This window comes from Terrapene carolina, unplaced genomic scaffold (assembly GCF_002925995.2).
Source record: "Terrapene carolina triunguis isolate 2854851 unplaced genomic scaffold, T_m_triunguis-2.0 Scaffold62, whole genome shotgun sequence".
NCBI classification, from domain to species: Eukaryota; Metazoa; Chordata; order Testudines; family Emydidae; genus Terrapene; species Terrapene triunguis.
The window spans coordinates 44,170,191-44,242,100 of NW_020664413.1; the positions used below are offsets into that span (position 1 = coordinate 44,170,191).

At 42.1% G+C, this 71,910-nt stretch overlaps 2 protein-coding genes across 4 annotated transcripts in view; both read left to right on the plus strand.

The window, feature by feature from the left end:
* The first annotated feature begins 876 nt into the window (after positions 1-876).
* Positions 877-59,526, plus strand: ITPRID2 (ITPR interacting domain containing 2). 2 transcript variants are annotated; one of them, XM_024204054.3, is made up of 19 exons: positions 877-931; positions 1,672-1,887; positions 2,386-2,431; positions 10,868-10,917; positions 11,850-11,906; positions 13,769-13,808; positions 15,489-15,587; positions 16,122-16,330; positions 17,733-18,451; positions 24,799-24,871; positions 37,152-37,234; positions 41,028-42,215; positions 44,815-44,892; positions 46,508-46,635; positions 47,543-47,693; positions 49,067-49,132; positions 49,871-50,284; positions 57,613-57,737; positions 58,300-59,526. In XM_024204054.3, the coding sequence occupies exons 2-18, from the start codon at positions 1,725-1,727 to the stop codon at positions 57,721-57,723; spliced, it is 3,675 nt and encodes a 1,224-aa protein (XP_024059822.1). In that variant the 5' UTR covers positions 877-931; positions 1,672-1,724; the 3' UTR covers positions 57,724-57,737; positions 58,300-59,526. The 2 variants fall into 2 exon arrangements, with proteins under 2 accessions (XP_024059822.1, XP_024059824.1); XM_024204056.3 differs by having other exon boundaries at positions 58,305-59,526.
* Positions 59,527-70,383: 10,857 nt separating this feature from the next.
* The window catches only part of PPP1R1C (protein phosphatase 1 regulatory inhibitor subunit 1C), an 82,769-nt gene continuing 81,242 nt past the window's right edge, over positions 70,384-71,910 (plus strand). For both annotated transcript variants that reach the window (XM_024204060.2, XM_024204059.2), the window contains exon 1: positions 70,384-70,779. In XM_024204060.2, coding sequence (XP_024059828.1) covers positions 70,699-70,779 — 81 coding nt within the window. In that variant the 5' untranslated portion in view covers positions 70,384-70,698. The remainder of the gene's footprint in view (positions 70,780-71,910) is intronic.

The following is a 71,910-nucleotide window of genomic DNA, read 5'->3' on the forward strand; positions in this document are numbered from 1 at the left end:
CAAACTACTTTATAATGTAATATAACCTAGATTGTTAGCTCTTTCGGGCCAGGTGCTCTCTTTTTGTTCTGTGTTTGTCGGTCTAAGCACAATGGGACCCTCCCTGGTCCATGACATGATAATAGAAATTAATAAGAATGCCTTCAGAATGCTGAATGTTCTCGTCTCTTTCTCTTCCTGTCATCCACCTCTCCCTTTCCCTTTATCCTTTCTTCCTTCCTCTGCATGTTTCCCACACTCACTTTTCTACACTCATTCGTTCGCTCTTCTCTAGCTAGTTCTCTAAGCCATGTTTCCCGGTGTGCCCTTTCTCACTCCTTATTTGAGCTCTTAATATCTTCAGCCTGTCCTCTCCCCACCCTCCCTCTTGGTGTGTTTGTGAGCTGGACCAGCTCACCCTCCCAAGCAGGTGAGGACAGTGTGGTGTGAGAGCGGATGGGCTGCCACGAGCCTTTTAGTGGGTTCAATAAACTTTTGCTCCCCAGGAAGATCGGGTCGATTTTCCAATTGCTCCTTTTCCTGCTCCGTTAGGGACACCCCCCTCCCTCCCTCCCGTTTAAAAAGCCACTGGCACTGCAGGAGGATTTTACTGTGGATTTCAAGGAGACCGACAACAATCGCCCTCCCATGTCTTTTATCTGCACTGTCATCTGCCCACTAGCCTCTGGACACGCCGCTGGGGGGAGGGGGTGACTGGCTACCCTGGCCCCAGGGGGGAGATGCAGAAAGGGGAAGCCGGTTCCTGCAGCAGGACGTTCCCCCGCGTGCAGCCGGCTGTGCCCGGGCAGGCGGAGAACGCGCGGCTCTGCTTGGGTCCCATCACGTGGGCAGCAAACTTTTCTCCCGGCAGCGGTATGAGGAAGTTCAGAGGGACGCTGCTGCTGCAATCTCCAGCCTAGGCGGGTGAATCCTCCTCCCCCGGGCCCGCTATGTGAGTATGGCTCAGCCCCGCAGCAAGCGGCTCCTCTCCCCCCGGCACGCAGGGTGGCTGCGGGGCTTGGCTCCTGGCTTGGCCTGGTCCTCCACGGGACCCCGCCGCTGGCTGCGGGGCAGGGGCCCGATCCGGCCCCGCAGGCTGCTGCCCGCTCCCCAGGGAGGGAAGCGGTTTGAGGAACACCCCGATGGATTAAGTTCTCGGGTTGCCGTTCGGCTCCCACGGCTCGGGCGGGCGCCTCCCGGTTTGTTGGTTACTTTTTGCTGCGGCCGCTCGAGCTGCGCTCCCGGCGGGAAGCCGCACTTGGGGGGAAGCGGAGGTGCCAGTCGCCAGCTGGGGCGAGGCGTGGGAGGGGAGCGAGCTGCAGCCAAGCCCGGGCGGCCGGGGGCGGCCAAACGTAGAATCGTTTTCAGGGCGGACCTGGAGGCCGCTCCAGTGTTGCAACAGTGAGCGAGGCGAGAGTCGCCTGTGCGCGCGGGGCCGGCCGGGGGCGATGCTGAGCGCGGGGCGCGCCGGGCTGGTGCCCTTCTGCGGCGGCGGTGGCGGCGCTGCCGGAGCCTGGGGCGGACGTTAGGGGACTCGGGCGCTGCTGCTCGTTCCCGGCTGGGCTGCGCGGGAGCCCGTCCCGCGGGCTGCAGCCGGCGCCTCGCGTGGGAAACTCGCTGCCGCCCTCACTTCCCGTCCCGCGAGTCTGAGCCGGGCTCCGCGCGCTCACCCGGCTCGCGTGTGCCTGGCAGGTTGCGTCGCTGCGGTCGCCTGGTGAAGTGAAGCAGCAGGAGCCGCGGTCCCGATGGAGGAGCCGCCGGGGGCTAGCCAGAAGAGAAAGGCCTGGGCTAAGAGCAGAGACTCCTGGCAGGCATCGGAGGCGGAGGATCTCTCGGCAGAAGCAGCTGAGCTGGCCCGGCAGGAGGACCATCTCACCGTCGGAAAACTGCTCCTGGCTGCAGAAGGAGGTCTGTCCTGTCCGGTTGTCTCCACTAAGGCAGGGAAGCGGGGTAGGGTGACCAGATGTCCCGATTTTATAGGGACAGTCCTGATTTTTGGGTCTTTTTCTTATATAGGCTCCTATTACCCCCACCCCCTGTCCCGATTTTTCACACTTGCTGTCTGGTCACCCTAAAGGGGGGAAATCAGTGACTGGAATCGCCCCGTCCATTAGCCCTGCTTGATGAAAGCATTACTGGGTTGCACCATATGTGAGACATGCAGTCTGTGTTTAAAAGTATTTTTAATTCTCATATTTTTGGCCTGCCATTGAGTTTATTCTTATTTCTTTTGTTTGTTATTGTCTTTTTTTGTTGTTGCTCTTGTCAGCAGTCTTGTTTGTGTGGCAGTAGTGTAAGTGGTGTTTAAAAGGCACCATTCGTCTTTCTTCATGAGACGTCTGGAATGCACAGAGCATCAATTACAACTCTGTTTTTCTCCCTCCTTCCCTTTCTTTTCTCCCAAAGGTAATATTCCAAACGAAAAAATCGCCATATGGCTTAAAGATTGCAGGTAAGTACTTCTGCAAACCAGAAGTTCCAGTACTGCTCTAAATAGTTACATATGTCTAAGTAGCAGTGTCCACAATTCTTTATTAGCTAAAGGACCTGAACTTACAACCTCTACTTATGTGAATGTGAGTTGAAGGATTGGGCTCTCAAAGCAGTAGGAGGTGAGAAAAATTAGTTATTAGTTTTACTTTCACCTCTCTCTGTAGTGTGCTTTCTCTTATTAGGGAACGTTGAAGTTCTTCTTTGAGAATAAATGTACCATTAATAAGTTACTAGAGTAGTAATGCATGTATTAGTGTGGCTGTCTGGCAAACAGTTGATTCCCCCCCCCCCCCATCTTCTCTCTATCTGTCATGTAACCATGGTAAAGCATTACAGAGTCACTTTCTTCTAAGGAAAACAGTGTCATGCCTAAATCTACCCTCTCTCTCCCTGATTGACTGCAGGGCTCTTCTTAAAACCTTCCCTATCCTCATCTTGACTGGCTTCCTGTTACACTTCTAAGGAAACAATGCACAGCCCTTTCTCTCCTCCCCTTTATTACTAAACATTTAGCAACAGATTATTGAGTCATCAGCTTTACCATTCTCCCACATATAGTCACCGTCTGGCCCTGAGGATCCTTTTTCTCTGATTAGATGTATCTAATCTCAAATATATAGACTCCTGTCCATTAGGCTTGGACTTCCCTAAAGGATTATCTCTAGGACCCTATCAAATTCACACCATGAAAAAGGCGTCATGGACCGTGAAATCTGGTCTTTTGTGTACTTTTACCCTATACTATACAGATTTCATGGGTAAACTAGTGGGTATACTATACAGATTTCATGGGAAACTAGTGTTTCTCAAACTGGGGGTCCCAACCCAAACAAAGGTTGTGGGGCTGTCGCAAGGCTATTGTAGGGGGGTCATGGTATTGCCACCTTTACTTCTGCGGTGGCTTCAGGGCTGGGTGGCTGGAGAGTGGTGGATGCTGGCCAGCTGGCCAGCTCGAAAGCAACACCTGAGCCGACAACAACGCAAAAGTAATGGTAGCAATATCCTGCCATGACACCCTTATTTCTGCGCTACTGCTGGTAGTGGCGCTGTCTTCAGAGCTGGGCTCCCAGCCTGCAGCTGCAGAGCTTCCTGAAGCTGGGGGAGGTTCCTGGAAGTGTGTCTGACCTGGCCCTGGGAGCGGCCCCTGCAGGGGAAGAGGAAGTCCCATCCCTCACTAGCCCGGCGAGGACCAGCAGCTGGAACCTGGCATACAGTAGGAGTCCTTGGCCGTGGTGCCCCCAGCCTTGTCCTGCCCTGGTGCTCAGGGGTTAAACAGACCTTGAGCTGGCTGTGGGTGTAGGGGGGGCGATCACAGACTCCCGTAACCACATACCATGCCACCCTCATTTTTGCACTGCTACTGGTGGCGGTGCTGCCCTCAGAGCTGGGTGCCTGGCCAGCAGACGCTCATGTCCAGCTCCCCAGCTCTGAAGGCAATGCTGCCACCAGCAACAGCGCAGAAGTAAGGGTGGCAATATTGCGACTCCTCTACAATAGCCTTCTTACCCCCTCTCCCCATGACTTCCTTTTGGGTTGGGACATCCAGGGTTACAACACAGTGAAATTTACAGTTTTTAAAATTCTATGACCATGAAATTGACCCAACTCAACTATGTCCCTTCACTAAGACTGGAATGAATACCACTGTTGCTATTGTCACAAAACAGTTCAGTTGGATTTAGAAAAAGCTTTTTCTTCAGTCTCCACCATATAGTATTTTGGGGTTCAGCTGTAGCCAGTGACAATAGCTGATCTTGTCCAATATTTTTCTTCTTTCAATTTTATCAGGGATAGTTGTCCTTGTTTAAGGTTAGGTGAGCTTTGGGTGGCATCCCAATAGTTAAAGAAAGTTCAGGACCTCCTATATTTATCTTTCACTGTCATCCTTTAGACATAGCAGTTTATGGTGAAAATTTACTTTAAAGGTTGGCAGTGCTAGTCTGATTTGTTGACCCAGTGAGCAACTCAGCTGGGCTTACTCTAGAGACTGATGAATGTGTTACCGTATAGCTCAGCAGAGCTAATATAGTGTCTTTGTTGTAGAAGTCTCTGTACAGTCTAGGTCACCTGTTCCCTTGTGGGGGGAGAGGGCTGGTGACATACTCTATCCCAAAAACTTGGAATTCACGTCTGACAAATTGCGGTCCATTGTCAGTGACTATTTTTTTTCAGACTGCCAAAATGAGAGAAGATGCCTTAACTTTTCTATGACCTAATTACTTGTGGATTTTGTACGAAATAGAATTTCAGCAAATCTTGGTAAATAGTCAGTGGCTACCAAATCAGTATGTTCCTTTTCTTGACACAGGTCTAGTGCTAAACTAGAAGCTTTACTAGAATGTGGCTGGCTTTTGCAAAGCTCATGTGATTTGTTAATGTCAGTGGTTTTCTGAGATGGAAATATAGTCCATCCTGCATCCATTGAAGTCAATGGGAAAAACTCCCACTGAGTTCATTGGAGCAGGATCAGTCCAGTAGGCATTTAGGATCTGATTCTGTGATGTGCTGAGTGCCAACAACTACCAGTAATGTCTGTGGAAGCCGGGAATTCTCAGCACTTTGGATAAGTGCTCAGCTGCTCATAGGATTACACTCTCAAGACCAGGGCTTTGGAGTGGAGCTGCAGGTTTTTGCCTGGAGCTGGAGCGGAGCCGGAGCACAGCTCTTAGCCCTGCTCAAGACTGTAGGTAGTACACAGTTAAATTTGTGTGTAAAATGTATATTTTTGTCTATTATAGGTGGTGTGAGAGAATAATCTAATTTACTTTTTGACAAGGCATCTGCTACTCTCTCTCTGCGTATGTACATGCATAATCAAAGGGAACAGGCTGGGCTAGTTCTTCTAGCCCTCAATGATCCTTGGTGGTTTTCCTCTTTTTCTGTCCACATTGCTGGTTAAAGACAATATCAAAAATCTTGAACATATTTTACATTGTATTGTTAAAAATAACACCTACATTACAGGTACTATCTTCCTGGATTGTAACTGAATTTCTTGCAACAATCTAATGCACTTTTCACTATATTGTTGCATAATCTGGACTTCTCCAAATGTGTACAACAAAAATAGACTGATTTTATTTCTGTTTCTAGTCAATTACATGTCCTGGCTCTCAGGAGTTAGCAAAATGCCTTGTTGCTTGGCGTGTAAAAACACCAAAAATACTTTCCCCATAGGAATGAATGAATACATTTCTATTGTTTTTAGGTTTATATGACATTTTAGAAAATGTAAATGTAGGATCAAATTTGATTGGCCAGTCTTACTTTCAGTTTTGCAGTGGTATTAGTTCAAGCGAAGTGGCATCAACATTCTTGGTAATGAGCTCTGCTTGTAAGATTTATTTGTTTCAAAAGACTATCCACAATGTTGTAGTTGTAAGGAAAATGGACTTACTAGATGGCTATTTCTGTGGTATGCATTAGCAGTTTGGGACTGTAACCACTCCAGATTGAAATTTCTCATCTGTCGTACAGTAGTTCATGTGCAGAAGTCTCCACATAACTCCAGGCTCCACTATTTATATAAGTATATATATATTTTACCTCTGTTTAGCTATTGGGGTAGAAAAGCACTCATCTCAGTGTGGCAATATTCATAGAGGCCTAAGAAACATCCCACTTCTGCTCCATTTCATGGAATTATCACCCCTGTAGGAAAGTCTTCCTTCATTTCTCTCAATTTTGCCAGTGTTTTGAAATGATTAAAAGAGTTTAGTGCATTTACTAAGGCTGTTTAAGATAAACATAAAAAATCAGCTGTTTGCCCATCTTACATTGAAACAGAAAGGAGGAAATCCTCCATTTGAACTCAAGGATGGTTTTTATTTTTTGAATTTGAGTGTTTTGTTTGGCCAAAATGTTTTCTGTAATAACAACAACATAGTTTACCCTGTTGGAAAGTGTTTAGGAACTTTCTCATGTAGAATATTCAGGAAAGAGGAGGTTTTGAAATGTGACGAGAAGATATTTTTTTGTTTTGAGTTTTTGAGGCAGAATGGATACGCTATTTAATTGCACTCTGGCTGCCAAACTATGATTTTTAACAGCCAAAGTTTTAACTGCTTCTAGAACACAATGCAAGATCTTCATTAATTGTTAAAGTTTTCCTACAATAACCAATACCGGGTCAAACAAACCCAACAGAAATTTTCTACAACATGGGGAAGATGAAAAGCAGAATTCTCAGTGAAGTCCACTATGGGCACAACCATGTGTATCTAATCTATCTGATCAGTACATAGAGCCTACAGCGATGGGCACTATGGGTGGAAAAAGGGGGGTAAATGTTTGGGGAGGTGTTGAGTAGCAGATCCCAGAGAATCCAGCATGGCATGCCCCCCACTCTTCCTGACTGCACCTAGAATGTTTGGGAGATGTCTTGTCATCTCTCTGAGGGATCTAACTCACGTTGGTTCCTTGATTCCAGTGCAAGTCAAGACTTTTATGAAGCTCTGCATTCCAGATTGTCTTTGATTTTTAATTTGTCCTTGCCCTATGTTGCATCTGCTCCACACTCGTGCTACTTCACTTAGGGCTGTGAAAGCAGGCAGCTTCTTCTGAGTCTGCCGTAGCTGTATGGTATCCACCCCCAGTGTACAGTGTGCCTTTTCTTGAGTATGAGGATATATTGAAAGATCTCTAAAATCTCCTGTTTAGCAGCATAATGTACTTGAAAGCAAACCTGAACCAGCTGACTTATGAGCCATGCTGCTGAAAATATTCCCTTAAAAACATATCCCAGTTGCTTTCTGTTGTTCAAAGGGCTTCCATCGTTCTTATGCTCTTCTCTTTTTAAATGTACAATTTTTCAATGGAATAGACTATAAAGTGGTTGTGTATGTGTAGAGATTCAAGCAGGGATGCAGACAGATTGCTTGCCAAAGTTTCTTTTCTAGTAGCTGTTAACAGGCTGCCGAGGTGACAGGCTTAATTTTTGAGGGAGAATGCCAGTTTTGCTGCTTGCTTTTTACCATTCTCTGCCAGCCAGTGCATGCACACTACTGGCGTCAACTGAGGAAGTTGCTGCCAGCAACTTTGTCTAGCTAAAAAATAAGACATGCTGAAGTGGCCGTGTAGTGAGTCGGTGTGGCTCCCCTCCTGCCCAGAGGAGGGAGCACTGGAGCAGACACCTGAGTGGGCGGAGCCACCACCACCTGTCCCCGCCCCCCGGAAGTCAAGGGGCGGGACAGGAAGTATAAAGCCTGGCAGCCAGAGCTCAGTCAGGCGCCGGCCACCGCAGGGAGCAGACGTGCGGCCAAGAGCTCCCGACCAGGCTACCTCTGAGGCCCGGGGATATTCGCCTAGCTGGCCGGAGCTGCCCCGGGCTCACTACGAGGAAGAGCCGCCGGAGCCCGTCCGTTCCCGTCATTGGGGGGAGCCCTTGGAACCCCCCCACAGCGACCCCGAAGGTGAGCCTGCACCAGAACCCCTTCGGCCCTGCTGTTACCCGGAGGAACCGCCCGAGGACAACTGGCCGGACTTCCCGATGGAGCTGCCGGACCTGCCACCAAGCCCCGGCCGGGAGGAGCCTATGCTGGTGGACTGGACCCTGCCCGGTGCCGCGGACGAGGTAGGCCCTGAGGGGGAAATCGGAAGTAGCCCGGGGGAAGCCGACCCTGGTCAGGCTGTCGAGACATGCGAACCCATGTCAGTGTGTTTCGGTCAGGATACCCCACTGACCGGCAGCGGCAGTAACCGCTGTTAGGGCCCCGGGCTGGAACGCAGTGGAGTGGGTGGGCCTGCGTTCCCCCCTGCCACCCCCACACACGGGTGGCAGGCTTCCCCCTCACCCAACGCTCTGGTCTCGCCGCCAGGGCTTACCCCGAGTGAGTGTTGCTCAGCCCCTGTGCAAGGGGGCCTGAGATCCCTAACTGTGTAGCTGCTCCGCCCCTGCTTCCAAGGGCCTGAGCAGTGTCAGGGTGTGCCCCGCCCTGAGCCAGGGCCTGGGCCTCCTGAACTGCTTGTTAGCCAGCCCCCTGCACCAGAGGGCCTGGCCTCCTGAACTGCTTATTTAGCCAGCCCCCCTGCACCAGAGGGCCTGGCCTCCTGAACTGCTTATTTAGCCAGCCCCCCTGCACCAGAGGGCCTGGCCTCCTGAACTGCTTATTTAGCCAGCCCCCCTGCACCAGAGGGCCTGGCCTCCTGAACTGCTTATTTAGCCAGCCCCCCTGCACCAGAGGGCCTGGCCTCCTGAACTGCTTGTTAGCCAGCCCCCTGCACCAGAGGGCCTGGCCTCCTGAACTGCTTATTTAGCCAGCCCCCCTGCACCAGAGGGCCTGGCCTCCTGAACTGCTTATTTAGCCAGCCCCCCTGCACCAGAGGGCCTGGCCTCCTGAACTGTGTGTTCGCCCAGCCCCCCTGCACCAGAGGGCCTGGCCTCCAGAACTGTGTGTTCGCCCAGCCCCCCTGCACCAGAGGGCCTGGGCTCCTAAATTGAACTGCTGTTAGCCAGCCCCCCTGCACCAGAGGGCCTGGCCTCCAGAACTGTGTGTTTGCCCAGCCCCCCTGCACCAGAGGGCCTGGGCTTCTAAACTGAACGGCTTGTTAGCCAGCCCCCCTGCACCAGAGGGCCTGGACTCCAGAACTGTGGGTTCGCCCAGCCCCCTGCACTAGAGGGCCTGGGCTGCGGCACCGCTTGTGGACTACTCAGCCCCCGCCCCGAAGGGACTGAGAGCCGAGTTAATCGACTGTTTATTTCGTGGACAGGGAGTCGGTGTGGCTCCCCTCCTGCCCTGGAGGGTCGAGCCCCGGCAGGAACCTTTTACAGGCCGCCAAGGAAGGAGAGGGAGAATAGAAATGTAGCCATTAAAACCGGGATATAAACAATAGGCATGGTTGTTAATTCAGAACATAAGACTTGCTGTAACTTGAATAGATTTAATAAAAAACCTAGTCACTTGAAGCCCTATTTACTCCCATGAGAGACCTAAAATTCCAGGAGATTTGAGTTTCTAAAGGCTTGTTCTGTCACCTAGCTGAGTGAATATCACTCATACTGTCATTATTTTAATTGGCATGTCACTGTAACAAGTTATTTCTAAAGAGTCATTGTCAAAGCTTTGTGGCTTATTCCATATCAAAGGGCAACGTGTAGCAACGGTAAACTGTTCCAGAGGAACAATTTGCATTGTAAAATAAAGGGTGTGTTAGGAAACAAATACACGCTTTTCATTCCAGAATTTAGTTTTGGAACCAGAACAAATACTGTATCATGTCTTTGTTTATTTCAGAGTAACTTTGGGCAATTTTCTCTGCTTGTCTAATGAAAAACCTTCACATGCCCATATATGAAGTATTCATGATGTAAACACTTAAGTCATCTGATTTGCCTTTCTTTAATCATATTTTACTTTATTTTGTGTCTTGGGTTTGTACCAAGCTGCTTTACTGCATAGCAGGTTCTTGTTAACCATTGTTTGTCTACATTAGTGGAAGCTCTGTATTAATATTTGGTCTGTTTAAAGAGCTTATGCACTGAATTAGTTTACACAGGATGAGTAATACTAACTCCATTAGGGTCCAATCCTGCTGTCAGTGGGAGTTTTGCTGTTGACTTCAAAGACCGCAGGATTGGGCCCTTCAACAAGCCTCTTTCCATTCTTGAAATAGTGATTACATCTGTCCTAGAACAAAAGTTAAAGAATTTGATCCAGTATCCGAGCTAGCAAATGTCTTGACAGATATTTTAGGTCTCAGATTGTTCTTGTTTCTGATTAGACTTTGTATTATTATTATTATTTATTATTTATTACTATTACTTATTTTTTGTATTACAGTAGTGCCTGGCGGGCCTAGTCATGGACCAGGACCTCATTGTTTTGCGCCTAATACAAACACAGAACAAAAAGACAGTCACTGATCAAAAGAACTTATAATCTGCGGGGGGAAGGGGAAGGGATGTGTGCGTCTGCCTGTCTGTCTTTCATTCCCTTACTCACCTATCCTTAGGATTTCAGTGTAGGAAAAACAGGTGTCAACTTTTAAAGTGTAAATGAGTTTAAAATGAATTCACTCCTGCGTAGTGCCACCCCCACTGCTCCCTATTCATTCTTGTTGGTAGCGTGGGCACAATATAACACATAATATTTTCTTTGACAACCTACAGAATGCCTGTGGCCTTCTTAACTTTTGCCTTAATCCTGATTCCTGTGTTAGCGTTCATAGGTGTGAGTGCTGCCAGTTTTATCGACCTGTTTTTTTCACAAGTGTTTATTCAGGGGGTTGGGGATTGTTTAGTAAGTTATTGTCAGTCCCTATGTGCTTGTGCAGGCTTTCTGGGGGAGGAAGGCGGAAGGAGGCACAACTGCTGTTATCACAAGCTGGTTATAGCTCTTAAGGAAGGACATGAAGAAGCAACATTTTAAACTAGCGTTAACCTTTTCTGTGGTTTCAGAACGCCTCTGGGAGCCTCCCTGGATGAGCAAAGCAATCCTACATTGAAGGGTAAGAAAAAGCTCTGTGCTCTTGGATAGCTGCTTTTATTATGAACTTTTCTGCTTTCTTAGTTTATGATTTTAAAATCAATGTATGTTATCCAGATGCATATGTTATGGCTATCTTGATCTTGCTAAGATATTCGTATTCCTATGCAGTTGAGGGAGAAGTTTAGGGGAGGGGGAAAGGGTCAGAATTTTTTTTTTTCAAGAGTTGAAGTCTTTAAAAAGACTACTCCTGTGCTTCAGCTTATATACAAATGCAAAATCTCTGCAGAAGCAGTGTGTGTGTGTGCGTGCGTGTGTGTAGGAAAGGGGAAGCTAGTTAATGCACAGTCTTAGAACTAGGTCAGCTTTCGTGCTGTCTTTCTTTGCTTGCTCTAACTGAAATAGCCACACCTGAAAAAATTACTATCTGAGCAGGACAAAATTTGAAAGTTCAAAGTACAACAAGAATCTGCAGGTAGTTGCAGAGCATATAAAAAGAACTCTCAGTATATACCGGTGGAAGAAAGGGGATGACTGGACTAATTTATTAACCCTGAAGCTCTGTGGTAAGATGTCTGGAGTGTAACTTAACACCCAGTGCAGGGTACTTACATTAGGTATGATACTAGGGGGTAGGTAGTTATGATTAATTAGCTTACAAGTTGACATGGAGTTGTTCTTCATCTGGCCCCTCTAATAGCTTTAGAGCCCCCTCTCACTCTTTTATCTCTTCTTTTAAAATAAGCTTTTTTGTGATGTGAATAGTAACTTCAAAATACCATAGGCTTCGTCTGTACATTATCAGGGTGTAAATGATAAAGGATCTGTAAAGATGTTCTGAGTAAATCCTACAGCATTAACTCCAAGTGTTTAACTAAAAATATTGTATGAGCTTTTGGAAAGAAAACATTACAGCACTATATAGGCATTGAACTGCCAAATGTACATTTTCAGGCATGCTGGTGAGAAATGGAGGAAGTTTTGAAGATGACTTATCCCTGGGAGCGGAAGGTGGGTGTGGCAGGGTTATTTGACTATTAAAGCAAGTTTTTTTTATTTTTATTATTATTTAAGTAACATTCAAGAGTTTGAATTTATTTTGAAAAGTCAGTATTTCCAATCTGGTCGAAGCCTGATGGTAAAGCTGTCTGGAAAGCAAGAGGGAAGATGAGACATTTGCAAAAAACCCAAAACAAACCTACTTATTTATTTTCTTTCATCAAAACTTTATTTCTTTATTTTTGTCAACTTGTTGTGACCTGGCCTTCCTGCAGGGCAGAGCCAGCCTTGAAAGGGGCCTGCGTAATGAAGAGAGCAGGTGTCTGCTACTTCTTCATGTGCTTTGGTGCAAACAGCAATGAAACAGTCCAAAGTACTGGTGGAAGGAGTGCAAGCAATGAGAAAAATGACTGCGTTAATGCTTGTGCTCTCTTCGTATGGGCCAGATATGGAGGTCAGACACGTGGGCCAGTTCCATTGAAACCAGTGGGAGTGGCATGTGAGGGTTTTCTGACGGCCAAATTTGGCCTCAAGTGTTCAGCTAATAGCTGATAGTTAAGGAGGAAGGAAAGACAAGAGAGGGTGAAAGATGGGAGAAAGAATTAAATAAAAACTAGTAGATAAGTGTTTAAACCAACACCCACCAAACAAAATAAAGCAAAGGGGAAGGCGGTTTAGATTTTCTGTCTGTTATGACACTTTTCCCCCTTGTGTCTCCAGCTGTTGCTTTACTGTTTGTTCTGCTTCTCTCTGCTTGTTCCCACAAGTTCTTCTTTTCCCCTCTTTCTTTTGGGGGAGGAAGAGAGGTGGCCCCTCAGAGCAGGCTTTTTTTTTTTTTTTTTTTTTAACCTCTTGACCTCAAAAATGTGGCCTGCACAGCCTTTTGGTGATTTGAATGTTTTAAATTGCCAGAGAGATCCCCAGCTGAGTAGCTGATCTGCATTGAGGGTCCAGTACTGAGAGCTGCCAAACATGCTCAAGTTCCATACATGCAGAGGCTGATCAGCACTTCCCAGATTGGGTTCTGCTTGTCCAGCTACCCTGTGCATACATGCAGGATAAGGGGCATACAATAAGTTGACAACAATTTTTGCAATTCTAGAAAGTGTTTGAGAAATGTCAGATCTGATCTGGTATAAAAGCCCAACCCTGTTCTTATTGGAGTCAATCGGAGTCTTGCCATCAACACCACAGAAAGAGAGTTGGGCCTTGAGGGAGGAAATACTTCTTTTTTTTTTTTTAAGTCTTTTAAAAATAACGAGGAAAGCAATTTATTGACAGTTGACTTGATGTGATTAATTTAGTCCATATCACTTACTGACTTAGAGTAAGTGGGATTAAAAAGATTCCTCCTAATAGACTTTTCATTTGTTATACCGCCTGCCATACAAAGGACTTGTTAGAGAAGTGTTTTCCCTTTGTTTTAAATAACAATCCAAGCTCTGGTCATATGACTGAAAGGGAAAAGGACAAAGCTGTTAGAGCTGGCTGAAAAATTTCAAACGTCAAAATTTTCTGAAGGTGGCAGGCAGAAAAAACGGAAACATATTTTTCAAAAAACTTTTGATCAGCTCTAAAAGGATAGATATGGTTAATTGTGTGTGTATGATTTTCTTATAAACACATACCCTGAATACAATAGATTAAAATCTTAGTGTAACAAAAAGATAGAACCAACTAACACCTATTATTACAAATGTGTATACATACTGATTGTACACTTTTATGTGTAAAGAATGGACTCTGGGAGGTGGAGTGGCATCTACAAAATACGTTGTTGGAGTCATATGTTGTTGGCTACCATTTCTTATCAATTATAAGTGCTGTTTTGCCAAAGAGCTTTACTTACAATTCATTCCTTTATTTTCCTGCAGCTAATCATCTACATCAAAGTGATGCAAAAATGGAAACATGGTAAATATCTCTGTTTTGTTTTGTTTTAGGGAAATATTGAAATAAAATGATATGAACTATGAGGTAAAGGTAAACTAGGCAGTCCCAATACTAAAACCATTCCATGCAGAAGAGTTTACTCCTACAAAGAAGACATCACTAATAATATGGGGGAAAAAGACTTTAATACTCGCAAAAATGTATTCCATAAATATGTTCCTTTACTTCTATCACATTTAATCTGGAGTTTCAAGTAAAAGGGGGAAATCTCTGAACACAAAGCAACACTTCTGCAAGAGATAAGTGGCTTACTTCAGTTCCCTCACCCGCCACTCAAATGCCCGATCTATTTCTGGACAGTGTCAGGGGAAAACCGCTCCTTGTTTCAACCTTTGAGATGGAATCTTGGCTAGAAAAAACCTTTTTTGGGGAGTAAGGGGGGCAGGTGACTGTACTGGGAGAAAGCCTCTAGGGAATGGCCTCCTACTTACCCCCAAAGTGATGTTCTAAGTGCAGTCAGAGTCCAGCTACACAACAAGTAGACTCAGGCTACATCTACGCTACAGCCAGGATTGACGCTCTGAGATTGATCCACCGGCGGTCGATTTAGCGGGTCTAGTGAAGACCCGCCAGATCGACAGCAGATTGCTCTCCAGTCGACCCTGTACTCTACCCCTGATGAGAAGAGTAAGATAAATCAACGGGAAGGTTTCTCCTGTCGACATCCCAGGGTAACCCGACCTAAGGTACGTCGACTCCAGCTAGTTGCGTAGTGTAGGTCTACTTCCCGAGGTAGTGTAGACATAGCCTAAGACCTTTTGCTACTTCATCTCAGTTAGGCCCAGTAACATCCCTTATATAAATGGACCCAGCTGCTCTGTGTTCCCTTAGCTCCTTAGGTGACTATTCTGCCAGATTGCTTGCAAGTGAAACTCCCATTGTCTAATGGTTAAAAATCTACATTTCTAAAAAGGGTGGTGATGCTGATGCCGTGCAGGGAAAGTCATTTAGTCTGTACGACACTGGAAAATGCCGAGCCAGCACCAGTTGCTGGGGATGTAGGGAGGAGATAGTCTGGGACTGGGGAGGAGAAATCAGGGTGGGAGTCTTGATTGGAGCCAGTCCCATTCCATTTCCCCCAATTTGGAAGCACAACCAATTCCCAGGCTTGTCTGGGAGGCTTCCCCTGCTTCATGCAGCTCATGGGCCACAATCCATGCCTTGCACCAGGAAGCAGCAGGGGTTAGGCAGTTGGAATCAGCATCTGAGAGGTGAGTTAACACAAGCAGCAAGCCGAGGCCAGTTCCAGTGTGAAGAGGCGGTCCCGTGGGGGAGGTAAGGGAGTGGAGAACATAAGCCTACTGAAGTAAGGGATACTTTTGACACTTCTGGGTGGGCTTAAAGGAGGGTGAGAGCAGGAAGGGAGATGGGACTGTTTTGTGGGAGATTGCAGTGGTGTTTTATCAGTTTGTATCCCTGGCTTTAGGATTCTCAGGGTGTATATACCTTTTTTATTAAGGGGCTAAGGACTAATTATTTCAGTGTATTTATAAAATGAGACCTAGCTACTGTAAACCAGGTAATACTGAACAGGAAAAGAAATTCTCTGAGAGTGGAGATTTAGGTTTTCCTTAAAGACTGAGAATTGAATCACTGCAAGGAACCAGTTCATCATGTCAGTATTGTCCATTTGTATGACAGCAATGGTATGTTGGCTAAGGAGAGGAGACATCAGTTCCACCAGAAGGGGAGAAGTATGAATTCCACTGGTTCTGGGAGAAGCAGTGCGACGGTTTCAAGGTAAAAGAACTATACTTTGGAGGATATGGCACAGTTCAGAGGGATTTATCATTCTTTTTCTTCCAATAGTTACTTCTTCTATCCCTAAAATAGATGGACTTGGCTTGATTTATATGTATTATTGTGCTTAGTAGCAAAAGAGGGATTATTAATTTGGTTATTTGAAAGAACTTGACATTTCTTTCCAGTTGTGGCTCTCAGAAAATAAGGACAATTGGGCCAGAACCCTGGAAATGCCTGAACTTTAAAAGCATTTCAGATTTCAAGACCTTTGGGTTAAGGGTTGGGTTTATAAATAAATATATAAAACGTTTGGATCTGAACATTGACTGGGTTCATCTCTCTAATGGCTTGAACAGAAATGCCAGGTGTAAACGGCTCCAAAACTTGTGACTTGGGCCCATTGCACTAAGCTGCAGGAGACAAAATTTCAGTAGGGCTCAGATTGGGGGGCTGAAATAGCAACCAGACTGAAGGGATCATGTCCTGAAGAGAGCCATTGTGTAGAAAAATCTCTTGTTTTTCATTGTCTAGTGTTTCTGAATTACTGGATCTTTATGAGGAAGACCCTGAAGAAGTACTCTATAACCTTGGATTTGGAAGAGATGAACCAGATATTGCTTCTAAAATCCCATCAAGATTTTTTAATTCATCATCGTTTGCCAGAGGGATTGATATCAAAGTGTTTTTGAATGCCCAAATGCAGCGCATGGAAGTGGAAAATCCAAATTTTGCTTTAACAAGTAAGTATACTTTTAAAGTGAAGGTTAATTTAAGCTTTTAAAATTTTGTAAACAACCAGAAAAGGGAACCTGTAGACCGGTATTCTGTAAAGCTTTTATAGTCTCAGGGCCCAATTTTGGTTCTATTGAGACTCAATAGTAAAACTTCAGTTTAATTGTAACTATTCCAAGATGTGATGTGTACGTGTTTGGGCAGGTTTTTGGGGTGGGGAAGGAAGGTGCCCCATCATTATCCTTCACCTTCTGAGTTGTATGTTGGTCTTTTTGTGAGTCTCTTTCATTTCAATTTTAAAGCACTGAAACAAGCTACAACAAAAACATTCTAAGAGCCTTTTCTTGTCCTGTAGATACTTAAGGTGAGATTTTAAAAAGTGCTCTGTGTTGACCTAATTCTGTTCCCATTGAAGTCCGTGATAAAACTCCTATTGACTTCACTGGAAGCACAGTTAGGCCAAAGCTGAGCCTTCTGAGAACCCCGCTATTGGTGTGCAGCGCATCAAAATAGTATTGAAAGAGGGTGGGGAAAATAGAGTAATTGAGGCACTCTATTACAGCAGTACTTGGAGTGGGAAAAGCTGACTAAGTGTTGTCAGTACTCACAATTTTATTTTACCTGTGTTTCTGTACTTAATGTATTTATAAGGGCTCTCCCTACCTTTCTCTTTCTGCAGTTATAAAGTGCTCTTACAAACTTCCAATTGTTAAGGGTCAAGGGATCACTTGTGGTTTTCAGTACTAGGCAGCATTATAACCACTCTTGAGAGTCCTTGATAATTTCAGAAAGAGGCATGTCAGGGTTGCCCTTTTATAATATCATGAAGACAGCCTATATTTCTAGGTAACTCTTAATGTTCTTAAACTAGTATTTACATACCGTGTCATACAAAGAATCAATACCTCTTTATACCACAAGACTCTAAATTTTATGTGTAGAGGCCAAGCTTATACATAAATAAAATATTGTCTATACATTTTTTAAATTTTAACCTTAGAAATCAGCTTTGATATAAGTGTGTATTATAATACATTCCTAACATGTTGCTAATATACTCTTGAAATCATATATAAGGACAGGTGATCTCACTTTTACAAAAGTCTCAGAACATAGACCTGAATAAAAATGGATGATCATAAAGATGAGGGTTCATAACATCCAAAGTGAATTTTGATGTTAATTTTAGATAAGGGAGAGAGATGTTCTTTGGATAATGCAGATATTTGGGGTTCAGAAATCTGGCTTTACCTGTGCACTGTAAATTGTGGTTGTTTTCTTTACTCATTCCAGAGAGAAGAATTAGTTGCAAGTCCTAAGACATTCTTAGCTAGACTGTACAAATATTAGACACAATGCCATCAATTGTTCTCTTAAAAATTTAACTTGTGCTTTGTTCTTGTGCTTCAGGTCGTTTTCGTCAGATCGAAGTGCTTACTACTGTGGCCAATGCTTTTTCTTCCTTATATTCCCAAGTTTCTGGGACTCCTTTGCAGAAAATTGGCAGCATGAATTCAGTGTCTTCCAACAAAGAGACCTCCAACCCTGCTCCTTTAAATCGAAGCAATACTGCAAGTCGTTTAATGAAGACCCTATCAAAACTCAGTCTGTGTATACCCCAGCAGGCAGGCGAAAGTAGCAGCTGCACAACTCCCCCAGCTGCTGAAAAAGGGAAAATGTCACCTGACCAAGAGACTGAAGAAAAAGATGTAAAAAATGAATCAAAATTACCAAAACACTTAAAAAAGAAAGATTCTCCATCTTTGGCTACAGTAAAAGAGGAGATATCTAGTAATCAGTCCAATATTATAGACATACTTAATGACACAACTCTTACTGCTGGAATTAGTGACAAACAAGGAACTCAGGATGATAATGTGCCTCATACAGATGAACAAAAGAATGACTCTCCAAGTCACCAGAATAGATTGTCTGAAGAATCTGGTATTGTGGACTCCTCCAATCTCAGTAGCGATGCTAATATATCTACGAATAATGAGCTTGAAAATAGCACTGAGCTGCAAAATCCATCTACATCAACTCCAGATAAAGAACCTTGTGCTCCCATAGCATCTCCATCCATAACTGTTCTAAAGCTACTGCAGAAGGACTCCTTTGAGATGGAAGAGGTAGGTGGAAAGAAATGACCTTATTTTGCACCGAGTTGACATAACCTTTGTTGTTCCCTACACTGACACAGGAAACAATGAGACAAGACAGTCCTTAAACCAAACAAACCCAAAAGGCTGGTAAAATAGAAGGTTGTTTGACGTGCAGCTCCATGCCAGGAAAATATATTCTTTTAAACTGATTTTTGATTTTGCATGCAGGGTTTTTGTGGGTGTTTTTAGTTAAGCTTCTAGTTTTTCCTCTATCATTTTAATTACTGTTTTCCTTTTAAAAAGGCTAACTTCTTTAAAAAAATCTAATTTTCTCTCTATTTAGTAACCACTTACAATTGAGTAGTAGTATCAGTTTAAATCTGAACTGAAATAGATATTAAAAAAACGCCTAAAAATTGTTAGCGATTATAACCTTCAACAGAATACATAGGTTAGAAAAATGGTCTGAAACAGTAAGGCAAAAACCTCAGCTGGTATAAGCTGACATAGCTCCATTGATGTCAATGAAACTAGACTGACTTACAGCAGGCCTGGGTTTAGCCTAGTTCCTCCATTTATTTGCCTGCTGTGATTTGAGTTAGTGGTTCTGAGTTTGCTCTACAGCAACTGATGACGTCCTTGGCTCTACTAGTAGTGGAAGCAACATAGCTCCCTGCTGTGCTGAGTGTTAGTGATATCACTTGTTCTAGGAGAGTTAGGAACATTAGCTTACATCTTAACAGGTGATAAAACCTTTCACTTCCATGTTAGTGAAATGATCTTTTTTACATTTTGGAAAGTGAGAACTGCTCACAGTAATTAGAGGTTGCAGAATCCCATTAGGTCATCTAACTCAGTGGTTCTCAACCTTTTTTCATTTGCGGACACCTAACAATTTTGAATAGAGGTGCAGACTCTTTTGGAAATCTTAGACATAGTCTGTGGTCCCCCAGGGGGCTGCGCACCACAGGTTGAAAACCACTGTTCTATGGTAACAACAGTCTTTCGCGAACCCCTTAGTTGTCGTCTGAGGACCCCCAGAGGTCTGCAGACCATAGGTTGAGAGCCACTGATCTAACTCACTCTCCACCGTGCAGGAATTTCCCCTCCAATATAGTCTACAGTGGTTTGTCAGGTGACCCTTTAAATGCCCCAGAATGATGGGGCCTGCACCATTTTCTTCAGGAGACTATTCTAATGGATCTCACTGTTGGGAAGTGACTTTTTCTGATAATCAATTTAAATTGTCTTTATTTTTCATTTCTTTGAATTCAGGTAGCTTGCAGTCCCTGGCAAAGCTTACCACTTCTGCATTCCAAACAATTCCTTCCTGTCAGAAAGAACTAGATGGTTTATTCTCTGACTGGACTGTATACTTTTTGGATCAAGTCCTTTAACTCGTAACTTACAGGCCCCCAAAGTTTCCACTTACAAATTCCTCAAGAAAAATATTGCTTGATTACCAAATTTTCATTTAGTATGATCTAAAAATGATGCCGTATAATCAAGTATCCTGCCTCCAGCAGTGGGCTAGTCCCTTTATTACCCCCATAAAAACTCTAGCAAAATATTTCAGTGATGGTTGTCCTGGAGGGATATTCTGTCCCAGTTCCCTGTATGTGGTCTTTTAGACTCATGAGGTTTGTGTTGTAATCCAGTGAATGCAGAAACTAATCATCAAACTGGAGATAACAATACTGCATGGACTTCCTACTCATACAAGTAATTATAAGATGTGTCTACTGAGTTATGGATTAACAGATGTTTTGTGAGAGCTTTTAAATGGACACTGTCAAGTAGCTTAGTCTCCAAATTTGACCTATTTTAAGTTGTCATTTCCAGTGACGATGAAAATCCTTCAGAATTTAAATGTAATATCTTTGTTGATGTGATTTTTAAAAAAAACAAACAAAAAAAATCTCCTACCCTCTGGATTGAAAAACACAAACAGCATATAACAAGGATTGCGTGTCTTCTTCTCAAGTAGGACTTAACAAATTCTATGTCTGCTGCTATGTTGGCACTGGAAAAGCGTGAAGCTTTTGTAACATAACCAAGGAAAACTTGGCCGTTGTTAGGTTTTATTACACAAATGAGGATCAGATTGTATTCGCAAATCTGAGATGATTTTTTTTTCTTTTGCAATTCTGGGCCAATATAGTAGGTTGAAATGACACAAAACTTGGTGTCTTCCACTGAATTTTCCTTCGAGTCCAACTCAAAGGAAAACATGACCCAAAACTGAAAAAGGGACAGCTGAAACCTCTGCAACCCAAAACTGATGAGTTTGTGCAGCTCTAGTTAACATTGCAAACTATGTCATCAGTGCATAAACACAGCTGTTTTAAGCGTGATGAAGTACAATGTAGGATGGAGTTGTGGTGAGTTTTTGTTTATACAATAAGAGTATATACATTTCAACTGCTTTCTAATCCCCAGGAGGGATTCTTATTTTTCTTCAGCAAAACTGAACGTTATCTGGTAGTTTTAATTTTATTTTCCTGCATTTTAAAGAGAGTACAATGAACAATAAAGAATATTAGAAGCAATGAAAATAACTCTTCACCCACTCTTTCCTAAGCTTTACTTGGAATGTATTCTTACACATAAGAAAGATGACAAATCTATTAAGGAAGCTCTTCCAATGCTTTCTAATGCTTAGTTGGTCAGCTCCATTAGGAAGGCTGTCGCTGTAAAGCTAGCCAGAGTGGGAGTTTGTCAGAGCAGGATTTCCCTCAAGCAACTTCTCTTCAGTTAGCCAATTAGATTCACTAAGGTCTGTCTCATGTTTCAATATTGGCTAAAGAGGTTGGAAGGAGTAATGGGCTTGTTTTGCGAGGCAGCACACTTGGATTGCAAACACAACTCTGATCCAGCACCTCAGCCAAGGTCAGGAGGTGGAAGGCATTTAAGATGAAAAGGAGATTGGCAGTTGAAAGGCAGAGCCTAGCCATTAGAAACAAAGAGAGGGGAAGAGAACCAAAGTGTCTTTCCGGGAAGACCAGTGCAATCAAAGGGCCTGTAAGACTGACTTTTCTCAATTTTTTTAAAAAAAGTAAACCAATTTAATTAAAACATTTATTTCCTGCTATGTAACTTGTCTTAAACAAGTAGCTGTATTTTGCAAAATATCAGGAATTGTGTTGAATCAGTCTTACTCTTTCTTTGAGGGGGTGGAATCGGGGCCCATGATGCTAGTTTTAGGCTTCTACTATGCTAGGGGCACATGCAACAAAAAGTCCCTGCCACAAAGAATTTATTATCTAAGTACGGATTATACCTAATCAAAGTATAAAATGAGAGATAACAGGTGGATAAAACCAAGAGACGAGTAAGGGTGAGGTTGGTTCTGATTAATGCAGTAAACAGCAGCCATGCCTTACATGCATTACTGCAATGCCCCTCACTCAGACCGTTCTGGATGTTCCCTCCCATAGAGGTTAGAATGTTCGAAAGGATTGCTGAGCTCTGCTTCAGTGAATCACTTCTCATTCCCAAAGCTGCCAAGAAAGATAATAGAAATGATCATTTACTGATAATTAATAACTGGTGGCTGATTGTGAGCTAATTGAGCCCAATGAGTTTTGAAGAAATAGCTTTTCTTGTATCTCATTCTCGTGGTCTTATAACTGGAATTTTACAAACTGCCTTTCCAGCAGATGAAAACATCAGCTATTGTGCAAGTTGTGTTGCATTCATTTTTTCCTATAAGGCACTCTTTAAAACACTTCATATCTAAATGTTAGTAATGGCATTGCTCAGTTTAAAGTAAATGGAGTTGCACTTGCTTACATTGGGGTTAAAGTGGCCTAAAATTTTGCTGAGCAAAAATATTAAATGCACAGGACTTGGACCTGCAGTCCTCAGGCAAGAAGTCACGTCGTGAGCTGAATAAAGCATTTTAGGTCCCGTGCTGCATTGAAGATGCTCAGCAGTCTTCAGATCTTAAGATCTTTGACAAAGGTAGAGCAAAGTGTTTTAGAATCTTTTTTTTCCCCCGAAGCACATTATATCTTTGATATAATATATCAGTTTCTGTTTTCTCATAAGTAAAGCTCAAACTGCTCCTGCTTGTTTAATTTGTATCCTATGTCATTTTAAATGCTATAATTAAGCAAAGAGCCAGTTTTTCACCTCATGCTTTGAGAAATCTCCATGTTCCTTTTAAGAAGTCCTTTTGACACTGGAAGTTTCCATTTTAATAAATTGGAGTTTCATAAGACATGCTCTGATTTTAATAGAAAACAGAAACAAGCCAATTTGATCAGTACTTAACATCTTAAGTCTCCACGTCAAACTGTGAAAGTTGAGAAGTGGGTGAACTCAGGTCAAGTGCGAACAAAGATCTCCTTTATTTAAAAAGACACTTCAGTGGCTGACTTTTTTCCCCCAGTAAAATATAATATAAATATTTCAGTGTGGAATATCATGAGTTAAAGTAATTTGTGAAACTATAAAGGAATCAAATGCTCTTCAAAAAAATTGTTTTCTCTTCTTGGCACTCTTATTTCCGTCATGGTTATTTCAACATGGTGCAACAGTGATAGCAGAGATTATAGCTTGAATACGTTAAAATGTAACTATTTTAGTTACTGAAGAATATATAGTAGCTTCTGTGATCATATTATTATATTTTTCATTCTAAGATTTATGTTTTTTCCTCTTGATATTGCAGCTGGATGTACTTTAGACAGCCATAAATTCTCTTAGTGATGTGGTCATGGATTCTACCCAGCCAACTTAATTAACAAATAGGGGAAAGTTGTTCTTTGAGGAATTGATTATAACAGGAGAATGCAATCCCAATTCCTCATTTAAGGACAACTAGAGGATTTGAAAATTCCTCCCAAGGATGAGTTCCTTTGGAATCGCTACTTTACTCTAACTAATCTTTTGTGGAATAGTTTGCGTGGTAATTTTAAATATGTTATATCCATTTTCATATTACGCAGTTACAGCCTGAACTTCTTTTTCAGTAGCCTGTATTTTGAGAAGATGATTATTTTACCTCTTGGGACAGTCTACACAGTCAGGAGGAACAGATTTGATGCTGTTCTTAATGTAGAGTTTAATCCCATTTGAAGTCAGTAGGAGCTGCTATCTTTTCCCCACTGAAGTCAAGGGCAGACCCGTAGACTGTTGAGTACTTCCTGAATCTCCTGTACTTGAGAAAATGTATTTAGCATTTTGCTTTATTCTTGCAGCAAAGATCATGTCAGTGTAAATATATTTTTTGCTTTTGACAAACACATTTCAAAAATGAGCAAAATACCAATTTTTGTGTGAAATATGGGTGTGTGTGTGTGTGTGTATATGTGTGTGTATGTATGTGTGTGTGTGTATATATATATATATATATATATATATAGCTGAATCTAGCTACAGATGCAGTTGGAAGTTTGTTAATTTTGAATTTAGTTAAACTAGTACATTAGTGTGGGTTTTTATTTTTACAGTCTAGCCTTGCATGCGAATTAATGGATCTTTTGTTACATACAAAAAAGAAAATGTATTAGGGCTTTCAAACAAAACAAAGGCCTTTCTGTTGAGATTTTAAACATATTCTTTTCATTGTTTGAACGGTCATCTGAGAACTGTTTACTTAACAATAAGTTTTACTGTTTTGCAAAAGGACTAAGCAGTAGGATTAATTTTCCATGGTATGTAATTTGAAGTTTCCCATTTGGAATCTTCATGACTTACAACACGCTATCTTCCATTTTATGTACTGGGAAACACAAGAAGCATTTCTACAAATAATAATGTAGCTAAGTATGGCTGCAATCCCAACAGGAGCTGAACTCCTCCTAAGAAGAACTCATTAAACTCATGTTGCAGTGATATACTCATCACCTTGCAAGATGACACTAGGGAGTGTGTTTACTTCAAGATGGCCACTTGTTTCACTACTCTAAATGTATTTTATTCACACATCATGCTTCTTATTCATACAAGGGACTAAAAATAACTGCATTTCCCAATGGGGATGAAATAATGTGAATGGAAAGAGCAATGTATCATGGTAAAGATAGAATTACATTACTATTTTAGTCTTATGTCAAAGAGTAATAAGTTTCTCAATATTGACAGAATATTGTCACAGGATGGTGACCTAGTGTTTATGGGAATTAATGTAAGGTGAGGCAGAGGCATTATTTTGCAAAACTGGAGGCATTGTTACAATTATCTTAAATGCTAAATTAAGAATATTTTAATTTGCAAGATAAGATACATTAGAATAACTGTTTCTACCTGTCATTGCAGACCTGGTGGATAAAAAAAGATTGCCTGAAACTGTATACATTGTACACAATCTGAGGTGCAGGAACACGTTCCACTGGTATAACTAAATCTACAAATCTCTTCTCCTCTAGATTCAAAGCACAGAAGGAGAAGCACCACATGTTCCAACTTCTTACCAGTTACACTTGAACAAATCAAAAAGAGGTGAGTAGACTTCCAGTCCTCGGAGCCAGTGCAATCCTAAGAGTGTCTCTGAATCTTGAAGTGCTGACTCGGGGATTTAAAACTACTTAAGTAGTAATCTTTCAAAAAAAAAAAAAAAAAGGCGGGGGGGAATGCTTTTCAATTAAGTTTAAAATCACAGAAGATAATTGCAAAGTGGCACCCTAAAATTACAGGAGATGGCAGCTCTATAACCTCAATTAATGTTATGACTTTTGTACCATTCATGATGGTGCAGCGAAACTGAAATGATAATTCAGGTAGTAGGGTTTGTTGCCCATTTCCAGCTTCTGGCAAACAGAGGCTAGGGACACCATCCCTCCCCCCCCCATCCTGGCTAATAGCCATTGATGGACCTATCCTCCATGAATTTATTTAGTTCTTTTTTGAATCCTGTTATAGTCTTGGCCTTCACAACATCTTCTGGCAAGGAGTTCCACAGGTGGACTGTGCGTTGTGTGAAAAAATACTTCCTTTTGTTTGTTTTAAACCTGCTGCCTATTAATTTAATTTGGTGACCCCTAGTTCTTGTGTTATGAGAAGGAGTAAATAACACTTCCTTATTTACTTTCTCCACACCAGTCATGATTTTATAGACCTCTATCATATCCCCACTTAGTCTTTTCTTTTTCAATCTGAAAAGTCCCAGTTTTATTAATCTCTCCTCATATGGCAGCCGTTCCATAGCCCTAATAATTTTTGTTGCCCTTTTCGGAACCTTTTCCAATTCCAATATATCTTTTTTGAGATGTGGCAATCACATCTGCATACAGAATTCAAGATTTGGGCTTACCATGGATTTATATAGAGGCAATATGATATTTTCTGTCTTATTATCTATCCCTTTCTTAATGATTCCCAACATTGTGTTCGCTTTTTTGACGGCCGCTGCACATTGATATTTTTAGAGAACTATCCACAATGACTCCAAGATCTTTTTCTTGAGAGGTAACAGCTAATTTAGACCCCATCATTTTATATGTATAGTTGGGATTATGTTTTCCAAAGTGCACTACTTTGCATTTATCAACATTTAATTTCATCTGCCATTTTGTTGCCCAGTCACCCAGTTTTGAGAGATCCTTTTGTAGCTCTTCGCAGTCTGCCTGGGACTTAACTATCCTGAGTACTATTGTGTTGTGTTGTATTGTATTGTATTGTTTTGCTATTAGTGTTTGTCAAACACTGCATTGAGAATGCTAAGTATCCCTTAACATGGTAAGACCAGCTTGCTGTACTTTTTAGGTCATGTCTTGTAAATGGCACTGAACTAGTTTATCCAGTATGCTCAGAACTGGCATTTGTTATTACATAACTCAAATGTAGCTATGTTTTGCTTGTGGGGTTTTTGTAGGAAGACTGTAGAGAGAAATGAAGAGCTTCAGTTGCTTTGTGCTGTAAACATAAAGTGCTGCTAAATGTCCAGTATAAAAAGTTATTGCAAAGTTAGATGGAAGGAAGCTTTTGTTAGCTGGAAAACAAAGTTCTTCATTTAATGATGACTTGCATTTATGTAACAGCGACTTCTTTCCGGCACCTTCTGAATAGCGCTTCACAAATACAGGCTGTACATCTGTGGTGTAAAAGACATAGCCCTATGTTTTCAGTGTCTAGTGATTTTTGAATACCCAGCTTGTGGTTCCTTAGGAGTGCCTGACTTTCAGAAGTTGAGCAGCCAGCTGCCAAAAATCAGACCCCTTCAAGATGTCTCAAGTTTGGTAGGCAAAATCAGGAGTCACTCTTGAAAATGAAAGCTATAGTACTGGGCTAGTAGTACACATTAATGGCAACACCACCGTTAATTCCAGTTGATATTTACTGCTCCAGGTAGGGCGGGTGGGAGTGTACACACATGTACGTATCTCTGTACATATCTACAGAAAGAGGCCTGAAATTAGCCAGATATTTGGGGGAGTTCACGCTCATGCCCTCCACATGCTGTGGTGCCCTTTCACTTTTCTTGAGGGAAGACTTGTCAGGGCTTATTGTAGCAGTGTCCTCTGCTGTCACGGTTTAGTGCATGTTTGGTTACAGACCGTGATCTGAGCTCCTCTCCCAGGCAGAGTCAGCAGAGTACCAAGTGGGAAAAAGGAGGCACTGAGGCAGGGCCGGCCCACAACATTTTGGCACCTGAGGCGGGGAGCTCAAATGACGCCCCCATGCCCCTCGCTTGGGCCAAAACTTTGAAAGGTCTCAATTCTGCCTGCTTCCTGTTCTACTCCTCTCATGGTAGTGCTCTGATACCTACCCCAATAAAGGAGAACTAACAACTTAAAATGCCTTGTTCAAAAATGTTAAGTAACACTTAACTTTCAAACGCCTGAACAGCAACTGTAACTTTTCTTGTCTGCCTAGTAAACACGGGCATTTTTATCTGTTTGAATGATCAAAGTGGTGCTTTCCGTGCCTTCTTGGTTGCAAAGATTTGAACTGCTTCCTGAAGGTCCACAGTCTGGGTCAGCTCATGCTCTATTGCAGGCGTCGGCAACCTGCCACACGCGTGCCAAAGGCAGCATGCGAACCGATTTTTAGTGGCACTCTGCTGCCAGCTGGAGTCCCGGCCGCCGGCCCCACTCAACCCGCTGCCTGCCTGGATGAATGGAACCCTCGGCCGGCAGCGGACTGAGCGGGGCCGGTGGCTGGGACCCTAGCTGGCAGGAGCCGGCAGACGGAACCCCAGACCAGCAGCGGGCTGAGCTGCTCAGCCCACTGACGTTCTGGTCGCTGGCCCCACTCAGCCCGCAGCCGGTCTGGGGTTCCGGCCACCGGCCCCACTCACCTTGCTGCACTATTATTTACTTTACATACAATAATAGTTTAGTTATATAATATAGACTTATAGAAAGAGACCTTCTAAAAACGTTAAAATGTATTACTGGCATGCGAAACCTTAAGTTACAGTGAATAAATGAAGACTTTGCACCTCACTTCTGAAAGGTTGCCGACCCCTGATCTACTGAGATGGTTGCAAGGCTGACCAGCCTCTCCCGTGTCACTGTGGAGCGTAGATGTGTTTTTATTAACTTCAGCTTGGAGAAGCTGCGTTCTCCACTGGCAACTATTACAGGAAATGTTAGAAGTATGCGCAGAGCAACAAAAGCATTTGGAAAGAGGGTGGTCATTTTATTTGCGCACGTATATTCCAGAACAGCCTTTGGAGTTGATCGTGCTGAAACGTATCTTGAAAGGGCTTTCAGTTCATCACCTAAATCACTCGCATCAATATCGCGCATATCATCATGTGTCAACACTGTCTCTAGTGTCCTGCATTGCTGGTGTAGATCTTCTTCAGGTATAGTGAGGAGTTTTGGAATATGATACGACATCCCAAATATACTGCTGTGTTCCTTGAGCTGCATGAAACGTTCTTCAACTGACTGTATTGCACAGTCTAGCACCTGGTTAAAGAATTCAACTTTGAATTTTTGTTTGGGGTCTCTTATGGGATTATCCCATGCCTCATAATCAAAATGTCATCTTCTTCAGTGACTCTTGTATTCTTGAATGGGTGGGAAAATAGCTTCAGTGTGAAGTTCCTCTGCCAACTTCTGTGCATTCTTCTGAACGTTTTGAAATCCCTCATCCTACCAATAAGACTGTAGGTATGACTTTGCTTTGTCCAGTTGTTCCATTGCTCTAGATATATGAAGGTCAACACCTTGGAGTCTCTTGCTTACAACATTTATTTCAAACAGTATGTCATGCCACAACACTAAGCCACACAGAAATTTGAAGTTATGTATGTTTCTGGTGATTCCATTTCCCTCTGCCACTGTTCTCCCACAAACAGTTCTTGTCATAGCATTATCCTGCATAATGGCAACTATGGCATCATCTATCTTCCCAATTTGGTGTTTGATAGGCTTTATTGCCTCCACTCAACTTTCCCAATGTATGGCACTCAGTGGTTTCAGTGTCAGAGAGGATGTTCCCAGATGTTGCTTCAAAATTTGCCATCAATGAGTCGATGCAGAGAAAAATACATAGATGCTTTGAATTACCTTAAAAAAATTCAGCAACCTCACTAGAAGCTGATGCTGCATCACTGACCACCAAGTTCAATGAATGAGAACTGCATGGGGAAAAAAAGCTCGAAGGTTTAACTCTCGGATCCGTGTCTGCACTCCTCTGTTCTTTCCTTTCATGTTGGCACCATTATCGTAGCCCTGACCTCTCATGTCAGCTATCGCAATTCCCATATCTTTCAGTTTTTTAAGAAGCACATTTGTCATACCAGATCCTGTAGTATCATCAATGTCAATAAATACTAGAAAATGCTCTGACAGTCACCATTACAGGGACATTTTCACTAGGTTCTGTTGTTGTTACAAAACGTACCATAAAAGTCATATGTTTCGTATGGCTGATGTCAGGTGTGCAGTCCAGAATAACAGAGTAATATCTTGCTGACTTCAGATCTGCCACAGTCTTCTGTTTGACTGTTGTTGCCAGTAACTGTATGATCTCATTTTGAATTGTTTTTCCAAGGTAATGGTGTGTGTACATTTCTTGGGTGGGGACTCTTCTTAGATGCTCCTGGAGTACAGCATCAAACTCAGCCATCAGTTCCACAGTTTTAACGAAGTTTCCATTGTTTTGCACATACAGCTGATCTGAAGTGCCACGCAGTGTTAGGTTTTGGGTAGCAAGCATTCTCACAATGGCAATGAGCCTTTTCAGAACATTTTGCCAGTAAAGAGACTCTGATGCAATCTTCTCTTGATGCTGATTATCTATGGTGGCCTTTAACCTTAGTCTCATCTCAAGCTCTTTCCATCTATGGAATGCTCTCTGGTGATTTGCTGCCTTCTCATGGCATGCCAGATTTTTCCAGTCCTTTGTTCCTGTAGAACCCAATGTGGCTGGAACATTAGACTGGAAGAGTTTGCAACAAAAACAGTATGCAGCATTCTGGGTTTTTGAGTACATAAGCCATGACCTCTCCACTTTGTCACCATTGGGGATTTCATGCCAGTATTGTGTTGGATGGAAACGTCTATTTTCATTGTCTTTGGGGAACATGAAGTTTTTCACTTGCTGTGGCCCATGCAGTATAAAGAAGTCCCTCAAGCTACTGCTCAAGTGGGTCCACAGTCCTGGATCATCTAGACCAGTGGTTCTCAAACTAGGGCCACCGCTTGTTCAGGGAAAGCCCCTGGCAGGCCTGGCCTGTTTGTTTACCTGCCATGTCCGCAGGTTCGGCCAATCGCAGCTCCCAGTGGCTGCGGTTCGCCGCTCCAGGCCAATGGGGGCCGTGGGAAGCAGTGGCCAGTACGTCCCTTGGCCCACGCCGCTTTCTGCAGCTCCCATTCGCCTGGAGTGGCAAACCGAGGCCACTGGGAGCTGCGATAAGCCGAACCTGCGGCTGTGGTTGGTAAACAAACCAGCCCGGCCCGCCAGGGGCTTTCCCTGAACAAGTGGCGGCCCTAGTTTGAGAACCACTGATCTAGACTTAAGGAACTAAACTCAGCAGCAGCTGTTTCTTGCACCTCCACCACACTCTTCTGATCATTTTTCTTCAGGAATGTGCATGGTTACATCCATTTGAGATGGAGATATGGATGCTGCAGTAGCTGCCAGGTCACCTGCACTTTGACTAACGGAAGATCAGGCATCTCCTCACCACTCACATCCTCACTGGGGCGGGAAGGCTCACCATGAACATTTGTGTCTGTGTATCTCAGGAGAGCTCCTTCTTGCTTAGATAGAAAAGCTTCCTTTGCTTGCTTGCTTTTTTCACTCATGACTGCTGTTCTGTGCCAGCTATAGTGGCTCTCAACACTCAATTGAAGGGGACAAATAAGCAGGCTGGTAGCAGGGCCTGAGTGAGGGAAGATATCAGCGTCTTAAGGGCGTAACTGGCTCCTACTACTTCAGTTGACTGCCTGTTCTCCTCAAGTGGGTTGAGGGAAGCAGCAGGAAACAGGAAGCTCCCTGAGAAGCTCGTGTTAATCAGTCCAGGCTCCTGGGGGTGCTAGAGAGGTACATAAGAGGCGGCTCCTCTCCCTCTCCCTGCAGCTCCTGCTGTTTTCTGTTATTCCCTCTCACTTTTTCTCCTGCTTGCCTGTTATGTCTCTTGTGCCCTCCTTCCTCCAGCACAGCACTCCACCATCTCTGTGCATCTGGAGCAGAGAGAATACATATGCACCAATAGCAGACACAATTTTCTACACTCCGGGTCCTAGTGGTGCCCCCCACCCCCACAGTCTGGCACCTGAGGCAGCTGCCTTAGTTCACCTCATGGTAAGGCCAGCCCTGTACTGAGGTGAGAGTACTCTTAGTTCCCCATAACTAGGCACCTCCCACCCAAATCTGGAATATTGATATAAAAGCTTATTGCATTTGGGTTCATTAGTATCCATAATGCAAAACATTGCAGCAAATAACCCAAATATTGCTAGATGTTAATGAACAGATTCAATGCACTTCTTCCTCTTTTCTCTACCAGAAGCACAAACTCAGGCAGATGATAGCAGAAACACTATTCCGATGTTTAGGTAAGCTGCCTTTAGTTGACTGGACTGTTGGAATGATGAGAATCCTAGTTGGTTGAGAGCCAAGTAGGGTAAAGTAGAATATAGTTAGTTATTCCACTATTTGTTAATTACCGTGCCATGCCATCAAATGCAGACATGCTTATAAATCGGGGACTCCTGTATTCTCTTTTCTTCAGAGTTTTGTCGGCCTAAATGTTTTTGAATGCATAAATTCCACTGGCATATTTTGAATATTTTAATGATTTAATTGGTTTTGTTTTTTAGTATCACACCAGCCATGCAGCGCAGGGAGAGTGCATTCATTCCTTTCCTAGTTTAGTTGGACCTTGTGTTAACTGTTCCACTTTATCTGTTCATCTTGGTTGGCTGCTGCTCTTCCCAGTTTCCCTTTCATAATCCCCTTATGGCCTCTTGCAATCTTCTGGGGAAGAGGTCCTTGTCAGACTTTCTGAAGAGATGATGCTTATGGTACAGTGAAAACAGTGGAGATGCAATGGGCTTGACTGACTTCCTCTGGCTGGTACAAATTACACCAATCTAAATGTATGGGAGGCCACTGAACCCAGAGGCCACTGAACACCGGGTGAACTGCCATGCTCCCTGGTGTTCTGTGATGGAAGGTAGCTTTAAATTAAGCTTTATAACAGAGGCAGTGAACATTTTCCACATCCAGGCATGCCCTTCATAAGCCAGCACTGCCCTTTTTGGGGGGCTGAGTTGGACACCTGCAGTCCGATTGTGGAACGTGGGTTGCAGGCACCTTGTACAATTGTTCCTCTTCCAGGAAAACTCACCACTGCCTGGAGTCTGTGCCATTTTATCCATAATCTATCTAGCTCAGTGTGTCCTTTGCACCTTTTTCTAACCTGTGTGAGCCAAACATGTTCTCCAAAATGGTGGAAAGGGAGGAGAGTCTCTGAATCTGTATCCGAAACCCATATGCAGTTGTGTGGAGGATACTATTGTATGTCTGCATAGCCCAGCATAGTAGCTGATACATTATTTTGGCTCCATAATAGAAATATTAACTCCAATACTAAAGGAATATCAACAGCACTCGTTCTTAATACCTTTACTGCATACACAGTATGGCAGATGGGTGTTTTTGGTACATAAAGGGAATATAGATAAGGTGTGGTGTTTTAGTGTAAGGAAAAGTAAGGTAGGAGCACTGATTCACACTTGGATAAAAGTTATCCTGTCTATTAAAAATGCCTTGCCTGATTAACCTCAAAATGTCCTCCCAAAATTAAATAAATCTGTGAAATTGTCAACACAGGTGAAATGTGGAAAAGAGGTGTGTTTCCCCCCCCCCCCCCAAGTAGTAGTTGCTGAGGGATGTTGAGGCAGATGCAAAAATGTGACACAACAGAAAACTATTTAAATTACTAACTGGCTTTAGCAATGTGCCTGTCTAGTAAGCAGAATTAGGCTTTGAGGGTCATAAAGATTTATTGTCATGAGAAGTAAATATTCTCGAGAGGCAATGAAACTTCATGAAACAAGAAACCAGTACACATATTGGTGAATGTCTTTATCTGAAATATTAGGAATCAATGCACTATACCTCTGAAGGTCATAAGCAGCTTTATAAAAATGGCCATACTGGGCCAGACCAATGGTCCATCTAGCCCAGTATCCTGTCTCTTGACAATGGCCAATGCCAGGTACTTCAGAGGGAATGAACAGAACAGGAAATCATCAAGTGATCCATCCCCTGTCGCCCATTCCCAGCTTCTGGCAAACAGAGGCTAGGGACACTTCAGAGCATGGTTTCGCACCCCGCCCATCCTAGCTAATAGCCATTGATGGATTTAGCCTCCGTTAATTTTTGCACCCTGTTGTTGGCTTGGCCTTCACAACATCCCCTGGCAGAGTTCCACAGGTTAACTGTGCATTGTGTCGAAGAGATACTTCCTTTTGTTTGTTTTAAACCTGCTGCCCATTAATTTCATTTGGTGACCCCTAGTTCTTGTGTTATGAGAAGGAGTAAATAACACTTCCTTATTTACTTTCTTCACACCAGTCATAATTTTATAGACCTCCATCATATCCCCCCCCCTTTAGTCATCTCTTTTCCAAGCTGAAAAGTCCCAGTTTTATTAATATCTCTTCATATGGAAGTTGTTCAATACCCCAATCATTTTTGTTGCCCTTTTCTGTACCTTTTCCAATTCCAGTATATCTTTTTTGATATGGGGCAAACAGAACTGCATGCAGTATTCAAGATGTGGGCATACTATGGATTTATATAGAGGCAATATGATATTTTCTGTCTTATCTATGCCTTTCCTAATGATTCCCAAGATTGTTAGCTTTTTTGCCTGCTGCTGCACATTGCACGGATGTTTTCAGAGAACTATCCACAATGACTCCAAGATCTCTTTCTTGAGTGGTAACAGCTAATTTAGACCCCATCATTTTATATGTATAGTTGGGATTGTTTTCCAATGTGCGTTGCTTTGCATTTATCAACATTGTATTTCATCTGCCATTTTGTTGCCCAGTCACCCAGTTTTGTGAGATCCCTTTGTAACTCTTCGCAGTCTGCTTTGGATTTAACTATCTTGACGATAGTCAATCAGGATGCTTCATTTGCATATGGAGTCTGATTTGATGTATATTTTCTCTTGTAGGCAACAATGAATAATAGTTATTGTTAGCTAACTAGTCTTGTGTAGTTATGTTTCAGCATCTTTTGAACACTGTTTTACAGATAGAAGAATGCAGGAGCATTCATTCCTTACTGAATGTTTTGGGGAAAATATGTCAATTAGCGATACTGCTGTTTGGTCCTGCAAAAAGTTTTTACTATATATGTATTATATATGTCTACATCTTAGGAAGCATGACTTCATAGATGTATAAAGTTCTGTACTATAGAAGTGTTATTGTGAAATATACAATGGGTGTCTGCTGCAAAACTTGCAGTTATAAGTTACTACTCCCCTCTTTGTATACATCTTATCTGAACCAGGAAGACTTCATTGTAATCTTACATTTTAAGATTAGATAGCGTGATTCCATGCAACAATAAAAGACCGATTTTGTATTGTGTCTTTTATAGTTTTAAAAAAGTGTAATTAGATGGTAACTTGAGGGAACTTTAAAAGAAAGTATTAACTGTATCCTGGACTCAAAAAGAGCTCAATCCAATTCTAAACAAAGTCAACTGAGAGTCTTTCTGTTGTCTTTGGGAGTTGGGTTGGGTTTTCTGTCCTGAGGTGGCAAGTAGTTCATCATTCCTGGGTAAGGTGGTTACCAAGTTAACAGGGAGTGCCTTTGGGTTGTGCAGATGTTGTAGGAACTGCGTGAAACATTTGATGCAAAAGTTTAAAAAACATTTTGCCTGTTTTCTAGTTCATGGAGCTTCTGTGCACGTGCTGTTGTGTTTAGCTATTTATTTTTGCATTAGTATATTTTTCGTTAAAATTAATATAAAATATTGTGCTTGTTTGGGCATCCAGCAGTTTAGAAGCTGCTTTCATAATGTGTTTTAGTGTTTTGAACTGGGATTTGTTCTATGATGGCAGTTGAACAGTTGAAGTCACAGGGGGTGAGATTCTGTTCTCTACCTCCTAAGAGTTCATTTACGCTGGAATAAAAGACTCATGGCATGGTCATGGCTGGCTCAGGTCAGCTGACTTGGGCTTGGACTATGGGGATAAAAATTGCTGTGTAGGTGTTTGGGCTTGGACTGGAGCCTAGGCTCTGGGAGCCAGCCCCTCATGGGGTCTGAGAGTTCACACCCAAATATTTACACAGCAATTTTACAGCTCCGCAGTCCGAGTCCCGCAAGCCTGAGGCAGCTGACCCAGGCCAGCCACCGGTGTTTTATTGCTGTGTAGACAATACCTGAAGAGGCACGGTACTGAACTCTCAGCCCCTGGGACAGGGTAGGAGCTATAGCAACATTAAGGCACGCTTGCACATCCTGGATTTCTCCAAGGGCTGAAGAGGCCTACGGGCCTGCCTAAGTTACAGTGGTCTCTTCAGAATGCCCACTGGGCACTGTTGCTACCTGAAATCTCTGTAGTATCTCATGCTGCAAGCCTGCAGTCAGCACCTGCCCCCAAAACATCTCAACTGCTGGGGCTTGTGAAGGTATCCTTGGCAAGCAGCCTTATGGCTGCCTTTGCAGTTCCTGCACCAGGAGAATCTTTCCATGGGTGGAACCAGGGCTTTTAGAACCCCCTTTATGCTATTCCAGCCCTCTTACCTAGAGCTAAGGAAATGGGGATGAGGCAAGGGAACAGGGATGAGGATCTCACCCTTTGTGCTTAGACTGATCTCCTGAATGTCATGTTTTCTGGGGCATTTTCTCAGACTACATTTTGCATGTGCACTCTGAGCCTGTCAGGGATAAAACAAAATCTAATGTCTCTGGCTTTTTTCGGAGGCCTGACAACCACTTGCAAAGGCCTAGTGTGTTTGTGTGGCCTTTTCTGATCCATGCTGTAATGTGAAATTATGACTGCTTATTGCTCTCAGCTCCCTGCAGTCTGGTCTAGACTGGGAGATAGGCTGGCAGAGGCTAGTGATCTCATGTGGTGTCCCCCTTTCCCCTTCACTGGAGGAAGGAACAGACCTGCCATCTGCTGCAGTTGTTGGGTGGGAGGGGGGAAGTGCAGCAAACCACTGGAGCACTAACTGCATGTGTATCTGAGTGGCTACTGGCTCAGCTTTGGGGAAGGAACCTTGAAGGAAGTAAGGGGTTAGTAGCAGCAGCATAATGCATTTTTCTCTCCCCACCCTCGAACACATGTAAGACAAATGTAAAAGATGGCCAGTATCCCACGGCTAGTCAACATTTCCCAAGTAGGACATTTTGAGAGAGCCTTTTGTACTTTCTCATGATTCAAAGCAACCCCCGACTCCAAAAAAAACAAAAAAAACCCCACACGTTGCTCCCAAATTTTGCTTTTTGTGATGCATGATTTGGGAACGGGACCATTCTGTTTCCAGTTTTCAAAGGCATCTATTGTCTTGGTATCTCAGCATAGCATAGACTTTGATTTAAAAGTCTCCGTATATAAACTTTGTCACAGTTCCCTTCTCTGTGGTCCAGCAAGGACACCCGCTCTAGGCTCCTGGCTCCTCAGCCATCACCTCTCTTGGGCAGAAACCCGCATCTTTCTTCCTCCTGATTGGGGTGTGAAGGCTGCACAGTTCTCTGGCTACCCTGTGATATTCCCAGCAAGCCAGAATGCCTAGACAGGCCAGGCTCCCCAACTCCAACAAGGGTTCTGTCAGGAGTTAGTCTTTCAGACCCCACAAAGAGTTTTTTCTGTGGCTTACCAGCTCAGAATAAGCACACCCATGAATAGGTTAGTCTTTCCTTTAGACAGTTTGAGCCTTTGATCTTGAAATTCCATAATCAGCAGACAGTGATCCTCTCCTCAGGGCATAGCTTCAAAAGGCTGGGTTTTTGCATAACCGGAGGATGGTGGGGAATTTGCAGTCACCTCCCTCTAGAAATTCCCAAGAAAAGCACTTGACCCTGTTTGTCCCCAAAACCCATTCTTGTCTGGCACATTGTTCAATATCTTTTGACATTTATACCACTTCCCAGGGTTCACACCCCATCTCCCTCCTAGAGAGATTAAATACAATCCCAGCCCACAATGGTACATAAACCATTCATTTAATACAATGGACCCCAAAAGATAATTACATTTAATTCAATTAAATCTCCCAAGGATATTGCAGGAAATTTGCCAAATCTTTCTCAAACATCTTAGTCTCCTTGTTATTTTCCTTTACAGACCATCTGTTCCGAACTGCTAGTCAGCATTCTGATAGCAGTGGCTTTGCTGAAGATTCGTCTACAGATTGCTGTTCGCTTCAGGTAAGCTGCTCGTTGATTCTAGCACAATGAGTTCCTAGCCCATGACTAGGGCTTTGAGGGTATATCTACACAGCCCACGGCAGTGAGCCTCCAAGCCTGGGTCAGCAGACTTGGACTTGTGGAGCTCACTAAAAATAGCTGTGTAGGCATTGTGGCTTTGGGCTCTGAAGGCTAGGGAAGGGGATGCCTACGCAGCTATTTTTAGTGCCGTAGTGCGAGCCCAAGTCTGTTGAGCCAAGCTGGGAAGCTCACTGCTGTGGGCTGCCGCTAGCTGTGTAGATGTATTGTGGTTGGAGAAGTGGCTGATTATTGTGATACTGTTTTTGTTTTGTTTATCAGTCCTGGATCCTGACAGGATTTTCCATTTCAGGACTGGACTTGTCTGGTCTCCCTTTGTAGCTTTGCATCGACTTTTTAAAGTCTTCTAGATGGATGATTTGAGACCTGGGATAAGCTTTAAGTTCAATATTTCCTGTTCACTGATTTTTGGTAAACCTGAGCCTTTAAAACTGCTTCCTCTTCTTTCATAATATCCAGTGAGCAAAGATTAATATAAATGGGACAATATGTTTTTTCTGCTAATCATTCAGTTTTCATATATTGATGTCTGTTTTTCCCCCTCACTGGGGTAAATCAAGAGTAAATTGACTGAAGTCAATGCTTTTATGTTAGAGTAAGAGTAGAATCATTCCCTGGTCCGTGCTGGTCTTCAAACTAGTTATAAAACCTGTCTAAGGTCCCATGTACTCTACTAAATAAAACCATAAGTTCTTAGTGGCCTAGATAGGCCCCAGTAATGATGGTTGTCTGTGTTCATTAGAAAAACACACTATATTTTGATTTCTATTTTACTTGTTTTAATGGGTACATCAAGAAATTATGGTGAACAAGATAGTATTGGTTTGTGCTATGGAATTTTTAGACTGTTGTCTTCACGGTTTCATTTCAACCAAGTACATAGTTGAATGAAAAAATCTGGGTGAGTGGTTAGGCTAATATAAGAAGAAAGTGAGAGCTTGGCAGCTAGGGGAGAGGACTTGGGAAAAAGTCTCAAGGAATAAAAATGGGTATAGATTGTTTTCTAAAATCATGGTAAATTAGTGCCATCTACTGTTAAATAACTTACTCTAACAGCTCCTTTGAAATACAAGAGCAAACTGAAAAAATTGGAGCTGCCAATACATCTCCCACTCCTCCAAATTCTAAAATAAAGATTTCTGAGGCAGATGTTGTGTTCTTTTGGGTTGTTTTGAAGGGGGATATCAAGGACTTCCTCTATCAAGGGGAAATTGGAGGAATTCTCCCTCCAACAATTTTGAGATTGTGGCGATGACTTGTGGATGAATAAGGTATAACAGTACACAGACAGTTCTGCAAACTTTGTAAATTACATTAGTTTACATGAGGTATTTCACTAAAATATTAACATCTTTTGGAGGTGGGAAAACATTGGACATGCTAATTTCCTTTGGCATTCCACGTTACTTCAGCCTTCCAAACTTATTTGTGATAGTTGTGCAGTGTTAACAGAAGCAACAAAGAGATTAATACCTATGAGTATGAAGCTCATGGCTGAAAATTCTGTTCAGGGCAGAGTAGAGATGGAGATTATTGCCTGATATGCTTCATAAATGATCTAGTAAGAGTAAACAAATTGATAGAATCTTTACAGTGATGCAGAGCAATAGAAATTAGAAATGGAAAAAACTTCCTGGATCTTCTAATGCCACTGCCATGGCAAGCCCCTGATTGTACCCTATGCACATTTGTCCTAATACCTTGTCCAATCTAGCTTTTAAATGTAGAAGCCCCATTGTCTGGTATCACTTCCCCAGGGGAACCATTCTACAGTCGAATAGAACTCAACCTCAGGAAACTTTTCCTGCTATTCCTTTTTATTATTTTTTTTTATATTACAGTAGTGTCCAAAGGTCCTAGTTAGGATTGGGAGCCCCCATTGTACCTATGCTCTGTTCAAATGCATATGCAGAGACAGATCCTGCCATGAAAAGCTTACAATCTAATTTAAGACAGGACTCACAAGTGAGCATGATTGAACAGTGGGAGGGAGAGGAAGGGAGGATAACAGTGGTAAATTCCAAAGAGTTACATAGGCTAGCACAGGGGTGGGGCCACATCTGGGCATGGAGATTGTATGGTGGGCCATGAATGCTCACAAAATTGGGGATTGGGGTGTGGGAGGGGGTGAGGGCTCCAGCTGGAGGTGCGGGCTCTGGGGTGGGGCAGGGATGAGGGGTTTGGGGTGCAGAAGGAAGCTGGGGGTGGAGCAGAGGGATTCGGAGTATGGGAAGGGGCTCCGGGCTGAGGCAAGGGGTTGGGGAGTGGCAGGGGGCACGGGCTCTGGGCTGGTGGTGTGGGTTCCAGGGTGGGAGCAGAAATGAGGGGTTCTGGGTGCAGGAGGGGGCTCCGGGATGGAGCAGGATGTTGGGGTGTGTGGTGGGGGTGAGGGCTCCAGCTGGGGGTGCAGGCTCTGGGGTGGGGCTGGGGATGAGGGGTTTGGGGTGCAGGAGGGTGTTCCGGGCTGGGATCGAAGAGTTTGGAGTGTGGGAAGGGGATCAGGGCTGGGACAGGGGGTTGAGGCACGGGAGGAGGGCAGGGTGCAGGCTCCAGGCAGCACTTACTGGATGCAGCAGCATGTCCCCACTCTGGCTTCTATGCGGAGGTGCGGCACTGGCTAGGCAGCTCTGCGCGCCACCCCGTGAGCAGGCACCACCCCTGCAGCTCCCATTGGCCAGGAACCACGGCCAATGGGAGCTGCAATGCCGGCGCTCGGTGTGGGGGCAGCATGCAGAGCCCCCTGGCTGCCCCTACGTGTAGGAGCCGGAGGGGAGACATGCCACTGTTTCCGGGAGCTGCACGGAGCCATGGCACGCGTGGAGTGGGGCAAGCCCCCGACCCCACTCCCCGGCTGGAGCGGGGTAAGCCCCTAACCCTGCTCCCAGGTGGGAGTTCCAGGGCCGGATTAAAAGGTCTGATGGGCCGGACATGGCCCATGGGCCATAGTTTGCCCACCTCTGTGCTAGTAACATGTGGAACTTGATGGTTCCAAGTCATGTAACAGTACTGGGATTTTGTGTGTGTTTTTAAATAAATGAAATATGTGTTCAGCCTAAATTTTCCCATTCTTAATTTCATCCCATACCTGGAAGTGACACCAAGTGCACTAATCTAATAATTCCTCTCACTCCTTGGTGTCCACCCCTTCTATATACCTAGATATTTCCAAGACAATTATCACCTTAGTGTATCGGTGTTGAATAAGAACCTTCAGATACTAGTGACGTCATATCTGGACACCCTGTTCCCCCTTATTCATCATTTACCCAAAATATATATATTTGCTATGTTCTAATATATTTCTTTATAAGTCCCGGAAGCCCCCAAATTACTTTGCTCTTTCTCTCTGATCTACTTCCATTTTATCTTTCTGGCAATGAGGTATCTAGAATGGAACCTAATATTATAAAGTTGTATAGAAAGGACCCTGGATCACATGCTTTGTAACATGTATTGTATTGCATTTGCCTTGGCCTGTTTCAGTGTCCCATCTCATTACATATTCCTGTTTAACTTTCCCTCCAATATACTTCTTTCAGTATTAGAGATTCCCAGATTTCTCTCTCCCATTGAATACCTGTATTTAGGATTATTTTCCCCCAGAAGTATGGACTTTCTCTGTTGCTAGCCTGAATTTTATTAAGGTAGAATTTGTATTCTTAGTGTTCTCTCACTTTCTTTGGCATTTCTCCCATCTCTGCTTTGCCTTTCACAGGTTCATGGCATGGGAAGCAGTGCTGACAGCTGTGACAGTGAAACAACAGTGAAGTCGCTTGGTGAGGAGATTAAGACGCCAATAGCCAAAGAACAGACAAATTTCAATAAGTTTGAGGAAAAGGAGGAATTTCTCCTCACCGAAGTGGAAGTACCTTCTAAGAACAGAACAGGAGATGTTGAGAAAATCGTGGAATGTGTATCTGATGAGAGCCAAGGTAGTAAAAGCAAGCAGACTCAGACATCAGATACGGATCAGGGGGATTTCAGTACAGAAAGTGAAGAGGTTTCCATTCAGCAGAAGGAAACTGAATTACTAGAGGAAGGCAGTGATGAGAGTGATCTGGACAAGAGCAGTGAATGCGAGTTTCCTCAGTACCAAACACACCATATTCTCAGATCAATGGCATCCATTGAAAGCAGCAGTTCATCTTCTTCTGCTGTGGATAGGGTTAATGTTGCTTTGCAAAGAGCCCAGACGAAGATCAGCAGCACTTCTGATTCCAGAGTAGGGCGCACTTTACTCACGTCAAAAGATTTCCTCCTCTTAAAGCAGAGGCACCAGTTTGCTGGATCAGGTTATCCTCTGAGGCGGTCCCAATCCCTCCCTACTACATTACTAAATCCTGTGAGAGTTGTCTCTTCTGTAAATGTCCGGTTATCTCCAGGAAAAGAGACTTTGTGCAGTCCCCCTTCTTTCACTTACAAGTATACGCCCGAAGGGGAAGAGAAACTGGTGGATGAGGACAAGAAATCAGTGACCGAGACAAATGACAGTGCACCTACATGTAAATCCACGCTGTTCATTGCCCCTTCATCCATGAAAAAAGAAACTTCCCAGAGTGAGCTGAACAGGTCGGTGGATGAATCCAGTCAGAGCAGACTACAGAGCTGCCCATTGTCCATACCAGCACACATATCTCAGTCAACATGTTCTCTCCACTCTATTCCTTCTGATTGGCAAGACAGGCCTTTGTGTGAACATATGAGAACACTGAGCAACCATAGCATCCCAAGCATCTCAGGATCTTCCTGCAGTGCACTAGCTTCTGTTTTTGGATGCCCCTACTCCCCAAGGCATGCTGGATATCCTCATCGGCCTCATGCTATTAACCCACCCTCTACTGTTGAAATGCAGTTGCGCAGAGTCCTGCATGATATCCGCAACTCTCTGCAGAATCTCTCTCAGGTAAGAGGAAACCAAATTCAGAGCTGCAGTCAAAAGGGGTTTTTTTGGTTGTTGTTGCTGTTGAAGTCAATGCAAAATGTTAATCTAGTCTTAAATGTGACCTGATTTATCCCATGTGTGTTCTGTCAAATAAATCAAGTTGTAACATGATGACTCCAAAATGTGACATTTTGTGCAGGGTTACTTTGATGTTAATTATGAGCTTCTGCATAAGATCATCTCTCCAACCCCCAAGTGGCTTTGCTTTTACTGGCTTTCCTTAATACAATTGACACAATGATGATTGTACTTCGTGAAATTGTGAAAAAATGAACTGTGTTGTCTAACTTAGACTTGCTCAGATTTTTTTTTTTTTACACGTTATTGTCCTCACCTTCAAGGATCTGCTTAATTCCCTCTTCTCCACTCCATGCCTTCAGTTAGCCAATGTTTTCTTTTTTACATTCTCCATCCTTTCTGCTCCACCAGCCTCAATACCCCATTAGTCTCTGTATCCCACAAACATCTCTATCTGTCCATTTGTGCCATCCCTGTACATGGAACACTGTTCCGCTCCCCAGCTGATCCACAACATGCTTCACTCTTTCCATTCAAGTCCCTGGTTAAGACCCACTTTTGCCATAATGCATACGTGAAACTAGCCAGCTTGGACATCTGATTACTCAGAAAAAAATACATTAAAATGTAAAACCCACTCTTTACCAAGTTATGCCAGGCACTAGCCCTTCCTGATTAATCTCATAGTCTTATTGATATCCTTCCTTCTCCACCTTCTCTCTGGCTTGATATCCTCTTAGCTGGCTAATTTTGACTCTGATCCTGTAGGCTGCTCTGCCTGGGCATATGGGTCTACGTGGTCAAAGCAGTTGCAAGATCAGGGTGTTGGACCCCAATCCTGTCATGTGATGTTTGTGGGTGGATTCCTATGCCCCTGTGGAGCCCCATTCATTTTGATGGGTTTGATGCGGGGCAGGACATCAACTTGCGCGCACTTGTTGCTGGTCCAGGACCTCCGTCTGTATGCTTTTGTAGTGTTTGCCACTTGTCAAAATCTAGCATTCAGTCTTGGCATAGGGCTGACTATACTGACTTTGAAACCACTGGGACTGCTCAGGGCTCTAGGCACTGTGCTGGTAGTAAGTGTTTTCAGGCTCTGACCTCATGTCTAGATTGAGAATTTTACAGGGAAATTCCTTCCAGTGGAAGCATGTATAGACAAGGCTATGGAAACTTTACAGCCTTTTCACCATCATGTTAACTAAACTTGGTGAAGAAGAAGCCACTCGAGCCATGTCTGTAGCAGGATTCTTACTGGTGAGAACACCAGATCAGCTGATGGAAATGAGCATTGGTGGGAATAATTTTTGTAAAATATCCTAATGTAGACAGAGCCTGACACCCACACATCCCAATCCCGCACCAAGCATATTCTCAGCCAGGTCAGAGTCTCTATCCTGTTTACTATATTTCACTCCATCAGTATTATTACCGGAGATGTTTGCATGATAATTTATCTGCTTTTCTTTGTACAAAGAATAAAGTTGTCCTCTGTCATATGACAAGCAATTGCTGCAAAGATGACTGAAAAGTTCCAAACACTAGATTGCAGCTTCAGGTCAGGGATAAAGAAGAACAGACAAATTCCCAGAGGGTGGGGAAGAGAGGGACTAAAACCTATAAAGCTCATGTTTAAGCAAACCTCCTCTTACAATGTATTTCAACTTTTCTATGGCATGTCAGTTGCCCTTTGAACTCTCTCAGAATTACATTGGACAAACCACATTTTTCTCAAATATTTCAGCTATGTGCAATTGTTTTCAACTGCAACATGTGTGTACGTGTAACACTTTGCAAATTCTGCCTTGCTGCACCATTCCTGGATACAGCAAAACAAAGAGAAGCGGTTTTCTGAAAAATTATGAAGGCAGGGACCTTTGGATGCAGGCAACAGGTTGACATAAAATACAAAAAGGGCAAATCTGCACAGTAAAGGTGTATGTGACCATGAGGTGAAAGTGGTGCCCTGTTTTTGTTTGTTTATACAAATCCTTTTAGCAGCCCTAGAGGTGGTGGTTGCTTGTATTCCATTTTTATGTTGCATTAGCAGGGTAGTCAGAACTACTGAAATGTCAAAGACGTTAAACAAATGGTATAGGCCCAAACATATCCTTCTTTCCTGTTTCCTCCAGCCGACATGATAACTTCTAAATGGTTATTTTTCTATCTCAAGTTTTAATTCAATGCTTTGCTGGTACTGAGCCTACAGGAAAGCATGCTTCAATGATGTCCTGTCTCCCTTCTCTTTGACGGCTGTTCTGCATGCCCCTCCTCACATCAAAACCCCCTCTCATCATAATTATATCAATCGTAGAACACATACTGCCACCAACGCGTTATTGTTTGACTGGTGCTGCATGTTTTAGTTTCCTTATCAAACTTCGCACAGCTGACCTTCTCTTTTAGGGTTCTGTACTGCTGCCCGTCACCGTAGTGTCTGAGTGCATGAGGATTGATTTGTAAAATGGTCTTACTGGCATTTTCAATTACAGTGGTTTGTCTTTTTATTTATTTATTTATTTTATTTATTTATTTATTTTAGTACCCTGCGATGAGAGGACACGATCTTGCAGTTGGCTCCTACAGTACTCACAGATCATCCATTCTACCTCTGTATGAAGTAAGGAACAGTACATTTGTTTTTATTAGTAACTAGTAATATTTCAGTAGTACCCGGAATGTGCTGTGTACTGTACAGACACAAGTCACCAGGGCCTGATGAAATACATCCTAGAATACTCAAGGAGCTGAGTGAAGAAATATCTGAGCCATTAGTGATTATCTTTAAAAATCATGGAAGATGTATGAAAGTCCAGAGGACTGGAAAAGGGCAAATATAGTGCCAATCTGTCAAAAGGGAAATAAGGACAATCCTGAGTAGTTATAGACCAGTCAGCTTAACTTCAGTACCTGGAAAGATAATCAAGCAAATAATTAAGCAATCAGTTTGCAGACACCTAGAAGATAATAAGGTGATAAGTAACAATCAGCATGGATATGTCGAGAACATATTGTGTCAAACCAACTTATTTGCTTTTTTTGACAGGGTAACAAGCCTTGTGGATAGTGAGGAAGCAATAGATGTGGTATATCTTGGCTTTAGCAAGGCTTTTGATACTGTCTTGCATGACCTTATCATAAACAAAGTAGGGAAATACAATCTAGATGGAGCTACTATAAGTTGGTTGGAAAATCATTCCCAGGGGGTAGTTATCAGTGGTTCACAATCACGCTGGAAGGGGCTATCGAGTAGGGTCCTGTAGGGATTGGTCCTTGGTCCGGTTCTGTTCAATATCTTCATCAATGATTTAGATAATGCCATAACGTTTGTGGATAATACCGAGCTGGGAGGGGTTACAAATGCCTTCAAGGATAGGATTAAAATTCAAAATGATCTGGACAAACTGGAGAAATGGTCTGAAGTAAATAGGATGAAAGTCAATAAGGACAAATGCAAAGTACTCCACTTAGGAAGGAACACTCAGTTGCACACATACAAATTGGGAAATGACTGCCTAGGAAGGAGTACTGCGGAAAGGGATCTGGGGGTCATATGGATCATAAGTTCAATATAAGTCAATAGTGTGACACTGTTGCAAAAAAAGCAAACATCATTCTGGGATGTATTAGCAGGAGTGTTGTAAGCAAGACACAAGAAGTAATTCTTCCCCCCTGCACCGCTCTGATTAGGCCTCAACTGGAGTATTGTGTCCAGTTCTGGGCACCAAGTTTCAGGAAGATGTGGACAAATTGGTGAAAGTCCAGAGAAGAGCAACAAAAATTATTAAAGGTCTAGAAAACATGACCTATGAGGGAAGAGTGAAAAAATTGGGTTTGTTTAGTCTGGAGAAGAGAAGACCGAGAGGGGACATAACAGTTTTCAAATAAGGCCCCAATCTCACAAACACTCATGTACGTAATATTTTAAAAACGAGTAGTCTTACTCATGAATGGAACTAACTTCATGTTGAAAGTTATTGATAGGAGTGAATGTCTGCAGGGTCAGACACTAAAAGTTAAGCCCAAATCTCCATAGCTTTTTAAACTGGCTGCTTTTCTGTGTCTTAACTACTTCAGCCTGTGACTCTAGTCATGTAATCTGTGAGTGGGCCTTTGTGTGAAAGTCAGTGGAGCTCTGCATGCAGGTGGAGGTCCACTTGTGTGGACCCAATTGTAGGATCGGGGCCTATAAACAAAATTCTGTGTTTGACACCTTCTTGTTCATACCTTTCTAGAATACTTTCCAGGAACTACAGGTAGTGAGGCGGAGTCTAAACTTGTTTAGAACACAAATGATGGATTTGGAATTAACTATGTTACGTCAGCAAACAACAGTTTATCAGCACATGAGTGAAGAAGAAAGGTAAATGTCGTGTATGGTTTTCTTTTAAAAAAAAGAGAGAAAATAAGCACATTTCTAAACTTATTTGGTCCAACAAAAATTATTATATGATAAGGGACCTGCTCCTGTTCCCATTCAAGTTAAAGGCAATTTGCTCATTGACTTGCCATTCAGCAGTACGAGGCCTGAATTTTCTCTCACATTTTGGTTACTATCTCCTCCCAGCTGCAATGTGCAGTTTAAAAATGGCACTCATTATTTTGGCTATGTTTAACTGCCCTGACCATGGATTTCAGTAAGAGCTTCATCCAGATGATCTGGAACAGTTTTAAATATTGCTCATCTACTTCTTCCATTTAAAGCAGCTCTTGACTTGCCTAATTCAAAACTAATTAAATTCACAAGCAGTTTGCCTGTTCATAATGGCCTCTTGACTCTGTGCTACCACTGCTTGTGAAGAGAGAACCAGGCAGGAGAAATAAATTTTGATCATGATGTTTTTGTTGATTTTCTTTAAATGGATTCATTTTAAAATTTTTAAAATGTATATAAATGTCTAACCTCCATATGCTTGACTATATTACATTTAATTTTAAACTTGTGGAACACATTCCCTGTTATGCAGAAAAGGAATGTGGCAACCAACCCCCTTCTCTTTTACAGACAGCCACTGACATAAGTTTTCTCTTTGAACATATCCCCTCCACCCTACCCCACCTCCTTAAAAAGAGATGGAGTTCACCTTTTGCTCCCTTCCCCTTGACTAATGCTCAAGTGGCAGCAGGTTTCTTGTGAAAGAGCATCATTCAGTCCTGAGGTACACCATGGATTCTGTTGTCCTTGCTGCCACGGTGCTTCATAGGATGTGATGGATTATGGCTCTTTGCTAACAGAATACTGTTGTTCTTTATAATTTACTTGCATATAGATACGAAGCTGATCAACTCCAGAGTTTGAGAAAATCGGTCCGCATGGAGCTACAGGAGCTAGAAATGCAGTTAGAGGAACGTCTACTTGCTCTGGAGGAACAGCTTAGAACTTTACATATGTCTTCACCTTACAGACCTCAGACGCTCACAGTACGTGTTGCTCTGCAATAAGTATTCAGATATCTTAGCAGCTTGTTTACTTTAATTGCATGCTGAAGTAAGCCACAAGGTCTCCCTTACAGTGCAGAAAACACCAACTTGGAAATCAAAATAGTCTCCAACCAAAGCTTTGAATATTTTCCTTGACTAGTTGGGAAAATAATTTGTTGAATCTTGGAGATGTGTTTTTAATTTAGTGCAGAAGTGACACTTCATTGTTTTCTGTCAGGGAGTCTTTCAAATGTGAAGAGGAAGTCCAAGCTCACGGAAAACAAACTAAAATACAGTGTTCCCCACTTTGAGGCTAAACTGTTTACACCTAGCTGTGCAGATCTTGTTCTCCCACCCTGGGATTTCACACCTCTTTTCTTCTGCCATTCTCCTCTTTCTCCTGTTTTCTTCAATCCCCACCCAAGAAATCTACCTAGACTCCCACAACCTTAACCATCATGCATCACTGCAACTCTAGGGCCTGGAGGTGTTCCCTCAGGAGCTCATCCATGCTGCTCCTTTTGCTAGCCAAAGGTCATTGTAGAGAGCTACAGGAGGTGCATATGCCTCAAATAGGTCGAATGTGGTACCTCCAGTGTTGCCCACCCAGTGAATGAAGGACTGGACATAGATCCAAATTTGTCTCTGCTTTTCATTGTCCCATCTTTCTTCAGGTTTCCTTCCCCTTCTCTGTCTCTGCTTTGCTTCCTTTTTTTGCTTCTCTTTTGCTACCACCCTACAAATTATGTATGTGCCCCTGCTAAACAATTAAGGAAGCACTAGTAACACAAACATTCCCCTAGAAAAGAAAAGAGACATACATGTGTGTATGTCAGTGGAGTAGGAGAGAAACCGTTTTGTCTCTTCTTTTTTCCCCCCTCTCCTTCTTCCACCACCCTCTCAACAAAGTACTGCTCTTGTGTGTCTGCTTCTGCCGCTCCATCTCAGACCATGGCACTGATGAGAATGACGTAGTCTCTGACCATTTCTCTTACCTCTCCCAGCCAATATTGTTATAGAAGTTCTGTGTGCAGGAGCAGGAAGGACACAGGCCAGATCCTCCTCTGTGGGACTCTGTCATGGAGAAATGTTTGAAGTGTAGGAAGAACAGCAAAATCTGAGATTACTGTGATCCAAAGCCAAATTTAAAGTCTTGGAGTATTATAAATATACATATATTTTAAAACCTCTCATAGAAAAAGGCCTGCTTTTAAAATGACTGAAATAGACCCTATTTGACCAGCTTTATGTGTGTCCTGATTTCCATGTTTTTACTTCTTCAGAATGTTTCCTACTACACAATATATTATTTATTAACATTTGACAGCTTAAAAAACCAAACCTCAATACACTAATTTTGCTTACTATTCCAGGGCATGTATGGCAGCAGAAGCACTGATAATCTATCATGCCTTTCTCCACTGAACGTAATGGAACCAGTAAGTAATTTTGTTTTAAACATTGTTAGAAAAGGCTTTCTTAGGAAAGGTGGGACAGGTTTAGTATTTATTAGAGGCCTGATCCTGCAAGCACTTACCCAGGTGAGTAGTCCTGTTGAAAACAGTGACACTGCTCACGTGATCAAAGAAACCCTTGTTGGTACGTGGTGAGGTTGTTGCAGTACTTCTCAGTACTGGTCAGTTATTTGCAGTTCCAGGAACCGTGGATAAGTACCTTTTTGTCATTAATTTATGTAGATTTAGACAAATAGAACTATAACAGACTTCATAAAAAAAGCTGGCCAGAATTTGCAGAAACATAGGCATCTTTCAGTTGCTTTACTAGGGGGAGAAACAATTCAAGACTTAGGGATAGTTTTCATCAGCTTTGACTGGGTGCATCCATTGTTACAAAAGTCAGTGGTTTGCAGCACTGCAGTCATTTTTATTTAATTTGGCTTTAAATAAAAGATTATTCCTTATGATCCTTGGTTGCAGTCACAAGGGCAAAGCATATACATATCATGGAATGACTAAGTGACTGAATACATAAGAAAAATAGGGAGAGTCCTGTCTGCATGTGACTTATATGCTTCTGCAGAACAATGTGAATTTGCTTTGCTTGTGAGGTGCACAGGCAAAGCACCACTGAGTACCATTTTTCTAGCTGTTGTCATCTTAAGTCATTATAGAAAATACAAGGGGAAATAAGATAAACTGGTTTCTTTGCACTCCTAGGTCTCTGAACTTATTCGAGAGCAGTCATTTCTGAAGTCAGAGTTGGGACTGGGATTGGGAGAGTTTGGTTTGGAAACTCTTCCAGCAGAGGGATCAGAGTCAGTGTTCTCTCATGGAAACTCGGATTCTTCTTCAGTGTGCTCCAGTCACACAAGTAGAAAAGCTGCTGTAAATTCATCTGAGCTGACTGGAAAATCCAAGACCCAAAGCAAGAGGTTATACCGAGCATGTGTTGCCTTAACGCCCACCCCGCCGGCAAGAGCAGGCACTGAGCAGCAAGCTGAGTGCTCTGAGGAATCTGGAGACTCCAGATCAGAGGTGGAACAAAAACCTGAAAAAGTCCCTCTTGTGCCTTCAGTTGATGACATTCACAGAAGTGTGGAGAACGAGGAGCTGCAGCAAGTCATACGGGAGGTGAGAAAAGATGGTCAGTCTACTGGGGTCCTGGATTTTTAAAATGTTGCTTAGTTGAGATTGTAGTTGTACTGCACTTAACTCTTTGATACTGAGAAGCAGGATCCTCTCCCCCTGCCCTCCCTGCAAACTTACTGGAGCCTGCAGCAGTGGACCTGCTGTCAGCCACCAATGGGTTGAACCATAATTGTTTGTTATATCTGAGCAAAACAGTTAACAGCACATAAAGGATAACTGGTTAGTACCATGGGGATGGTAGGGAAGAGCCCTCCAGCTCCTCTGCTTGGTAGCATGAAAGCATATCAAACTTCAAACTAAAATTACACTGGAAGGTGTTTCTCTCTGAAGTTCATCTGGCAGTAAGGGCTATTTGGGGTTAATTTATTGATGAAACATTGTATCCAAAAGGTCTCAATAGTAAATTTTAAGGAGATTACTCTCCACCTCTTTCCCTGCCCCTCCCCCCAAATCATTGCTGGTTCCAGGAGTATGACTGGAGTGATCCATGGTCAGAAGAGAAATGACTCCAGCTCTTCTGAACCACTATAGTGATCCCTATCTGTGTGTATGTATTTGGACCCGTTATCTGCTGTCTGTGAAAGAAAGGGGGGGGTTGGTTGCCACATTCTTCTGCAGGTTTGGTTTTAAAATAGGACAGTGACACATTTTCTTAATTGCATGCAACTGACCATGATAATTTAAACTTCATGACACCCAAAATACCAGGGAAAAGGAAATCAAAGATTTTTCTCCCGGAAGTTCTCCTGTGAGAATGTGGACTTTTCGCTCTGTGCACTGAGCACAGGAATGGGAACCAGAAAGTTTTAATCCCAGCTCTGAAAATGACTCACTGGCCTTCAGCAGGTCACTTAAGGCTCAATTGTGGCTTTGCCGTGAACCCTGAGAAAGGGCAGCGTGCAGGCCAGTTTAGCTCCCTCTACCTGTGTGGAAGAAAAAGTAGCAGCCCTAGGGAGATTGCCTTCTACCACCCTCCTTCCCCTGTGTTGCCACCCACAGTGCAGATAGCCTATATAAGTAGGAATAAGGGGGGCCTCATGCTCCTTTTACCCTCCCTGCTCCCTTCCAAAGTCTAGTAGCATAGCTAGGATTGCAATGTGACCCCACTTCTCTGTCTGTTTCTCCACCTGTAAAATGGGAATATTATTTACTTGCCTGCTTCACAGTGGTGGTGTGAAGGATATTTAATATTTGCACAGTGCTTTGAAGATGTAAACCGATCTAACAGTACTAAGTTCTGAGCTCCCTCAGTTCTCCGCAAAAGTACTGAAACTTTGTGCTCTGGTAGAAAAACTAAACAATGAAAATAAAAAATCCTTGAAGTTTTCAAACAACCAGATTTTTTCTGTGCCATTAAACTTAGATGGGTAGGAATGCTTACACTGTAAAATGGAGCACAGAATGGTAAATAATATGATATGAGTTCTTGAGAGCATGACCTCTAGTTTGAGAAGAGACTGAAGGAATTTAATCTGTTTAGATCTGGGTAACTGCCTAACTAGACAAAGAAAAGAGAGAGAAAACTGCAGTACAATGACTGGACACCAATGTTAAAACTGATTGAAGTATTAATGTTACAACAGGATACATCTAGCTTGGCTATTATGTAAAACACTTGGCAGTGTGGTCAAACAAACGGGTCCAGCTTTCAATACCCTCGCTCACCTCACACCATGGTACCTTACACCATGAGTAGCCCACTGAAGTAACTGGGACTATTTGTAAAGTGTGACCCTATGCAATGTGAGTAAGGGTTTCCCAATGTGGCTGTTAGTGAGGTACACCTGGAGTGATTGCATCATTGTTTCTGTGATCAGCACTAAGTAGACATTCGCTATCTGCCATTGCACCGGGGGGGGAGGGGTGGTTTGAGATTCCACCATTTACCCCTCTACATAGAATAGAAGTAACTGAAGTGACTGTGTGGTAAATGGTTTTGTTTGTTTGTTTTAATGGCGTCCAGTAGAGTAGCTCAAGGAAAGGTGAGAGAAGTTCCAGAAATTGCCTACTTGATTCAGGTGATATGACCAGGTAGACCAAGACATCCCAAATTCTCCTATTCTCTGATCTGTTTCCTTTTAATCCCTTTTGAAGAGCCTCTTGCTACTTGTGCTATTTGCTGAGGCCATTTCGTGACATGCTCAAGAGATCTCTCTCTTGCAGCCCATTTTACCATTCTACATTGGTCTTCCAAAGAAGCCCTAATGTTGCATTTGTGACATCTCTATGGTTCTTTTGGCAACAGACTGTAATGTCATATGTGGGATTATGGAGTCAAAGTATGCTGTTATTTCAGGAAATGTTCTTTTCAAATTTACTTCAGTGTGAAAGTTTCTCTTTAAACCTTTTAGGTGATAGCAAATAAAAAAAGATGTACACTCTGAAGAGAGATTCATGGCATTTGTCTGAGTTTTCTGAGGCTTCTGTACAATCAGTGCAATAGCCTTTTAGCCCCAAAGACTGGGATTCAAATATGTTGACTTAGTTGACCTGGACTCACTCCACAGGTGATGTTTGAACACATAACTAAGTTGCCACACAGTTTAACTGTTCTAGCAGCCTACTCAGGAGAGATTCATGCCCAAAATAGGAACTGTTTTGAAGGTCAGGATTTAGGTGAATTGGCATAGGGGTGTCTGGAAGTTTTTTGCAGAGTCTGCAAATGCTACTGAATACTATTCATGAGAATCTTTCCATTTCATAAGCATTAAAATTACCACAAACTGAAGTGTGTCATCCTTGTGTAACTCCATTGTTAGCACTGGAATTCTTTTTTTGTTGTTGGAGAAGGAAAGGAAATCTATTAGTATGCATTCTTGATATATGCCTTCACAAATCCTAAACCCCATTGCTTATTAAATAATGCCTCCCCTTCTGTATAGCCACATGATCTCATGTTGGGGAAGGAGAAAGTATGTAGTGCTTCAGAATATGCTTGGGTGGACTATGGTGTATGGGAGCTTTGACCAATAACTATTTACTGGTTTAAAAAAAAACAAAAAACAAAACCTTAACTGCTAGCTCTCTGAGTAAATGAACTCACTCCCACAGAAGGGAATTCAGCAATGTTAAATGTCAAAGTACTGGACACTGCTCGTTTTGTTTGATGAAAGTACAGTCTTGCCTTCATTGAAATATCACATACAGTGCTTGCTTCTTGACTCTAAGATCATAGCATTGCAAGAAGTGCAACTGGGTCCTTTATTATTCTGCATGTTGTTTAACAAAATTAAAGAAGCTGGTTTTTAGGATGATGATTATTTGACCATACCCTGGTGTGGGAGAATCTTAATGAAATTGTACTTTAATGAAGTTTATGACATCCTATAAGCACCCCTTTTGAATGAATGGAATATTAGTACATTAGCTGGCTCAAGGAATTGACTGGTTATGTGAGATGGATTCTTTCCCTTCTGTGTCTCCTGTTTAAATCCAGCTCAGTTTGGTAGTGACCAAAAACTGTTGCAACCTTTTGGCTATTCGGTAACTTGTGAGAGACCAATATGGTTACCTTAGTACACCGCTACCTCGATATAATGCCCCCCGATATAACACAAATTCGGATATGACGCGGTAAAGGAGTGCTCCAGTGGATCAAAGCAAGTTCAATATAACACGGTTTCACCTATAACGCGGTAAGATTTTTTGGCTCCCGAGGACAGCGTTATATCAGGGTAGAGGTGTACATAAAATCATAGAAATGCAAGGCTAGGAGGGACCTACACTTTCCTTCATCTTTCTTTTATTCCTAATGTATTTATAGAATATCTTCTTATTGCCTTTTATGTCCTTCATAACTCATGTAACTCATTTTGTGCTATAGCCTGTCTGATTCTGTCCCTACATGCTTGCGTATTATATCATATAAAATTGCCACTACTATTGGTACTAGTGAGTAGTCTCAGTAAAGGCACCAAGAGATTAACTGGCATGGAGACTAAGCCTTTCAGTCTTTAAAGGATGTTCTTCCAGGACAGGGTTACAAGGCAGTGGGGGGAAGCTTCTATTCATATTCTACATCTTCTGTAGATAAATGGAAGACTTTAATCTGCCAGGGTTGTCAGTTTGGCACTTTTCACACCAGCAAGAAATTCATTGTTAACTGGTGGTTGCTTTTTGAGGGTGAGGGGGAATTAATACTTTATAAATGACCCACCTCCCTGGCAGGATCCTAGGACACAGGTCCTGAATTCTAGCTGACCCAAAACAGATTTCTTTATGGATGGAAAGGGGACTATGGCTCAGACTTGAGTCAGGGATTGGGGTTAGTGTGCAGTGTAGACATACCCCTAGGGGTCTGAAAGATGAGAGGCTGATTGCTTGAAAACACTGGGATTGAAATGGCATCCCTGGCAGTCTGGAAGAAGGGCCTATGGAAGGGAGTAGGGGATAAATACAAAGGGAGTATTGGGATGCAGTGAAGGAAATAAATATTGATGGAAGCTGAAACAGGGTTCTACAGAGCCTTGAAGATGAGGACCAGGAGATTAAACTTGATGCAGAAGGCAAGAGGAAGGTGAGTGGAAGGTTAATCTTATAGCTGAGGCACTGATTAGGGACTCAGGAGATCTGGATTCAGTTCCCCACTGTGCTGCAGACTCGGGGCAAGTCTCTCCATATCTCTGTTCCCCATCTGTAAAATGGTGACAATACTGCCCTTTCTCACAGGGTAAATATGCTAATGACTGTGAGGCACTCAGACATCAGAAAGTCGGGGAAAGTCATAAGGTGAAAGGTTAGTAATTGGGAGGGAATTTAGTTAAAGAGGGATGGAGAGACACCTCAGGATCAGAGACTGGAACTAAGGTAGAGGAGCTGAGAGGAGATTCAGAAGAGTAGCAGTCGCTCTTTGTTAGGTGTCCATGTCTTATCAGTAAACGTCAAATGTTGTTTCTAACAAGTGCTTCTGGTTTGTTTTTATTTTTATTTCCTTCAAGGACATAATCAGGAGTAATTTAGGGAATTGCTCACATTCAGGGAAGTGTGGTGATGTGCAATCCTCAAGCACTATATTGATGAGCTTTAAGCTGGGGATCTCAGTGATTTACAAATGTTAGCAAATGTAGCCCCTGGGAGGTGGATACGTTTTATTATCCCAGTGGGGGGAGACAGGACTAGCGTGATATGCCAAGGTCACACAGGAAGCCTGTGGCAGAGTTAGGATTAGAACAGGAAAAGCCTGACTCCCAGTCCTATTCCTTACCACAAGACCATCTTTCCTCCTAGCTGTGTTAATTTGGGCAGGCTTTATCCGTTTATTTTAGAAATCAGCCTTTATTTTTATTTACCCTATTAGAGAGAGGGCACAGAATGTATATTTTGGAATGGACTCTGGGACCCATATTACTATGGAAGAAAAATGGCTAGAAGTGCAGTGTGTCCTATTCTGACAGCTGTAACTGCCATGTGGTCAAGGGAACCTCAGTGTTAGTAGCACACTGGCCCTAGACAGCCATTTACCTACTGTGCCTTCCCCACCAAGTTTAACATGGTGTGCATCTGATTACCTGAAGGAAGAGAGACTTTAAAACCAGACGGGTGCCTATCAGATTAACAGCTGCCCCAAATTCTGGTGTGTGTGCGTGCACATATCTCTGTGAGGTTTGTGGTTATTAGTGACACTTCCCTGTGAAGGTTTTACTGATCGATGAGTAGAGTTTTTCTGTCTTACCAGTTAACAATGCACAAAAGTCAGCAAACTGTCCCGATGAAAAACTATTCCTGAATAATATTTTTAGGGCCTGCATTTCTGCTTGGCATGGATTGGTAATAAAGTTATGCGCTTTTGCCACTAACGGTTCAAGGCTTGAATTATTTGCCAAGAAGAACAAGAGATAAGTAATCTTGGGGTAGCCTTGCTGACTTGGTCACTTAATCTCCCTGGCATGCAAGGAAAAAGGACACTGTATTCCTTGAGAGAGAAGAAGAATTTTGAGACGGTAATAGTGAGCTATACCTTGAAAGGGTTAGACAAACATCACAACACCCCTGGCAGGTCGGCTTAAGCAAATGTTGCCCCCACTTAAGTGATGGGGGATCATGGAGAGATTCTGAAACTAGCCCACGACACATAAGAAATTATTGGCAAAGTCAGGATTAGAGATTTTCCAGGCTTCTAATTCATATTCATTAAAACGAAACCACACAAACTCTACCACATTGAAAAGAATATTTATCAACCTACAATATGAACAGGTTTTTTTAAGTCTAGGATTTACTAATCATGCCAGGAAGTGGTGTGGTTTTGCGTTTTAAAAAAAAATAAGAAATAACTCCTTTTTATTCTGACTGAGATGGAATATATTGGTACTGTTACTGACAGGTGATATCCTTTGATTTCTAATAGCCTTCATTCCTCTACCTGGATTTGATGGTCCTCTCCTATTTTATACTCATGCCACACATCAAACCTGTTAAGTGTAACAAAGGCGAAGAGCATCTAAATCTGCCTTGGCTCGTGAAGTTCTCCCAGACTTGCTAGTAGCTCATCATTTCTTTTTCTTCATGTCAGATCAGTGCAATACACTGCTGTAGTGCCACCTTGTCTCCTGCTTTTTCTTTACTGAAGCCTGTAGTGATCTGTTCATTCTCTGCTCCTGCCCATCTCCAACTAGGATCTTACTCGAATTAAATCACCTTTAAATTTTTCTATGTAAGCCTAATTAACATATTTCAATAAAAATTATGTGAAATAGCCTTTGCCAGCATAAGTAGTATTCCAATGGCAAACTGGTAACGTGAGTGGGCAGGTGTTTTTCTGCTAAAAATAAACTTTCATAAATATTGTAAATTTGTTTCCTTGATTTGTATTAAATCGTGGTCCTATCCAAAATCCCACCCACCATTTAGATGAACTGTTTAATGAATTGGAGTGGGGATCGGGGATAGAGGTGTCTTTAGGTCCTGCGGACCTTCTCCAGAGATCTATTCACACTGTAAAGGTTGCTCCATTTAGGGTGTTTTCAGTGCATATTTGCTAAAATTCTGTTCTCACAATTGTAGGTGGTCAGCATTTTATCAGTTTTTAACCTAAAACTGGTAACCTTAGATATAAACAAATATAAATATAAACAGTCTGGAAAGCTACTTAGTTTACAACGCCATGATTTTTCAGAGTCTTTAAATTCAGATAGTCTTAATTTGCAATAGAGACTCTTTTCCATCTGTATTTTTTAAAACATTCATTGCTACTATGACTCCTAGGACATGCAGCTAATATCTAATATGTCTACTCTACTGTGCAATTTTACCCTCTGCAGAGTTGTGTATAACTTAATGACCTTATAACTCCATTTAATCTTTTTTTTTAGATCAAAGAATCTATTGTTGGTGAAATCAGACGGGAAATAGTAAGTGGATTGTTAGCAGCTGTATCATCCCCAAGTAGATCTGCTAATGCAAAGCAAGATACGCAGCCATGAAACAGATACTACAGGTAATTATTATGAATTTTGCTGGATTGATTAATTTAACTGACTGAAGCGGAACAACTGGCTGCAGAAGAATTTTTCATTATATAGAATATTTGTATTTGAAAGAGTTAGATTCACTTTTAAGGATTCTTGCACAGTTAAAATATAAAAGCCTTTTATACAGCCACAAGAAAGTCAAGTCTTACATTGCTCTTCTCCCCTGAAACCTAAACTACATCAGCTCAGTTGAAGTTTAATTAAAATTAATGAAAGATGTATGCCTAAATCTGTTAGATGGCTTTGAAAACTCCAGCCATCTGACCGTGATGGCCCTTAAACCTGCCAATTTTATTTAATATGTAACATCCTTACTTCAGGGTCTACAGTGCTCCCCTATGCAGCTGTGTTTTCACTGTAGAGCATATCTTGGCTACTGCAAATATCAAGGCTATCTAAATAAAAATACATGTTTAGTTATCTAAGCAACTGGCAAGTTTTAAAGGGACAACCCTGTGTCATGCTCCTTCATGAATCTAGTCTTGCTCTTAAATGGTAGATGTTTCATTGCCTTTTCTTTCTCCAAAGGGTAGGCATGTGGACCAGCAAAGCTGTGGAATTCTGCTCTTGGATGACGAACACTGGTGACGGCATCAAATTATGTACGTGGGCTTCACTACAGCTGCTGAGAGAGGCTACTGGATACAATGCTTAGTTCTATGATGCATTCCTTATTATTTCTTCTTGAGTCCATATATAATGATTTAGACACTTTGCTTAGTTTACTACTTTCCATAAACCATCCAGAAAAGTATGGCCCTTTGAAAGACCTAATATTTATTTGTATGTCCCTATTGTTAATTTGTATGTAGTTTATTTCTTTGTGGAGAGGTGTGTCATGAAACTTGATCTAACCAATTTATAAATAACATACATATTCAGCCTAGCTTTTTTTAATAAAAAACACTGACCTCTATGAGGTATTTACTGTGCAATAACTGATTCACTTTGAGAGCTTGAAACAACCAATAATTGTTTCCACTGCTGTTACTTAGTGCCACTTCAAAAGGAAAAAAAAATTCTGTTGTAAAAATTTCTATGAACTCTTGGGGAGGTTACTATTAGCAGAGTGGTAGAATGATATGAGGTTACCTAAAACTACTTAAAGTTCTTACACTGAAAGCTTTATCTTTGTGCAGAAGATAACTTTAATTTTATTTTGCTTCCTTACTAGTCCTCCCACTCCTTGGAAATGTGCCTTATGTTAAACACTGTCTAGGTGTATGTGTTGACTACTTCTCGGATATATCAAGAGAAGTTCTTTTCTGTCTTTTATTAAGCAAAATACAATAAAAAGACTGCTCTTGGAAAAGTAATGGGGATGTGTGACTTGGAGTGGGTGGGTGACCTTGGTTGTATTATGGGGAGATTAAAGTAAATTAACCCTCCCACCACCACCCCTCACTGGTTGTATTGTAGCTTAGGCCAATGCAAATGTATTTGTTCCAATGGATAAAATTGGAAGTAAATGGGGTTCATATATGGGGGTTTTGTGTGTGTGTGGTCAGACAGAAATTTAGTGGGTGTGTAACACAATGTCTGAATGTTGCTGGGATTCTCCTTTGTGCCTTTGTCATTTCCAGCTATTAAAAATGTTTATATTGTGTCAAAGTCTCAATCAAAGAATACTTAAGGTATAACAATATTCTATAAAAAGGCTTATCTGAAAGATTTATAAATGTGTTTGGAAGACACACCTAAGGGCTGATTTCTAAAAACAGGAATATTAAACCAATAAAGTATTTATTTTGCCTACATACAGTCTTTGCCAGTGTTTTTTTACATTGATGCAGTCGGGTATATTTTTTCATGTCATTTTGTGCATTCTACTTTTTTGCTTAAAAATATCAATTTTAGATCAAATGACAGTCCTCCTTAGAAAATGAGGACATGTGGACCAGAAGAGTAGCATAACAATAGATAACTTAAGTCTGGGGGCTGCAGAAGGCCTCATATGCTGAATTTACCGGACACTTAAGAAATGCGTGAGGTAAATCTACGGGCACCAAGAACAAGATTTTAAAAGAAGTTCCTTACCCTGCAATTCCCATTTGCTCTCAATGGAAACTGCTGGGGGCTAAGCTCTTTTGAAATTTGGCCCCACTTATGGATGCAGAGCATTCTTGAAAAGCCACCCTAGATGTTACATGTTGAACTATAAATGGGTTTGCATAAAATGCTGCCGGAGGGAGTTAGTGTAAGGATATAACTTGCAGTAAGGGGACTCTGCTTTAATTCATAACCTGCATGCCCAAATACTCTATTTACATTTCAAAACTCCACCCCAAAGAACATCCAGCCAGAGCTTTGTGCACCCTTGATGTCAGTTTAAAAACACAAGAAAGTAAATTTACCCAAGTAATCGGAATAGAAGTGGACCACCTTCTTCCCCTTCCCTGCATCACTCCAACGACATCTGACTATTCAGTAGACCCAATATAAATTAAAATTCCCACATCACACTCTTCCCCCAAACCAAATTCCCACCCCCAGCTGTATCAATCTCTTTCCAATGCTGCTTAAATGGCAGCATGCCTGGAATGTCAACAAGTTTGAGCTATTTCAGACCAGGGTGGAGGAGAGTGCTCCAAAGGAAAGGGGCTCTCAGAACATTCTGCCAGCAGCCCCCTCGCTTGGTAGGACAGTGAGATCTCTGCTGTGGGAGCAGGTCAGGGAGAGAGTGCTGGTCCTTCAGCTAGGAAGAACCCAGACTACTTAGGGTTTGTAGGTCAGAACCTATACGAACGTGGGATCTCATGCGTACAGAATGTGCTGTTTAATATTTGCTGGAAGAAAGTACCAATTTTTCATTCTGTTGACAGAAGCCAGATTAGTGAGGTTCTGGTGCAATTTAAAATAGATATACTATACTAAACTACACAAAAACTAACAGCCAAGTAAACTGCTCAGCTGCCTATAATCCTGATGGTACTGCCTTGAGTGCAGGGGACTGGACTAGAAGACCTCTTGATGTCCCTTCCAGTCCTATGTTCCAAAAAAAACTAGATCAATTCATGGAGGATAGGTCCATCAATGGCTATTAGCCAGGATGGGCAAGGATGGTGTCCCTGGCCTCTGTTTGCCAGAAGCTGGGAATGGACAACAGGGGATGGAATACTTGATGATTACCTGTTCTGTTCATTCCCTTTGGGGCACCTGGCATTGGCCACTGTCGGAAGACAGGATACTGGGCTAGATGGACCTTTGGTCTGACCCAGTATGGCCATTCTTATGTTCTTATGATTCTATGAACTTCACCCTCTTTTAGGGCTATTGATCATTTAATGTTTTCCAGTTCAATGGTGTTTTTTAATATTCATAAAACTCACCACTGCTGTCATGCAAATTAATCCTAACTTGTGTATCAATTTTTTCTGACAACTTCTGCGTATGTCTTAAAAACAGCTGTCATTTATTACAGGAAACATCTTTTGCTTTGGTGCATTACCCATTGGTAAAGCCACTTCAAATGTAATGAAAAACCCTAACTTTATGAGGGAGGATGCATGTTATTTTGTCTAAATGATTGAAATAGCTCCCATTCATCACAAATCAATGTTGTCTTTTCCTGCCAGTCTCTCAATCTGATATGAATCATGTTCTGAGTGACACAATTGTATTAATGGTTAGTGAATTTTCACCAGTTAAATTCACTGTGAATAAATTTGTAATAACTACCAGAGATCATTTCTAAAGCTTCCCTGTGATAGTGGAGTGATGACTGCTAGTCAGCAGAGAAATAAAACCAAGGGCTGATTTTTGCAAAACCACCTTAGGGATTTGGATGGGAACTGGGCAGCTGAATTTCTAAGGTGACTGCAAATTTTGGCCAAGAACTTTAGAGCACAGCAACTGCTACAGACTGGCGAGTGCTAGTGAAAAGACTATCTTAAGGCATAGCCATGATAGGTTAGGGCCCCAGCTTCTGGAGTCACCGAGTTACATCAGAATTTTGTCTTCCATTTTAATAAAGTATGTTTCTAGCCCTCTTGGTTGCAAAAGCTTTAAGACGTGACCAGAGATCAATTGATGCAATGATGTATGTCTGAGTATTCAAACAGCCAGAAACAATAGCTCAAAAAGATGTGAACTGTCCTGGGTCTGTCTTCTCTGGGATGTTTACACCAAGACCCAGTGCTTCGGGGAGTACTACCAACACCAACCCAGCAGAGGACTCTATGTGTGGCCAGAGGAGGAAGAGGAAGCTGGACCTAGCCGTCATGATGTGTCTAGAAGCCTGGGTTGCTTTAAGCCAATCCTGGTTGGTGTCTCTTCTGACAAGAGAAATTAACTTAGATCCTCAGTGACCTAGTTCAGCCATTGACAAGTGCAAATCAATCTAGCCTTCTGGGGCATGGTCCGTCTCTTCCAATGGCTTTTGTGAACTGCCAATCAAATGGCTACTGCTCAAAAATCTACAGCTGGTCAAAACATTTTTGATTAAATGAAATTAATCTAAATGTGTGATTTCATTGAAACATAATGAAATTTCCATTGGGATGGTGTTTGAGATTCAGGGCTCTCTGGTCACTGCTGACCAATTCCAATAAAAAAACTAGGTTTTTCAGGCTAAAATCATCCATTTCAACACAATTCTGTTTGGAGAAAACTTTTGAAAGCTTTTGTTTCATTCCAATGTGGAATAAGAACAAATTTTGAAACTGCAAAAGTTGTCACAAAATGGCACTGTCCTCGTCCAGCCGTCTAGAGTACAATATAACGGATAGTTTTGTCTATTGTTTTCAGCACTCTAAGCAAGCAAAACAACAAACAAAACGATAGCATAATATTTGACCCCCAGTGAAAGCTGACAACCAGGTTTTACTCCAGATTGACATTGGTATAATGGAATTCAGAATATGGCCCTTAGAATGTAACTCAATCCAGTTAACAGTGTAAAATAAACCCCAGCCACAGTAGTGTAATGGTAAGCACCATGGCATCATTTTAAAAAGAGGAGGAGCAAGGAGTTGGCAGTCTGAAAGTAACTTATATACAGCACACCTCTGAGGTAGGTTTTTCCTGGGGGTAAAGCACCATGCAGTAGATTTACCTATTTTACAGATATTTTTCTCCTTCCCCATCAGCATAAAGTGGGAGGACCAGCTCAGTGAATTTATCTATACACAGTACAGTGGTTAGTAATTGAATTACTGTAGTAAGAGGACAGCATATTGAAAGCTAAGCATTGTCTGGGCATGGGAATAGCTGCTTTGCTAAGTATGAAGCGTTGAGCGGTGGATGCCAGTCTATCATTATTTCTAAAACAATGAAGGTTAAGTAATTATTTGCTGCTTCCCTAAAAATGAGTTTATTTTTCAAAATGTTGCTGCTATCCCTAAGTGTCTTGCTATGACTCATTTGTGTATTCTGCAGTTATTCTGTTTTATTTTTCTATAAAAATACACATAGTCATTTCCATGCTTTTATTTGGACATAGTAGAGAAACAGAAAATGGTTTGGGAGGGAAATATCTTGTGCTGGAGATTAGACAGTGACTTGGCTAATTCTAGTTTAAGAAAAACATGTTTTAAATATGTGTAATTAACAAAAGGCTTGCCTTTTTCTTTGCAGTGGACAAATGCTTACCTACACAAACATACCTTCATATGCTGACACTATGGTCATGACAAAATACAAACAATGTAGCTGATTTATTCTTCTTAGAGAGTGCAGCAAGTGTTTGTAAAACTGCACCCATTCACAAACAAAGACTGGTACCATGAAAAGCAGAGCAAGGAGATGTGATTTTCATAGCAATGTTTAAAACTCTTGGGTTTTGAATTTTATAAAGCTCTAGAATTTGATTTGGAGAGAAGAGCTGGGTTGATTGTAGTACATGCTTTTCATTACAGTTAATGGGAATATAGGCTATTAGAAACTGGCAAGTAATGTTGCTAAGAGTTAGGGATTTCTGCCTCCATTCTTCAAATTTCTTCCAAACTGTACAGGCCCACAGCTTGGGGCTTGATCCTGCACATTGTAGGTGAGGAGCATGAATACATTTTAAAAAAACAATACAGCAGCCTGGAAGTGGTGTCTTGTCAGAGTCAAATGGAACTGAGATCTCAAAAGTTCCAATGGTTTTTAAATGGCTTCAGAATTTGGTACCCTATTGTTTGTAGACTGTATATCCCAGTTTAAACTCTGAAATTGTGGTACTTTCTCCCTTGTAATATTTATTTGCCTGTTGTATTTTAACCTTAATATCCTAAAAAAAAAAATTGAAAATAACAACAGGAGCTCAGTTTTGTATCTTCATTGTTTAACATAAAGAGACGATGTAAAATTGTGTATTAATGATTTAGTATGGACTGGAGGTAATATGACTTCATTTTAAGTCTGCATTGACTGGCAACGTGGGTTTTGTTTACTGGAAAATACATTAGGTTTACTATTTTCTCACTAATGGACCAAAATCTATCATGATTTCCTGCTACAATAAATATACAAAACTAAATTACCAATATGTTAATCTCTGCAATGTTGAAATATAGTCCATAGTAGACATGAGTCTTTTGGCTGCCTAATGAATCTGCGTCTCGTTTATCTAGCTCATTTCCTATAACCTGGCCTTGCTGATTCTATAGACAACAGCAGAAAACATCTATCAGTAAATGTTTGTATATTACCTGACAGCCTGGTGAGCTGTTAATCCCAGTAAAATGACTTTAATTTAAAGACATAGTATCAATTCTTAACTATCAAATTAACATAAGTGTAAAGCTGATTATTATTTGTACTCTCCTAGGTATTATTCACCCTCACCCAAAGACATTTAATAAGTAGAAATAGTAGTTTATGAAATGAAATTTCTATTAGGCTAACACATGAATCCATGTACTTATGTGGCACATAGGTATGTGTGAACACTGTAGTATAATGGAGAAATACTGGAGAAGGAAAGACGTGTTTCAGGAGAGACCCAACCAAGCTGCTACTGGACAAACAAAAGCCTCTTGGCACGTAACACTGGCCTCTGTGTATGCTCAATACAGATTTCTGTCCTACAACTTTGCCGGCCTGCTGCAGCATTTATTGCTGCCAAAACAGACGCCATCTGCTCTACATTCTCACTTCTTCAGAGTTTAAATCCTTTGTTTTTTCCACTGTGTTTCCAAAGTGTGATTGGGAACAAGCCTGAGTGCTTAGCTTTTATTTTTTTTAATATATTTGTGTCTGTTCAGTGATTATGAAAATGCCAGATTGAGAGCTCTGGAGTATGAAATCTGTTTATTCACCAGCCAGGTACAACATAGGTAGCAGTACAGCAGGCTTTCCTGCACCATGCTGCCAACATGTTCCCACGCCTAGAGGGATCATCTGTAGGGGTGAGTACGTAATTTATTCTCCATGTTCAGTCCCTAGCTAACAAAGGAGGGGGTTGTGTTGTGGCTATCCATGCATTAAAGTAAGACTCCAGACTCATATCACAGGAACATTTCCTTATTTGTTAATACAATGTTTGGATGAGTCATTAGAATAGGACACAAGGGGAGCGAAAGCATAAGGCTTTACAAAGCCAGCATAGGCCCTAGCCAAATGCCCTCAAACCTCCTATGGTGGGAGCTTGCAGCTGTGCAAAATGGCTACAGCTTTCCATGCACTGGGGAGCTGCATTAGGGGTCCATCATGGACCCGAAGTGGATAGTTCTAGGTATGACGAGAGCGTGGTCAGAGTACTTGACTAGGAAACTGATTCACCACCTCTTTGCAAAGACTCCCACTAATGGAGCTGCTACCAAGGTACAAAGCTGTCCTCTGACAGGAACCCCGAGAGAAGGTACAGTGCAAACAACACCCGCCCTTCCTCAAGCTGAATCCTCCCTGCAGTACAAAAGACCTTGGAGGTTCACAGAAGTGTAACTTACACTTCCCTGCATTAGTTTCAGAGAAATTGGATCATGCTCCCTGGAGGTGAAGCCTTGAGGACTGTAATTTTCAAAGTGGTCCTTGCTCTTCCACTTTACCAATCTGGGTGCCTAAAAATCTCGAGTGAGAGAAGGCTCAAGCTGAGAAGATAGGACAAAGGCCAGAGGAAGGGTCTGAAAAGAGAACAGAGAACAAACCCCTTTAGGGTTGCAGTGTTTAAAGTTAATTTTTGCTGAGTTTCATTTTTAATAATATGGAGTGGCCTTAATCTGTGGCTAATGCAAATATATCTCCCAAAAGAATAAAAACATGTCAAACAAAAGTCCATAAAGATCCATACTTTGATAGCTGATAATTACAGCAAGGGGCACAAAAACGTCACATCCAGTATGCAGGTTCACAGCCTCAGTACAGACAGGGAAATATCCTTAAACTAAATGGTGATTTTTGATTATTGCAAATTTGTTTTTTCTTTTCCTGGCAGTTTTAGCTGAATCATGAAGGAAACTAAAACAGTAAACAGTAAAGTGCAGCTTGAGTACTAAAAACAGCAGTCAGCTGATGAGCTAAAAGATTGGGCAGTGCTTACATATACTTTCAGCTATAATCCAGGATACCATGCAGGCCATAGAAAATGCAAGTCCTCTTTGTGTGGAGACTAAGGGCCTGCCTGTGATCTCACTGACAGTGCTATAAATTACGGGTAACACATGAAGCCAAGGGGTTATACAGGTATATAAGAGCTCAGAGTCAGGTCTCCCTACTGTTTTGAATGCTGGTATGAATGTTTCCTTTTGATAAACTCTATGCTAACTGGCTTAGGGCTATTATTGTATGTTCTTTTTCTTGAAAACCCCACTAAGGTCCATTTAAACTCCTAATTTATAACAAACACATTATGCTACAACATGCAATAAACCTAGATCCTAAGAATAGGCTCAGAGAGAGGGAGCACTACACTGGAAAATTACTGAAGGGGTGTGATAGGGAAAATGGCAATATCATATTTAGGTAAGAGGTTTGAGTCATTTAGATACTAATAATTTTGAGATGTGGTCAAAACCCCCAAAATGTACTGGACAAATTTACTTCACCAGGAGAGATGAACACAGACCTCAGGCTCTGTTGCTCACTTCTCCTTCAGTCTCACAAATGTGACCGATTGGCCTTTTTTTAAAGTGAACATAGAAATTGCCATACTGAATCAGACTGGTCTCCTGCAGCGGCCCCTATCAGATGTTAGAAGATACTAGATCTCTCTTACTGTCCTTCTGAATGCCAGTGTTTTTAAAATGAAATAGTGGTTTATCAGATATCGGGGTGTGTTGGTTAATCACAGGATGACTGTGAGCTACCTATGTGATGCAGCTGCAAAAAAGGCAAATGCAATCCGAGCATGATTAAGGAAAGGCATTTTCAGTAGAGATAGAGAAGTATTAATGCCTTAATACAAGGCACTGGCATGACCTCATTTGCAATACTGTGTACAGTTCTGTGTACATGTTCAAGAAAGATTAATTCAAATGGAACAAGTACAGAGAAGAGCTACTAGGATGGTTAGTTGAATGGGGGGGTGTCTATATTATGAGAGGAGAGTGGAAGAATTTGCCTCATTTAGCCTAGGAAAACAAAGATTCAGAGGGGATTTGATTGCTCTCTATAAAGACGTGTGTGTGCATGTGCTTGTGTCTGTGTGTAAACACCAGAGGAGGGTGAAAAGCTATTTAAGTTAAAGGACAATGTTGGCCCAAAAACACATGGGTACAAACTGGTCATCAATAAGTTCAGGCTGGAAATTAGAAGAAGGTTTCTAGACATCAGAGGAGTGAGGCTTAATAGATTCCAAGGCCAAATGGAACCATTGTGATCATCTGGTTTGGCCTCCTATATAACACATGCCATAGAATTTCCCAAAATAGAACAGTCTCCCTATAGGAGTTTTGAGGGCAAACAACTTACTTAGTTTTAAGAAAGAGATGGACAAATTTATGAGTGGGATTGTTTGATGGGGTTGCTTGTGATGATGGGGAAGGGCTGGGCAGCCCTGGAGGTCCCTTCTCGTTCATGTCTGATATTCCTAAACTCTTATGATTCAGGACTTCAGGGGTTGGCTTCAGGGGTTAGCGAGGAAGTTTCCCCCCCCCTCCCCCGTGTTTTCTGGGTTTTTTGTCTCCTTCCTATGAAGCATCAAGAGATGGCCACAGGTGGAGATGGGACACTAGACGGGGAGGACCAGGGCTCTGAGGTGGCTCTGAGCATTCTCTCTTTCGGCTGTTTGGCTGGCTAGTTCTTATTCACATTCTATGGGTTTATGGCCCAGATCCACAAAGGTATCTAGGCTTGAAATCAATGGAAGTTAGGAGTCTAAATACTTTGTGGAACTGAATGCCATATATGGGGTCAGAATGGAATTTTCCCCCAGATGAGATTGGCAGTGTGTGACCCTTAGAACTCCTCAATGCCAACAGGTAAAGGGGATTACAAGAATCCCCTGATTTTGGCATGTACATTCTAGTTCACGAAAGAGGGGGCCATGTGAGGTCTTTAATAAAAGCTTATGTCATATTGATCCTCATAATTGTCACGTGATGTGTGTACAGATATACACAGCTCCTTAAATATATGTACTGTCTGTCACCAACCAAAGGGGAAAACAGCTTTCTTCCATGTAGGTGGTAAGACATGGCAATTTCTGGCAAATGCTAATCATGATCCCTCAATGGCTCTTTGTCAACACCTGTTGTAAACTGCAATCAGTTAGTATGTTTTTAAACATGACTTGTCCCTGTCTACACTAGGTGCAGATTGGAATCTAGCAGGTTGCTAATTAAAATGTGTTAGTTACCATGTTTGCTAACATTTTCACACTGTAGACAAAACCATGCTCAGAAACCCCTGTAATACCTGCATATTATAAAGTGGAGTTTCTGCTGTCATTGTGAATTGCCTTGATTTCATTAACCTTCCAATCAACCACATATATTCTCGCCCCTATATTGTTTCTAGGGAACACATGCCTACCTACCTAACAAATGTGAGTATTTGTCTATATAATAATAGCTAGCACTTATATAGCACTTTTAATCAGTAGATCTCAAAATACTTCACAATCTTTAATGTATGTATCCTCACAACAACACTGTGAGGAAGGGAAGTACTGTTATCCCCATTTTTGAGATGGAAAACTGAGGCACGGAGAGACTAAGTGACTTGCCCAGGATCATGCAAGAAGAGCAGGGAATTGAACACATTTTTAATTAATGCCCTAACCACTGGGCCCTCCATCATTACTTTCCTGCTTGAGGTAAAAATCTAAATACATGGCCACAGTATGCAGTTACTGCATTGTCACTTCAGTACATCTAAGCCAAATAGATGGTCCATTCCTGACTTTCTGATTTACGATTGTGTTTAAGGATAGTATGGTTTTTGGTTACTTCTAGTTCTGTTCATATTTTCTGTATGTTCCAACTCTGCTCCATTGAAATCAATAGTAACATGCCCATTGACTTACATGGGAATAGAGTTAGGCTAATGAAGCATGCTTTTGAAATTCCCAGCTGTGGTGTTAAAACCCACTGTCACAGCTCCAAGCACCTCTAAATTTTGGTGATGTTCAAATGCAGCTGAACTCTACAGCTTCCCCCATCTCTATTTCAGTCCATTACCTCAGATCTGAATGCTGTTAAACTAGGGGAAAGTTTGCAGTACAGACCTACCTTTGGTTAAAAATTAAATTCCTTTAATCCTTGGCTTGAACTAAATTGTTTCCTCACTTCATCTTGCACAATCACTCTCCAAATCATTCACTGTCACACCATGTAACTAATCTAACTGTCCTTCATTCATTCTCAAGCCCTAAATTACATTAATCTTCATCGTAGCTAAAGTTGTTCCAGTATATCTCTGTGCCTGTCTGTCTTCTTTAAACTGTTGTTCATTCCTCATCTCACTCGCTCTTTCTCCCTAGTTGGTGGCTACGTGCCACAGGAGACTGACTGCATCATTTTCAGCTGCAGGCTCACACCCACTCCTTTGCTCCATGAACTGTCAGTGGGAGGCTCTGGCCATAGCTGCAGTTTTTAGCCCAGGAAACATTGCAACAGCTGCAGCACACCTCCATTCAGAGGTCACATAACCCAAGCAAAGCGGATAGCTCTGGTCACTGATTTCTGAATATGCTCCTCCTTTACTGTTTTTGTATGCTGGTGAAATGCAGAGTAAAACCAAATTAGATTCACAAGGAATTATTATTGCTGTTATTTATCAAGCTTCTGCTAGATGCAAGATGCTCTGTAAGCTTACAGGAAGGCACAGTCCTTGCTCCAAAGAGCATACAGTCCGAAAGCTGAGACTGACAATATGGGGCTGGCCCACATAATCCATCAGCTAATGGTTCAGATCAAAGAAGTGGAGCTGTTGATGTAGAATTATCACTGAAAAGCTTCCTGGGAGAAGCATGTTTTAAAGAGGGATGCACAAGAAGAGGGAGGCATTCTGTAACTACTATAAAAGAGATGGAATTATTGCATCCCACCCAGCACTACTGCTACCTCCACCCCCAAAATCGCAAAACTTCCCGATTTGTGTTCATCAATAATTAATGACCCATCAGCAATACTCGGAGGGAGCTTACGTTGCATTTTTGAGCAGCCAGTTAGTAATGTACCGTGGATAGATCCTCTTTTTCAAATCCCAGGGCACCAGGCCATGCAAGGCTAGTATTGCATTTTCAATTAGCTTCTGAGTGAATGCTTGGCATGTGTAGAAGCGACCTGCTACACAATTAGCTTATTGTTCTTTCAGCTTTGTGTGGAGAGGATCTGAAGGATTGGAAGGAGCGGGGGAAAAGAGCCAGCCAGAGGCATCACTGTGGATATGGAATAAGGGATTGCTCAGCTCCTGCAGATTCACTTGCTAACTCGGGAGTTACAGCTGTTATTAGGAAGCATTCAGTGTGGCTTTAGGGAGTGCGCCAGGGGATAATCACTGAGACGACTCTCTGATTTCTTGTAGTCTGGGCTCTTTTCTCTTCTGAGTCTCCTCATCATTATTATGGAGCCAAACAGTCCTAAAAAGATCCAATTTGCTGTGCCATTATTTCAGAGTCAAATAGATCCTGAAGCAGCTGAACAGGTAAGGAAGACAGGTATCTTTCACTACTTGGGGGACTGGGTGTGGGATGAGAATAGGTAATATTCATGGCCTAAATTCTTCTCCAGTTTACGCTGGTGTAAATTTAGATTAAATCCATGGAAATCAATGTAGTTATGCTGGAATAGCCAATGTAACACAGAGCAGGATTTGTCCGATTGTGAGAATGCACATTTTAACTCTCACAGGTTTTTCTAAGTATATATTAGCTGTCTGACTTTATTCTTTTAATTTGTTTTGCACAAGAGATAAGCACACTGTGTCTGAATACATAATTTCGAGCTGAATCAATATGGGAAAATTAGCTGAAATGTATTGTTTCATATACACCAAAATATACATTTTATAATATTGCAGAGCCTGGTTAGGAGATAGCCCGCTTGCAATTTATTTTGGTGTTGGAGCAACTCATTTAAATGCTGCAAGATAGTAACTTACTGAGTTATTCCCCCACATTTTAAGACTTTTAATACTGAATTCTTTATATCACTTTTACTGTTTGCTAAGTATTTCATGCATATGTATGTGGATGTGGCTATATGTGTGACTATATATACATACGCACACTCAAAAATATAAATATACTGTACATATATATATATATATGACAGCCGAATCTGAGTCACCTGTAAATTTATATACTGTCCAATCCTGCATTTCTTACCGGCTGACCTCTCATTAATTTTTTTTATATATATATATAGATAGATAGACAGATGTGTAGAGCTACTTCTATATATAAGGAATGATAACCATAATATCTTAGAAGACAGAGGTGGATAATACCTGTTAGTTGGTCTAGTCCATCACTGTTACTATATCATTGTTCCCTGTTGTACATTTACTGTTGTTTTGATACGTCTAGTTTTAAATGATACCAAAGATGTAATAGGGCTTTGACAATTCCACTGTAGAGTGATGGCAGTGTAATCGTTTACATCTGGAGGACAGACATCTTTTTCCTTATCTGCTGATGTAATGTCTCCTCAGAGGAGGCGGGCTTTGCCAGGAAGAGATGAGTTGTTGTTGGCAGCCATAGAGGAAGGGGAGATGGGGAAGGGGGGGTACAAAGAACTTCCTGCAGCCTTCAACCTGCCCAGAGATGGTTTTACT

What these genes read in the sequence shown, in the direction of transcription:
- ITPRID2 (XM_024204054.3), top strand. Translation starts at nt 1,725, where the DNA reads ATGGAGGAGCCGCCGGGGGCTAGCCAGAAGAGAAAGGCCTGGGCTAAG. An exon ending in ACTCCTTTGAGATGGAAGAG is followed by an intron (nt 18,452 to 24,798) that starts GTAGGTGGAAAG and finishes CTTCTCCTCTAG; the next exon opens with ATTCAAAGCACAGAAGGAGA. An exon ending in CTCTGCAGAATCTCTCTCAG is followed by an intron (nt 42,216 to 44,814) that starts GTAAGAGGAAAC and finishes TATTTATTTTAG; the next exon opens with TACCCTGCGATGAGAGGACA.